This window comes from Antechinus flavipes, chromosome 1 (assembly GCF_016432865.1).
Source record: "Antechinus flavipes isolate AdamAnt ecotype Samford, QLD, Australia chromosome 1, AdamAnt_v2, whole genome shotgun sequence".
Classification (NCBI taxonomy): domain Eukaryota; kingdom Metazoa; phylum Chordata; class Mammalia; order Dasyuromorphia; family Dasyuridae; genus Antechinus; species Antechinus flavipes.
Genome location: NC_067398.1, coordinates 669,192,796 through 669,263,875, shown reverse-complemented (window position 1 = coordinate 669,263,875; position 71,080 = coordinate 669,192,796). Strand labels below are relative to the sequence as shown.

At 46.5% G+C, this 71,080-nt stretch overlaps 2 protein-coding genes across 3 annotated transcripts in view; both read right to left on the bottom strand.

The window, feature by feature from the left end:
- Positions 1-9,335, bottom strand: part of GRIN3B (glutamate ionotropic receptor NMDA type subunit 3B) — a 16,675-nt gene extending 7,340 nt beyond the window's left edge. Inside the window, exons 1-5 of the mRNA XM_051972139.1 lie at positions 8,850-9,335; positions 3,484-4,055; positions 1,510-2,584; positions 275-420; positions 1-101 (exon numbers count right to left, since the gene is read on the bottom strand). The exon at positions 1-101 is cut by the window's left edge and continues 15 nt beyond it. Of these exons, the coding sequence (XP_051828099.1) occupies positions 1-101; positions 275-420; positions 1,510-2,584; positions 3,484-4,055; positions 8,850-9,335 (2,380 nt within the window). The remainder of the gene's footprint in view (positions 102-274; positions 421-1,509; positions 2,585-3,483; positions 4,056-8,849) is intronic.
- A 30,299-nt stretch (positions 9,336-39,634) lies between these two features.
- WDR18 (WD repeat domain 18) lies at positions 39,635-70,648 on the bottom strand. Of its 2 annotated transcripts, XM_051972134.1 has the most exons (11): positions 70,409-70,648; positions 64,009-64,119; positions 56,288-56,421; positions 56,035-56,176; positions 54,601-54,744; positions 53,803-53,867; positions 53,500-53,624; positions 50,270-50,436; positions 44,303-44,371; positions 43,806-44,003; positions 39,635-43,611 (listed from the first exon to the last, which is right to left on the bottom strand). In XM_051972134.1, the coding sequence occupies exons 1-11, from the start codon at positions 70,616-70,618 to the stop codon at positions 43,480-43,482; spliced, it is 1,497 nt and encodes a 498-aa protein (XP_051828094.1). In that variant the 5' UTR covers positions 70,619-70,648; the 3' UTR covers positions 39,635-43,479. The 2 variants fall into 2 exon arrangements, with proteins under 2 accessions (XP_051828094.1, XP_051828095.1); XM_051972135.1 differs by lacking the exon at positions 43,806-44,003 and having other exon boundaries at positions 70,409-70,645.
- Positions 70,649-71,080: the final 432 nt, after the last annotated feature.

Here is a 71,080-nt window from a genome sequence, read left to right as displayed (position 1 = left end):
GCTTCCCCACAGTCAGCAGTTTGCAGTCCGCATCGATAGACACCTCATAGTCCAGCAGAGACTTGTCCATGATGAAGGCGTTGAGCTTGGGAGGGTCCGTCCTGGGCCAGGAGGAGATGGCCAGTCGGGGCCTCGGCCTGTCCGGGCCCCTCAGTCCTCTTCCCCCTCCCCCTCCTTCCCCCTTCCCCTCTCTCCTCTCCTCCCCCTCTCTCCTCCCCTCCCCCTCTCTCCTCCCCTCCCCCCAGCCAGGCCGGCCCCGCCCCCCCGCCCTCACGTGAGCATGGTGACCCCGTCGGGCGTGGTGGGCACGTTGTGCCTCCGCATGTACTCGGCCATCTCCGGGAAGCTTTTCCTGATGTAGGCCTCGGCGCTGCTCTCCCACACGGTGCCGAAGCGGAAGCCTTGGGAGGGGTGGTGGAGCTGGGGGGGAGGGGGCAGGGGGCGGGGCATAAGGCAGGGCGGGGCTTCTGCCGAAAGCCCCGCCCCTTGTGTAGCCCGGCTGGGGGCGCCGCGGGGCCCCTTCCTCGCCCGGACACCGAGGCTGGAGGTGGGCCACACCTGGTCCCCCGGGCCGGGCACCTGCTCACAACCGGGCATGGGTGGTGGTCTAGGACCGCCAGGCCCGGCTCCGGGGCCAAGCGGGCTCTGAATTACAGCCACGGACCTCACTTGGCGCCCCCAGAGCCGGGCAAGCCTGAGAGAGGCCCCCGGAGCCTGAAGCCTCTGGTGCCAGAGCAGCCGGGCTCCGTCCCACGCCCTCCCTCCCCTTTGTTCCCTCCACAATCAGGGCCTAACAGTATTCCCCTTCCCCCGCCCCCTAACCCTAAGCCTGAATGTCCCGCGCCACCTTGGGCCATGGATGCCCACAGCCCCCCCCCTGTGCCCCGTGCCACCTTGGGCCATGGATGCCCACAGCTCCCCCCTCCCTGTGCCCCATGCCACCTTGGGCCATGGATGCCCACAGCTCCCCCCTCCCTGTGCCCCATGCCACCTTGGGCCATGGATGCCCACAGCCCCCCCACCCCGTGCCCTGTGCCACCTTGGGCCATGGATGCCCACAGCCCCCCCTCCCTGTGCCCCATGCCACCTTGGGCCATGGATGCCCACAGCTCCCCCCTCCCATGCCCCGTGCCACCTTGGGCCATGGATGCCCACAGCCCCCCCTCCCCGTGCCCCGTGCCACCTTGGGCCATGGATGCCCACAGCCCCCCCACCCTGTGCCCCGTGCCACCTTGGGCCATGGATGCCCACAGCTCCCCCCTCCCATGCTCTGGGCCATGGATGCCCACAGCCCCCCCACCCTGTGCCCCGTGCCACCTTGGGCCATGGATGCCCACAGCCCCCCCACCCTGTGCCCCGTGCCACCTTGGGCCATGGATGCCCACAGCCCCCCCACCCTGTGCCCCGTGCCACCTTGGGCCATGGATGCCCACAGCCCCCCATCCCCGTGCCCCATGCCACCTTGGGCCATGGATGCCCACAGCCCCCCCATCCCGCACTCTGCGCCACCTTAGGGTCATGGATGCCCGACAGTTCCTCAAAGGTCTTCTCCCCCACCATCACCGCGGCCAGGTTGGCCGTGTAGCTGGAGAGGACCAGGAGGCCGAAGATGGCCCAGAGGTTCATGAGGAAGCGTCCCGTGGGGCACTTGGGCGTCTTGCTGGAGACGGTGCGCCCGAACAGGATGGCGTAGCAGAGGTTGAGGGCGGAGGAGTAGGAGAAGACCTTGAGGCGGTTGCGCCCATGGGGGGTCATGCCGTAGGGGCTGCGCCACTCGTAGAGTGTGAGGAAGAGGGCAGTCAGGTGCAGGGCCACGAAGACCCCCACCCACATGGTCCAGTGCAGGGGCCACATGAAGGCCCCGATGGGCGAGGCCGTGTCGCGGGTCCGGACCAGGATGCCCAGGCTGGTGGAGAAGAAGGGGCTGGTGAAGTCAATGACCTGGCTGCGCGCCGAGTTGATGCTGAAGCTGGTGACGGCCATGTGGGCGCTGCCTGCCAGCAGGTCCCCCACCAGGCCGGTCCAGCGCCCGTCGCGCCAGGCGCCGTACTTGCCGTCCCCCACGATGTACAGCTCGAAAGCAAAGGGCAGGTCCTCCGCCAGCCGCTCCAGCAGGTCGATGCAGTAGCCGTAGCAGCATTTGCGCAGCTCCCGGGGCACCGAGCTGTTGCCCGGATCGTCCAGCGCGGCGAAGAGCTCGCCCAGGACAGCCGAATCGTTGGTGCCGGGGTCCAGGCACAGCTGGCCGGCCGGACAGAGCCCGTCCTCATCCACCTCCCGGGTGAAGACAAAGGGGTGTTCCACCAAGGTGACCACCCGCAGCTTCTGCTGCCCGACCTCAGGCTCCAGCAGAGAGGACTGGGCGGGCGTCCGCCCTCCGAGGCCCCCCGCCCCCGGCCACACCCCGCCCGCCACCGGCTCCAGCCGCCCGTCCTGCCAGTGGCCCACCGTCACCCAGGCTGGGGCACCCCGGGGGTCCCGCAGGAGGCTCCACACCTGGAAGTGGCGCTGGAGGTGGACCTGGGAGGTGCCGGTCACCCACATGTGGCCTGTCCGACCGTCGAAGGAAGCATTGGCCAGGAACCTGGGGGGAGGTATGATGTGGGGCTCCCGCTGTGGGCTAAGGGGGCCAGGCAGCCCCAAGCGCAAGGAGACCCCCCAGGTGGAGGGGCTTCCATCCCCACTTCGGACATGTGACCTTCAGCATGCCCCCCTAAGGCAGTGAGAGGACCACAGACCCAGAGCTGGAAGGAGCCTCCCCCACGGGCCGTCCCATTACAGACAAGCCGCAGGAAGGGTCCTCAGGTGGTCAGCGTCAGAGGCAGGCTGTGAACCCGGCCCCCAAAACTGCTGTGCCTGAAGTTGGCAGCTGAGCCAGGGTTCACAACTTCACGAGTGGGTTTCCTAAGATGGAGAGGGGAGAACTCTGGGACCCTCGGTGTCTCCCTCAACATCCTCCCTCTCGTTACCAAGCGTGGTGCTTCCTGTGGGGCCTGTGCCAGCCAAGGTGGCGGCGGACATGCTGCAATTTGTCAAGCTCCTTCCTAAAACGGCTCTGGGCAGACCCCAGAGGGACAGACCCCAGAGGGACAGACCCCAGAAGGGCAGACCCCAGAAGGACAAATGCCAGAGGGGCAGACCCCAGAAGGGCAGATTCCAGAGGGACAGATTCCAGAGGGGCAGACCCCAGAGGGGCAGATTCCAGAGGGGCAGATTCCAGAGGGGCAGACCCCAGAGGGACAGACCCCAGAGGGGCAGACCCCAGAGGGACAGACCCCAGAGGGACAGACCCCAGAGGGCAGACCCCAGAAAGGGCTCACCCCTCCCCCCCCCAGACTTGGGCACACAGGGCTTCCCGATTAAACTGAGAGGGTGAGGTGATTTCTCCAGAGTAACTAGGAAATGACAAAGATGGGATGTGAATCCAGGTCCGTCGTGCAATGGGTGGTAACCCCAGTGCTGAGAGGAGCGGGAGACACTCACCCTGCTAGGCGCTGGCCCCAGGAGTTGGGCCCTGCCAGTCGGGGGCTGCTACAGCTGACTGCTGAGGGCGAGATGGCGTGGTCAGGCTGGGCATGGGCAGCCCTGCCCAGAGCCTGCACCACCAGCCCTGCGGCATCTTGGGTGAGATCCTCCAGAGGGGGCCGGCTGTCCCCACCAAAGGCCAGCAGTCCCGGGGGCAGGCCCTGCGTAGGCAGCTCTGTGGCCTCCAGGGGCGTGCCCAGGAGCCAGCGGGGTCCCGGGGGGGCTGCGGCCAACACTTGGAGGGCACGGTTGGCGTCACAGCCAAACAGGACGGCGGCTGTGACAGGGGGAGGCTCCCCGGCCAGGGCCTCGAGGCGGGTCAGAGCTCCGGGCAGCCGGCTCAGCTCTAGGGTCATCCTCGGGGCCAGCCCCGTGCGCTGGGTCCAGAAGTCTAAGAAGCTTCCGGGGTCACGGATGCGGCACAGGACCAAGGCGATGTCCTTCCAGGAATGGACCCGAAGCACAGAGAGGAGCACATCCACTAGTGTCTCCATGGGGCTGGCCCAGTCCAGCTGCAGGTGGAAGGGATTCTGGGGGACAGAGAAGGGAGGAGAGACTGTCTGGGAGCTTGGGAGACGCAGTCCTGATGGTGACTTGAAGGGGAGGGACCAGGAGGGCTGGGGCAATGGCTGCTCCAGGGCTCCCCCGTGATGCTCTCCTGGAGCATGTCTCCTGGGTGACAGTGGGGAAGGTCCCTCCCTCTCTGGCCTTTATATTGTTTTAAAGCAACGAACAAGGAATTCAGTATTTATTTGGGTCCAATAAATCATCTACTATGCGTAAGTTAGTGAGCAAACTGGTCTTATTATCTCTAAAGCTTCTCTTTCCAGTTTTGTCCTTCTCTGTTGACAATACAGCCGCCTCTGTGGGGCAGCTAACTCATCCTGTCCTGAACAGGAGTCTTTTTTTACAGCCATCAGTCATACAACCTCTGCTTTGAGACAGTGGGGGCACTGATGGGGAGCTCATTACCTACAGAAATAATCTATTCCGGTTTGAGACGGTTTCCAAAAATTAAATTTTTCCTGTCTCACTGATGCCTTTCACCTGTGGGTCTCTGATCTCCCCAGCCTCCATCCCTGGAGGCACTGATTAGGGATCCTCTCCCCCCAATACAGGCTATGGGAAGGACAGGAGAGACATAAGGTTGAGATGTATTCACAGGTAAGTAAATCACAAAGTAGAATGTGGTGGAGACCAAATGCTTTAAGATGCTAGAGCAGGGAGAGGTCACCCTCAGTTGGGAGGGTCAGAGTGGACCTCATTTCAGAGATGACACTGAAGAAAGGAGACACTCATTGAAGGAAAAGGATATTAATATGTAGAGAAAAGGGGGTGTAGAGGTATGATAGCTGAGACTGTGAGGGGTCCAGTTAGACTGAAACTTAGAGATCAAGAAGGAAAGATAGCAGATAGATGGGGTAAAGCTGAACTATGGGGGCACTGAATGTGAACGTTTGCATTTTAGGAGGTAAAAATCAGGGGCCACTCAAGGAACTGGAAACCGAGGGGATGCCTGTCAGTTGGGGACCGGCTGAATAAGTGATAGTCTATGAACGTAATGGAATATTATTGTTCTGTGAGAAACGACCAGCAGGATGGTTTCAGAGAGACCTGGAGAGACTTGCATGAACTGATGCTGAGTGAAATGAGCAGGACCAGGAGATCATTGTGCATTATACGATTATACAATGATCAGTTCTGATGGATGTGGATCTTTTCAATAGGGAGGTGATTCAGGCCAGTTCCAATGATCTTGTGACGGAGGGAACCATCTGCACCCAGAGGACTTTGGGGACTGAATATGAATCACAACATAGTATTTTTCTTCCTCATTTTTCTCCTTTTAATCTGATTTTTGTGGGCAGTATAATCAGTGTGGAAATATGTTTAGAACTTTACATGTTTAACCTATACTGGATTGCTTGCTGTCTAGGGAAGGAGGATGGGGAGAGGGAGAAAAATTTGGAACCTAAGGTTTTGCAAAGGTGAATGTTGCACACTCTCTTTGCTTGTATTTGGAAAAATAAAAAGATATTAACATAAAAAAAAGAAAGAAAATCAGGGGTCACTGTAGTCTACTGAGCAGAGGAACAATATGGTCAAACTTACTATGATGTGGTGCAGCCCTTTGGAATAGTACTAGATTTTTTTTTTTTACTGGAAGGTAATTGAGGGTAAGTGACATGCCCAGGGTCACATAGCTAGTAAGTATTAAGGCCATTTTTGAACTCAGATCCTCTTGACTCTAGGAGCAGTGCTCTATCCACTGTGCCATCTAGCTGCCTCAACTCCAACACTTTTCAAGAAACCTCAGGCTACCCAGCCTTGGCAATGATGTAGTCTAGAGACCCCACACTATCTCCCCTTGGCAATGTGGCTATTGGGAGTGATGTGGCACAACCGCGGAGAACGTGTGAAAGAAAGGGAGTTAGTGGGGGCTATGGTAATAATCCAGGCCAGAGGTCTGGATAGAAGCCCAAGGATAGTGTCCAGGGAAATGGAGGAAAGGGATTGGATCCAAGAGAGAGTATGAAGAGGGTTGGGGATGAGGAGAGCAGTATGAAGAAAAAAAAGCCCAAGGTTACTTGGGCTTCAGCCTGGGGGGCTGAGAAGATGGTGACCAACCCTTATCACTCTTCCCTAAACCACCACAGCAACCTCCTAATTGGTCTCCCCTCCTCCATGCAGCTGGAGGTTTGATATTCCTGAAGGGCAAACCTAACCATATGAATGGCCTGCTCCAGAAGCTCCATCATTCCCCAGCTAGTTCTTAAACCCTCTAGAATCTGTGACTCCAGCCTACTTTCTTCCATGCTGATTTCCTCTTTTCTCCCATTTTATATTCTATTGTTGAGGCATTTTCATCATTTGGGGCTCTGTGAATCCATTTGGGGGTCTTCTTGTCAGAGATACTGGTGTTTTTCCTTCTCCAGCTCATTTTACAGGGGAGGAAACAGAGTCATACAGTGTTAAGTAATTTGCCCGAGTTCTCATAGCTAGTAAGTATACGAGGCTGGATTTGAACTTAGGAAGATGAGCCATCCTGACTCCAGACCTAGGGCTCCGTGCACCACACCCTGGTGGACTCTGATAATCTACAATCCAGCCAAATTGGTGATAATTGCTATTCTTCAATACACACTATTCTTTCTCTTGTCTCCCTGCTTTTGCAGAAGCTGCCCTCAATTGGGCTCCCTGCCTCAAACCTTGCTCACACAGCTGCCAAAGTAAGTTCTCAAAAATCTCTATCTAGCCACGTCAGTCTCCTGCTCAATAGATGCTAGTGGCTCCCTACTGTCTCTAGAAGCAAATAAATGTCTTTCTTCATCTTTTAGAATATTTCACGATCTAACGGCAATCTATCTTCCCCACATGCCGCCATCCTGGGCTTCCCTCTGTTCCCAAGACTGAGCGTTCTATCTCTCTCTTCCTGGGTCCGGCCTGTTCTCCTCACTTCCACCTCCTAGAATCCCTCCCTCCTTTCAGGATTCAGCTCCAGCACTACCTCCGGGAAGCCTTTCCTGACTCCCCTGGCTCCCCAACTGCCTTATGGCATAACTGCCTTTGGCATTTCTGTACTACGAAGTGTGTCACTCCTCCCACCCTTCCCAGAGGAGCTCCTCAAGGGCAAAGCCCATATCCCCAGCAGCCAGCACATAAGGGGATTAATAAATGCTCCTTCATTTAGCGTTGAACATTGTTGAATCCGTAAAACCGGACCTCAGGGTGCCATTTGAGTTGCTGTCTGGCAGAGGGCGACAGAGAACAGGTCTCCCACCCCAGTGAGCCATCCAGGAGTTGAGAAGGTGGGATCCAAGGACATGATTTTAGGGTGTCCCCCTCCAGACCAATCTGTCTGTTGGGCTCCCAGCGTGGAAGCCCTAATTTCCGGGGGCCTATTTAAAACCTGCAGTTATTCCCTGACTTAAACCCCACTACCAGTGAACCTGAGACTGACTTTTTTCCCTGCCCAGAGCTCCCAGATCCTCAAAGCCCTAGCACCCCACTGCCCAAATCCACCCAAGATTTCCCCAACTCTCCCTTTCCCTCCACCAAGCTCTTACCAGAATCCTCTTGGGGATCCCACAAGGCTGTTTCCTCCTTTCCTAGGTCTCCTAAACCCTCTTCTCAGCCATTCCTCTCCTTCCCCCCCACCTCAGTGGAGCCTTCTGAGAAGTTTTACTCAAGCCAGGGGTGGGGGGATAGTCTCATGATCTTCCTCATCTCTATCCCTACCTTCTCTCCTTGCCTCAGGGAAGGACCCTAAAGTCCAGGACTCCCAAGTGCCCCCTTCCTCCTATCTCACCCCTCTCATCTTTCCCCTAGTAGTCCCACCCTTAAGGAGGAATGGACCCCAGGGAAGCCTGTGATGAATGACACTGGGAACTCTAAAGGTGAAACTGGAGGTAAAGGCTTGGGAAGAGGCTTCCCAGGAGGAGGGTCTGAGGCTCCAGGATGGGGCAGATCTGGAAACGGATCCAGAGGGAATCAGGCTAGGAATGAGGCAAACCCCAGAGGTGGTGAAGGGACTTGGGGTAGGGTATTCCAGAGATGAAAAGGTTGAGGATGGCATGAATGGGAGTTGCTGCATCCAAAAGGAAAAAGGTATCCACCAGGGAACCCAAGAGACTCAGAGACGAAGGACCCAGGTGGAGATGGGGCAGTGGTCCGGGAATTCTGGGCTGTGGAGACCAGAAGGGCATGACTGAGAGTCTTGAGGGGGCACAGATGAAGGGATGAGGATCCCTGAGCCTTCAGAAGTTGAAAACCAGAACGCTCTTGGGTGACAAAGGTAAGGGACAAGGAGGGGTGAGATACAATCCCCTGGGCTCTCGGTGGTGGAGGTAAGAGGAATAAGCAGACGCTAGATACAATTTGGGGAAGGAAGACTCCTGAAGGCGGGGTGTCCCGGCAAGGAGGCGCAGTACGGGAGGTCTCCCTGAGGACTGGGATGGAAGACAGTGGGGTGCAATCTGGGAGCTCCTCGAGTCAGGGCTGGGAGACTGGGAGTCCCCAGAAGATGGTGCAGTCCGGGAGGTCTCCTTGAAAACGGAGATGGGGGGCAATGAGGGGCAGCCTGAGGATCTCCCTGAGGCAAGGCTGGAAAGCTAGGAGTATCGGTGAGGGGATGCAGTGCTGAAGGGATCCTGGCAGAGATGGGGAACAGTCAGGTGCAATCTGGGGCGGGGGGCAAGGGGTCTTCTGTGGACAAGGGAGATAAGGGAGTCTGGCAGTCGGTGCGGGAGTGGAAGGAGCAGACGGCCAGTCTAGGAGCTCCCCAGGAAGAAGTGGGGGCCAGTGGCTGGGGGTGGGGGCCGTACCGGCGTGGCAGGCGGCAGGCGCGCGTCCAGCTGCAGCAGGCTCAGCACGGGGGTCTCCAGACTGGCGGCCAGGAAGTGAAGCTGCAGCAGCTCCGGCCGGGATTCGGGGAAGGCCAGCAGTGCAGCCAGCCCGGGCCGGGCCAGCAGGCGGCACAGCCAGGCGGCCAGTGAGGCGGGGTCCCGGGAGGGGGGCGCGGGGGCCTCCAGCTCTAGCTCCGGCTCCGGTTCGGGCCCCAGCCCCAACCCCAGCTCCAGCTCCGGCTCGGTTCCCCACGCGCCCTCTGAGATGGCCCGGGCTAGGGCGCGCCGCAAGCGGCGCTGCAGGGCCGCCGCCCGGGGCAGGAGGGCGCCCAGGCGCAGCGGGGCTCCGAGCTGCGCACCCCGGGGACAGGGCTGCGGGTGGCCCAGCCCCGGCCCCGGCCCGGGTCCCAACCCCAGCCCCAGCCCCAGCCACAGGCAGAGGCGCAGCGCGGCCACAAACTCCATGGGAAACTTCTGGGATACAAGAGAGCGCCCCGGGAGAGAGGGAGGGAAGGCACCGGGAGGGCGGGAGGGGTGCGGGGCGGGGCCAGAGCCGGCATCCAGACCCACGTGCTCCCCAGCCCCGCCCTACACGACCGGCGGGATCATCCCCCACCATCTCCCGGTCCCCGATACACGTTCCAGGTCTGCGCTTCCCGAGCAGAATCCCAACATCCCCGCGCTGAGCCCGGGAAGGAACTCCGAGGGCGAGGACTTCAAGGTTGAGCCAGACGTGGTCTCCTGCCCATCTCCATCCCCATCCCCATCCCCATCCCCATCCTCTCTCCAAAGCCCCCAACAAGTGGCCATGCTATCTCTTCTCTACTGCCGGCGAAGGTAGACTGCTCCCTCCCCAGGCCTGCTGCGCTCTGCTCTTTTGGAAGCTTTCCCTTAAAACCAGTCTGCCTACCTGTTACTGACACCCGCCGCTCCCAGCTCTGCCCTTCGGGGCCAAGCGGAACTGTCTAATTCAGTAAATATGTATTAAACGCTCACTATGTGGACACTTGGGCAAAAAAACCAAAGGGTCAGCCCCTCCTCCATACCCCCTAAGGAGCTAACCTGGAGAGCCGGGGAACGCATCATCGCTGAATGACACGTTGAGAAGGAAGTCACCCTTAGACCAAGCCCCTCACCCTTAGACCAAGCCCCTCACCCTTAGACCAAGCCCCTCACCCTTAGACCAAGCCCCTCACCCTTAGACCAAGCCTCTCACCCTTAAGCCAAGCCCCTCACCCTTAGACCAAGCCCCTCACCCTTAGACCAAGCCCCTCACCCTTAGACCAAGCCCCTCACCCTTAGACCAAGCCCCTCACCCTTAAGCCAAGCCCCTCACCCTTAGACCAAGCCTCTCACCCTTAAGCCAAGCCCCTCACCCTTAGACCAAGCCTCTCACTTCTAAACCGCTCCCCTCATCCTTAGGCTAGCTCTTCCAGAGTTCGAATTCAGCTCTAGTCAAGATTATTCATGAAGCATCGACCCTGTGCCAGCCACTGTGCCCAGGGATTGCCAAGCCAATGGTGAATAACGGTTCCCATTCTCCAAAGGGCATTTATTTGGAAGGACCCAATTGTAGAGGGATTGTAACTGGGGTTTCAATGGCATGACCTCCCAGGTGAGGAAATTCCCTCCACCTCTGCAGTGTATAGCATAAGAAAGCTGCCTAGACAGTGACTAGATGAAATGACTGTGTCAGACCTAGATCTTGAAGCCAGGTCACAATTTCTTTTTCTTTTTCTTTCTTTCTTTCTTTTTTTTTTTTCTTTTTGTTTAGGCTATTAGGGTTAAATGACTTGTCCAGGGGTCACACAGCTCAGAAGTATCTAGGGTCGGATTTGAACTCAGATCTTCCTGATCTCAGGGCAGGTACTCTACCCACTGTGTCATCTAGCTGCTCCCAGGTCATAATTTCTAAATGGACAAATACTAGGTAAAAACAATAATAGACAGTTAAATAAATTTGAGACAATACTAACAACTCAAGGGATTAGGAAATGCTTATGGCAGAAAGTGGCATCTGACCTGGGAAGTGGAAAAAGCTAAGGACTGAGAGAAGAGGGAAGGCATTCCAGGCCCGGGCATCTATTAGGCAAACTCATTGAAATTGGAGGCAGAATGTTGAGTTCTGTGTCCCGAAAACAGCCCAGCCCCCTTCTATTGTTGAGTTCCATTATAACGGAGTGGGGACTCCACTTTGCTTCTGGATCACTCAGGAAGGCTGTTTTATTTCTTCTGACTGTGCTTTTGACTTTCCAGACTTCAGCTTGGTGCCCCTGTGCCCATTCCTTCTCTCCCAACTCTCAGCTGCCTTTTGTGGGTATATCTTTCCATTCTTCCCAGAGAAGATTGAGCATCTCACAAGCCCACCTCCTCTCTTTCTTTATGCTCAACATCATTAGTTTTTCTCTCCTCCTACCCTCAGATTACAAAAGAAAAAGGACTACTTTATTTGTTGACTGAAATTAATTCCTCTTCTTGCACCCTTGATCCTATTTGTTCCCAGCTCTTTGGGGACCTTCCTTCATCCCTCATTCCTTCTCTCTTCACTGCATCTTTTTTTAAAACAACTTGAATATCTCTTTATATATTTTCCAGAACACTTTACACATACCAGAGAAGGCAACATTTTGGTACTCGCAATTTCTACCTTATTGTTTTTTTTTTTTAACTAAGACTTCTTATTTTTAAAATATATGCATGGATAATTTTCAACATTCACCCTTGCAAAACCTTGTGTTCCAATTTTTCCCTTCTTTTCCCTTCCCCACTCCCCCAGATGGCAAGTAATTCAACATATGTTAAACATGTGCAATTCTTCTATACATATTTCTACAATTATCCTGCTACAGAAGAAAAATCAGATCAAAAAGGGAACGAATGAGAAAGAAAACAAAATGCAAGCAAACAACAATCAAAAAGTGAAAATACTATGTTGTGATCTACACAGTCCAATGCATCTTTTTAAAAAAAAATTTAAATTCTAAACTTATCAAAAGTGTTTCTAAATATAAAATAGCAGAAGAATAAATGATTGATTATATGTGCACAAACCAGTAACTCTCTATTGCCTATAGCTTATTTTTCTTAAGCATATAATAAATTTAATTTCCATGTGTTTTTTGAAAATGTTTCAACAATGCTCTTTTTTCTTATTTATTTGGCAGTTCTATTATTAGCTTCCTTCCCACCTCATCCTAAAGAAAAAGAAAACATAAAATCTTTATCACAATAATTTGTCAAACAAAACAAATCCCCACATTGGTCATATACAAAATATTTAAGTCTATATGGTCCAGGGACTTATCTATGCAGCTGTATTTTGATCTTGACAGCAAAAAAATCAGAAGATTGAATTTACCCATAATTAAAAACTGCCTATTAAATAGACTGCTTCATGAGATAGTGAGCTTCCCATCCTTGGAAGTGTTTAATCAGAGAAATTATGATCCTCTTCCTGGACCTCTATAGAGGGAATTCCACTTGGGAATGCATCCAAGAAATTTTCTGAAGTGATCCAGCATTTTATAAATCAGAATTAGCTTGTATATCTTTGCCTAAGATTTGCATGCCGTTGTTTTATTATAGAAGTCCTAGCCCCTTCCCCGGTTCCTTTTTTTTTTTTTTTGCCTCTCTCCTAACTATCAGACCTTTTACCCCATCTGTTGGCACAGACAACCCATCCACCAACATATCTGTACTTGGGACTTTCCCTTCTGGACTGCTGGCTCCTGGACCACAGTGTGATTTCAGTTATGGGGAACTTGGCAGGACACGGAAGTAGTCCTGCCGCAGCCTCCAGTGCTAATGGGAGGGGGGAGTAAAATATTAGGGCACCACACTGGAAAAAGTACTGCCAAAAGGAACAAATCTAACGTCCATCGCTCTTGGTGTTCAGTCTCTGCCCTCCAGTAACCTCAGACACCATTCGGCCCTTGACAACAACTGAAAATAAAAGACTGGGGATTGAGTCCTGGGCAAGAGTGACTGAGGGAGAAGGAGAGGGCACTTGGCTGAAGGGGGGACCATCCTAATACTCGTCAGACAACAGTTATCAGCTTTAATGACCCAAGAGGGGAAAGGATGCTGCTTCCATAATCAAGTGCCCTCTCTTTCTGCAGATACTGATGTCTGGCAGCATAGGCCTTTGTCACAAGCAAGTGCTCCCTTGTTCTCCCAATGAGTTAACAAGCCATCTGTCAGCCCCCATCCCAACTAACAGCTGGCAGGGCTAGGCGAAGGGAGCCAGGCTGCGTGGGGCTCAGGCCCCATGGAATCATAATCTGTTAGAGCTGGGAGGGACACGGAACAGAGAACATTAGAGATCAGAGAAATGGTCCAGAAGATGTCAGAACTAGGAAGGACCCAAGAACAGAGAATATGGGGGGAGGGGGAATAGCGTGGCTCTTTTTTGTATATTATAACCATTTTTTTAAAGTATGACACGGATAGATGCTTTTTATTCTTTAAAATAAATTTATTATTTATTTGTTTTAACATCCTTTAAAAATTTTTGAGTTCTGAATTCTCTGCTCCCCTACCCATCAAGAGGGCAAAAAAAAAAAATGGTATCAATCATACATGAGAAAATGTGCTAATATATTTCCATATTAGCCATCCTACAAAAAAAAAAAGGCAAGAAAAATAAAGAAAGTGAAAAGGCAGCTTCAATCTGCACTCAGAGTTCATCAGGTGTTTCTTTGGCAGTAGAAGGTGTTAAGTCCTTCAGAATTGTCTCAGATCATCGAATTGGTCAGAATAGCCAAGTCACTCATAGTTAATGATTGCTATAATATTGTTATTACTATGTACAATGTTTTCCTAATTCTGCTTACCTCAATCTGCATCAGATCTTATCTTAACACAAAGGATGTCAGAGTTGGAAGGGCCCTTAGAACCCAGGATATCAGAGCCGAGAGGATCCATAGTACATAGAATGTCAGAGTTGGGAGGGTCCTTAGAACTCAAGATGTCAGAGCTGGAAGAGCCTTTAGAACATAAAATGTCAGAGTTGGGAGGATCTTTAGAACATAGACTATCAGACTTAAGGGGCTCTTAGAATCTAGAGTTACAGAGATGATTAGGGTCTTAAAACATAGAATATCAGATATGGAAAGACTCCAGCCCATACCTACCCCCAGTTTGTAAATCCTTTGGACTGGATGAGGATGAGGGGGAGCTAAGATTTATCATCTCATGCAGTTTGGTGGGGCATTTTTCCCTATAGATTCTTGATTAGCATCAATCCCTCAGTCACCAAACATCGGTTATGTTGCTGCTATGTGACAGTTGCAAGCCATCCTAGGCTCTGAAGATATAAAATGAAAGGAAAAGCATTCCTTGCCCTGAAGAAGGTCTCTGCCTATAAATGTCCTATAAATGGCAAGATGGAGCCATTGAAAGTTACTGAGGAAGAATGTGCCATGGTCAGTTGCATGCTTAAAGTAAATCACTTCAACAACTATGTGGAGGATGGACTGTAGAGAAAGGTGACCCAGACTAAAGAAAGTATGGCGATCACCCATATGAAAGGCATTGAAGGCTGGAATCCCACCGTGGGATGAGCATGGTGGCCTTGTGAGTGGAACAAAGGAGACAGATGCAAGAGATATTAGAGAGAGAGAGATGGCAAGATTAGTCAACTGCGTAAAGAAAAGGAGTGAGGGAGATTGAGGCTAATAGTGAGAGAGGTTGTGATAGCAGGATGGCATACCTTTGACAGAAACAAGGGAAATTTTTTAAAAGAGTGGGGTTGGGGAAAGAGGTAATGAGCCTGGAAATGTCGAGTTTTCGATGTCTGCAGGTCATCACTTGGAAATGTTCAGTAAGAAATTGTCAGTGTGGAACTGGACCGTAGGAGAGAGACTGGGGCTGAGATACAGGTCTGAAAAGTGTCTATAGAGAGATGATTGTTGAAACTATGAGTATTGGTGAGGTCTCCAAACAAAACAGTATATAGATAATGTGGTAGATCTAATGGTAAATAAGAATTATTATTATTATATAACTATATATCATGTTATTAATAATATAATAAATATATATAATGTAAAATAGCATACAAAAAGAAAAAAAGGGTCCAGGCCTTGGGGGACATGCATAGTTAGTGGGCATGACATGGATAAAGATCCAGTTTTAAAAATGGAGGAAGAAGCAGAGAACTTAGGGATAAGAAAGCCTCCAGAAAGCTGTGACCAATTCTATCCAATGAGGCACAGGGGGCTAGATGCTTGAGGCTTAAGAAAAGGCCTTTAGATGTGTCAATTAAGAGATTATTAGAACTTCTGGGAGCCAAGATGGTGGAATAAGCAGTAAATCATTGTAACTCTCCCATTTTCACATCCAAACCATAAAATAGTTCCCCCAAATAAATCCTAGAACAGCAAGCAGCAAAAAGACAGAGTGAAACAATCTTTTAGACCAAAACTTGGGAGATCAGCAAGAAAAGTTTGTCTCACTTGGGTAAAAGGGGAGTATAGTCCAAGAGAAGAAGCATTCCAGCAAGCTCCGCCTCAGCTGAATCCCAGTTTGATGGAGCAGGCAAATGCCAAGTCTAGGACCCACCACATGTCTCAGCATAACTTCTGGGCAGTGGAGAAATCCAGAAACACTCCCACTATCCTCAGCACAGGACAGACACCAGTCTTAGGATCCCAACTCAGCAACAGGTAAGTTGCCAGACCCCTCCAGCTTCCAGTAGTGCCAGCCACCCCTCATGTGACTCCCTTACCGAAGCACTAGACATTTGGGACCCCATGTGGACATCAGGGCAACATCAGTGCAGCATCAGGTAAACAGACAGGATCTGCAGCCCCTGGCACAGGAAGGCTGAGACAGTACCCCTTCTACCCCAAGAGTAAAGCTCAAGTTTAAAAGAAAGGGAAAAAACAAACAAACAAACAAACAAACAAAAAGATGAGAAAAAAAACAACAAAAAGAATCTGATTATGGAAAATTATTTTGGTGACAGGGAAAATCAAGACACAAAGTCAGAGGACGACAACAATGTCAAAACATCTCTTGGCAAAGCTCCAAAGAAAGACAGGAAGTGGTCTCAAGTCCATAAAGAATTCATGAAAGAGTTGAATTAATTGAATATAAAAATCTATCTTGCCCAACAAGAAAGCAGGAGGGGGGGAAAGTAAGCAAAAGGGTTGGGGGAGAACTGATACAAGAAAAGCAGACAGAAGATGAGGCTGTAGACAGAAGCCAAATACTAGTGAGGAAGGAAAGGATGAAATGAGAGAGAAGACAAACAGGAGGAAAAATAGGATGGAGGGAAATACACATGGAGTAATCATAACTGTGAAAGTTATGGGATGAATCCTCCCATAAAATAGAAAGGGATAGCAGAGTGGATCAAAAACTAGAATCTTACAAAATGTGGTTTATAAGAAACATTTCTGAAGCAGAGGGACACTCACAGAGTAAAGGTAAGGAGCTGGAGCAAAATCTAGCATGCTTCAGTTGAAGAAGGGGAAAAAAACAGAGATATAAATCCTGATCTCAGGCAAAACAAAAGCAAAAGCAGAATTAACTACAAGAGATAAGTAAGGAAACTTGCTAAAAGGTACCATAGACAATGCTCAAACAAGAGGTAGATATTTTGAGGTTGATTTTTATTATATTAAGTTAAAAATCTTTTGCACAAACAAAACTAATATCACCAGGATTAGAAGGAAAGCAGAAAGCCAGGGAATATTCTTTTTTGGGGGGATGGATGAGGCAATTGAGGTTAAGTAACTTGTCATACAGGGAAACAATCCTTGCCTTTTATATTTCAAACATCAATGGAAAAGTAAAAGGTAGGAATGTCCTTTGGAGGAGATAGAAGTTCCACAGGGCTTACCTACAGCATATATTTTTTGAATTTTCTAATATATGAATGGGTTATACTAATATTTTTCCTCTTCTTCCCCCCAAGTTTATTAAAGCTTTTTATTTTTAAAATGTATGCATAGACAGTTTTCAACATTTACTCTTGCATAACCTTGTGGTACAGATTGTTTTTCTCCCTCCCTGTCTCCCACCCCCTCCCTTAGACAACAAAAGTTTTCCTCCTCTTTTTCTGGTTTTTAAAAAACACTATTATATGAAATGGCTCTATGGGATAGGAAGGGAGAAGATCGTGGGTAAAACTGAAATGATGTAAAAAAAAAGACATCAATAAAAATTTTTTTAACTAGAAGAGTATTTTATTTTCCCCCAGATTCATGACAAAAAAAATTAATATTCATTTTTACAAGATTTGAGTTCCAAAGTTTTCTCCTTCCCCTCTTCCAAAAAGATAGGCTCTTCGATCTAGTTTATACATGTTATTATGTAAAAAATATTTCTGTATTACAGTTATAAAAGAAGTTGAGGGGATCAAAATGGGGGAAAACATGAGAAAGAATAAAGTAAGTAAAAAAAGGCTTTGATCTGCATTTCAAGTCTTTCAATTCTTAATCTGGTATGAATAGCATCTTCCTTCATGAGTCCTTTGTACTTGTCTTGGATCTTTGCATTACTGAGAAAAGCTGAGTCAGCCATAGTCGATTGTGATACAATGTTACTGCTGATACTGTGTACAATGTTTTCCTGGTTCTGCTCATTTCTCTTTGTATCAATTCATGATACATAATTCATAAAAGTCGGTCTTTCTGGGTTTGCTTGTTTTTTGTGTTTTTTTCCTGAAATTTGCTTGTTCATCATTTCTTATTGCACAATATGTTCATATCACACTCGTATACCACAGCTTGTTCGGCCATTGCCCAATTCCTGGACATCCCCTCAGTTTCCCATATTTTGCCGCCACAAAAAGGGCCATTATGAATATGTTTGCACATGTCTCCAGGTTTTTCTGAAACCTCCATCACTTCTTATTTCACAATGGTTCTGTTGTTGTTGCTATTGTTTTTATTTTTTAAGAAAAAAGTGAGTTGATAAGAGGAAAAGAGGAGGGAGACTCTGGAGGGAAGGCAGAGATGAGTTTGGTATGAGGAGGAAACAGTCTGATCATTTGCAGAAACTGGATATGCTCAATTGGGGCCCAATAGTCTGCTGTTTAGACACTGGGTGCTGAGAGAGGCAAAATGGAGGAAGTGGAAAGTGACCTAGCCATCCCTGCCTCAAGCCTTCTCCCAGGCTTTCCCATTTTGGAGCTAGGAGTTATGCCACAAAGGTAGCTCTGGTATCAGAAGACCCAGACGCTGGGCTGCCTCTGACTCTAGAACCAGCTGTGGTGCCTGGGACCATTTATCTGGTCTCTGTTCCATCATCAGGAAAATAATCAGGCTGAATTAGATAGCTTTCTCTTCTGCCTTTGGCTTTCTATATTCTGCTTTAAAGTGCCTCTCAGATCTGACGCTCTAGGATTATATGAAATTAGTAATAATAGTTAACATTTAGATAGAACTAACTGTATGGGGACACTGGGAAAAGTGTTTTACAATTATGATCTCCTTTGATCTTCACGACAACCCTGGGAGGCAGGTGCTATTATTACCCCATCTTATAAATGAGGGAATGGTAACAAACAGAGGTCAAATGACTTGCCCAGATTACACAGCTAAGTAAATGTGACACTTATTAGTTTCTGAGATTGGATTTGAACTCAAGTCTTCCTGTCGACTATCCATTGAAAGAAAAAAAAAAACATTAATTAAACACTATGTGCCTGGGACTTTGCCAGTCTCAGCACCAGCCCTGAAGTCAGGAGAACCTGAGTTCAAATCTTAACACTTCCTATTTGTGTGACCCTGGAGAAGTCACTTAACTTCAATTCCCTTCAAGCTGCCACCCGGGCAGCTTCTGTGTTAACCACTGGAGATAAAAATGCAAAAGCAAAGGGAGTCCTTTTCCTCAAGCAGCTTACATTCTATTCGAGAGAGACAACACTCATAGGGGAATGATGGCCAGGGTAGCCTAGAGGGGAGGAGTTAGCTAGCGAAGTAGAGTCAGGAAAACTTGAGTTCAAATCCAGCCTCAGAAACTTATTATCAATGTGATCCTGGGCAAGTCCTCTGTGCCTCAGTTTCCATAGCTCGAAAATAGGGATAAAAATAGTACCTACCTGACAGAGTTATTGTGAGGATCAAATGAGATCAGACTGTGATCAGTGCCTGGTATCTGGTAGCTCTTAATGAATAAATGCTTGTTCCCTTTCCCATACTCTCAGAGATATTTTGTTTTGGAAAGTTATGGTGCTGGATGGGGAATGGAAACAGTGGAATGACACAACTTTCCCACTAGCACCAACTAGGTAGATCAGTAGCTGGAGTGCTGAGTCTATAGACATGAAGACCTGAGTTCAAACCTAGCCCCGTGTGCTAATTAGCTGTGGGTCTTCTTGAGCAAGTCTCTTAACTTTAGTTTGCCCCAATTTCCTCAATTGTAAAATGGGCATAATAATCACACTTATCTCCCAGAATTGTTGTGAGAACCGAATGAGATCATTTTGTGAAGTGCTTAGCTCAGTAACTGGCATTTATTTGTTGTTGTTGAGCTGTTGGTTCGGTCATGACTTGACTTTTCGTGATCCCATTTGGGGTTTTCTTGTCAGAAATATTGCAGTGATTTGCCATTTCCTCTTCCAGCTCATTTTATTGATGAGGAAACTGAGGCAAACAGACTTGCTCGGGCTCACACAGCTTTTATAAATGCTTCTTCCCTTCCCTTCCCTCTCAGTATCCACTTGATTATGATTCCAGAAGGTGCATACTTGGCAATAAGGTGGGTGCTGTTGTCAGCAGAAGTGAAGCAAGGCTGCTGCAGGCCCAGATAGGGTGAGGCCCATGAGAAAAACAATCAGAACAGGAGAATGAGCAGAAGGTGGAAGGGAGCTCCTAGCTGGAAAGGTTTGTTTTCCTGCTCAGGGTGGCTAGGTTCCTCCCAGATGACATCTGTGTTCTTAGGCCCTCTTAGCCCTGACATCCTGTGTTCTAAGGGCCCTCCCAGCTCTGACATCCTGGGTTCTAAGGCCCTCCCAGCCCTGACATCCGGGTTCTAAGGGCCCTCCCAGCCCTGACCTCCTGGGTTCTAAGGGCCCTCCCAGCCCTGACACCCTGTGTTCTAAGGGCCCTCCCCCTGACATCCGGGTTCTAAGGGCCCTCCCAGCTCTGACATCCTGGGTTCTAAGGCCCTCCCAGCCCTGACCTCCTGGGTTCTCAGGGCCTTCTTAGCTCTGACCTCCTGGGTTCTAAGGGCCCTCCCAGATCTGACCTTCTGGGTTCTAAGGACCCTCCCAGCTCTGATCTTCTGGGTTCTAAGGGCCCTCCCAGCTCTGACATCCTGGGTTCTAAGGGCCTTCTTAGCTCTGACATCCTGGGCTCTAAGGGCCCTCCCAGCCCTGACCTCCTGGGTTCTAAGGGCCCTCCCAGCTCTGACATTCCCTGTTCTAAGGACCTTCTCAGTCCTTCCTCTATGGTGTCTAGAGCTCATCTATAGAAGACAGTAGAGGTAAAACTGAGGTGAGATGGGCCGAGAGAGGGGAAGGATTTGCTGGGCCAGAGAGGACAGGAGTCGGGAGGAAGCTGGGAGAGTCCCCAGTGGGGGAGAAATGCAAAACACCCAATTTGCATTCTAGCCTTCCCTGCTTCAAGGTCTGTTTCTCTCTGTCCTGGCCGGATCCCGGGATAGTGTAGGTGCATAATAAATACCTGGGAGCTGATTGATTGGTTCTCTCTCCAATTTCTTAAAGGTTCACGGTTAAAAAACAAAACCAGAGGGAACGCCAGGCCGCTTCAGAAGCCCTCACCCCCTAGGAGAATTCGTCCTAATGACGTGAGCACCCGGCCAGTTTTCCAGAGCGCGCCATTTGTCCAGCCCCAGACTGACACTGCAATATTGAGCTGAGTGGAAGGCAGAGCTCAGCCCCAGCCCCAGAGGGGGAGGAGGGAGGAAGGGAAAAAGGGGGGGAAGAACAAAAGGGGAGGGAGGAGGGGAAGCAACTTAGGAGAAAGGTGCCAAGGGAACCCAGGCCAGGAGCATCTGGGGGCTTGAGGGCCCAGTCTCAGAACCCGGCCACCTACTTCAGCTCACATTTCTACCAAGGACTCTCTCCCAGGTCCCAGATGCGGGCATTGTCAGTACAACCCAGCGGGACAAAGAGAGCACTGGGTTTGAAATCCGGAGAAGCTGAGTTTGAATCCTGCCCCTTATGTTTACTAGTTAGGTGAGTCACTTAAACTCCTAGAACTTCAGCTGGCTCATCTATAAAATGGATTATTATAAAATCTGTAAAGTAGCTAATGGCATCCGCCAGCCAGGTGGTACAATGGATAGAGCCCTGGACTTCCTATCTGAAAGCCCTGAAATTAGATCCTGTCTCTGAGGTTTTATTACCCAAGTGACTCTGGGCCAGTCATTTTGCCTCAGTTTCCTGATCTCTAAAATGGGAATAATTGTTGTGCCAATCTCACAGGGTTACTGTGAAGGCCAAATGAGACACTCTGTGCCTGGGACTTTGCCAACATTAAAAGGCTCCAGAAATGCTCATTAGCATTAGAGAAGCCTGGAGGAGGCGTCTCTCTCATATCATGGAGGAGAAAGCTGGGTCCTGTCACGCAGGTGTGCAGGGGTGAGGTCTGAGGCCGGGGCAGCCTTCTGGAACTCCCTGCTGCACAGCCCCACTCCTAGAAATCCCCTAGCCAGAAGCATTAGGTTGTTTATCCCTGCAGGAAGCAGAAAAGAGAAATAAATCAAAATCAAATAGAAGGAGCCTTGGATTGGAGTCCAAGGACCTGGATTCAAATTCTCCCTTTGCTATTTCTTGGCTTTGAGTAGGTTCTTTTGCCCTGTCTGAGCATCACTTTCCTTATCTGCAAACGGAGCCGATTTTTCCTGCTGTTCCCTTTTCCCTCCATGTCTTTTCTCATCCTCCTTAGGATAGAGTGACTCCTGGGCATGTTCCCATAAGAGACAGTACTGACACTTTCAGTTGTGTGACCTTGGCCACTTAATCCTGTTTTACCTCAGTTTCTTCATCTGTAAAATGAGTTGAAGAGGGAAATGGCAAACCATTCCAGTATCCTGCCAAGAATACCCCAAATGAGGTCACAGAGAATAAGACATGACCGAAAAATGACTGACCAACAAAGGTACTAAACAGGGACGGGGCAGCATGTCTGGGTTCCAGTCTGGTTCTACCTCTTCTCATCTCAGTTTCCTTTTCTTCAAAAGCAGGTAACTCCTGGCAGAGCCCAACTTGACTCACAGGGTTTATATCATAACTTGATGAAAGAGGTCAACATGTGGTAGAAATCATTAATTATTGTGAAATTGAATTCTAAGATATTATTTTCCCCTAAGCAGTTCCCACTGAGTCAACTTCAAAAAAAAATTATTTTAGTGAGGTATTGGGAATTAAGTGACTTGCCCAGAGTCACACAGCTACTCAGGTCCTCTTAAACTCTAAGGCTGGTGCACTTTCCATTGCACTACTTAGCTGCTTCCACCCACTAAGTCCAGAAGTATTTCAAGAACAAAAGACATGAGCAGAATTGTTAGAGTTTTGAAGAATAGAATGCCTGAGCCGGGATGGATCTCACAGGCCACCTAAAGCCGACCCAGAATTCCCTTGACAACATCTTGGGAAAGGACTATTAAACCTCTGGTTGAAAGAGTCCAGTGGCAGGGACCTCACTACCACTCAGGGTGGCTCATTTCACTTTGGGTGGCTCTAATGATCAGGAAATGCTTCCTGCCACAAAGCCTACATCTACCCATTTCTGCAGTTCCCATCCTGGTTCTGTCCTTAAAGGCAGCGCGAGTCTAACCTGATCATGTTCTGGACCCTTTGGCAGTGGGCCTGAGGGAGCCAATGGACCTTTCCTCGGAATCATGTTTTTAAATGCATAAAAGAAAATCCAGAGGATTATGAGGGAAAGCAATTATGATGACATAAAATTATCAAAATGTTTAAAAAACAAATTTGTGATTGAATAATATGTTTTTCTTTATTAAACAAATGAAAAGATAACAGTTTAAAATGGTGAAAAAATTTATGTTTTAAAAACTAGGGGTGCAGTGTGTTAGAACACCGGCTCTGGAGTCAAGAGGACCTAAATTTAAATTTAACCTTAGACACTTACTATCTGTGTGACCCTGGTCAAGTCACTTAACTTTAATTAACAACAACAACCACCAAAAAAAAAAAAAAAAAACAGTAAAAAGACTACTGCCCCCCACGTTTGTAATTTGTTCACAGATGTTTGTTATTCAATTGTTTTCAATTATGTTGGTCTTTTGTGAACTTATTTGGGATTTTCTGGCAAAGATACTGGACCATTTTCTTCCTTAGCTCATTTTACAGATGAGGAAACTGAGGCAAACAGGGTTAAATGACTATTCCAAAATCACACAGCCGGTAAGTATCTGAAACTATATTTAAACTCAGGTCTTCGGAACTCCAGCCCCAGCATTCTCTTCATTGCCCCAAGTTCACAGATAGAGCCTCTGAAATGTATCGGGTTTTCATAGGGTCCATGGACCCCAGGTTAAGAGCCCCAATCTAATCCTTTTAGTGTATTTAAGTCTTAACCCTGCTGAAGGAAGAGACATTTGGGTTCGAGTCCCTGCTTCTGATGAAGGCAACTTTTAGTGATCCTAGGTGATCCATTGAATTTCCCTCACCTATAAAATGAGGGGGAGGGGCAGATCATCTTCCTAAGGTTCTAGCTCTCTGAATCCAGCTGGTGACTCAGTAGATCTCAGTCTCCCCATTTGCAAAATGAAAAAGTTGAACTAAGTGATCTCCAAGAGTCCTGGGTCTGGAGTCAGGAAAACCTGAATTCAAATCCAGCCTTAGACAGTAGTCAGGCGTCCAGTCAAACCTCAACTTCCTCATCTGTAAAATGGGAATGATAGCACCTACCTCCGCATGCTGTAAGGATAAACGGAGATGATATTTGTTTTAAAAAACTGACTTAGCACATCTGATAAATATGAAGTATATTATATAAATACTTATTCCATTCCCCTCTTCCTCTATTTCCTCCTCACCCCCTCCCAATTCATTGAATCAATAAATATTGATTTAGGGCCTGGGGTACAATCTGAAGTCAGAAAGATCTAAGTTCAAATCCAGCCTCAGACACTAGCTGTGTGACCCTGGGCAAGTCACTTAGCCCTAATTGCCTCAGTTTTCTCACCTGTAAAATGAGCTGAAGAAGGGAATGGCAAACCACTTCAGTATTTTTGCCAAGAAAACTTCAAATGGGGTCATGAAAAGCTTGACATGACTGAACCATGGGACATGTGCTAGATGCTTCATCCTTGGGACACAAAGGCAAGAAATGAAATCATCTCTGCCCTTGGAGAGCTTGAATCCTTCTGAGGAGGAGCACAACTTGGGCACAGATGCTGATGGACTTGGATTTTTAAGGCATAGAGGAGGGTGGGAATGCAGGGAGGACATTCTAGGGATTCATAAGGAATAGCAAAAGCAAAGCAAGACTAGGAGGCAGGAGGGATCAAAGTTGCTGTCACTGAATGTGGGAGAAAGCCCGGAGATTCGGGGGTATCAGGAAAAGCTTCCAGGAGGAGGTTGCAAGGGAACTGTGCTCTGAAGAAAGTGGGAAATTGGTTCTTTGACACGGAGGGGAGGAGAAAGTGGAGGTATGGCCTAAGCAAAAGCTCGGAGGTGGGAGATCACAAGAGCAGGATTGGAGTTAGAAGAGGCCTTGGAGATCACTTAGTTCAATTCCTGCATTTTGCTAGTGGGGAAACCAAGATCCAGCTGGAAGGCCAGTTTTCCAGAACCTTCTCTTCTCTCTAATGAACCCCTTCCCCTGTTCCCCAGGGGCTATCTCTAAGAGCTCTCACTGCTTGGGCTGCCTTCTCTGGTGAAAGCATGTAGCTGCTTTGCACCCTGGCGTTCTCGGCCTGGGTGCAAGAGGCGGAAGGCAGGGGGTTGAAGTGATTCAGGGGGTCTGACTGCTCTAACCCTGAGGTCCTTTTCCTGGGCCCAGTAGGGGAAGGGAGGCTTTTTGGCTGTGGGAGAAGCCAAGATGCTGATGCAGGAGGCAGAGAAGGGAGCAAAGCCCCCAGGGTAGAGGTAAGGGTGGGGGCTGGAAGGCTGGCTAGGAGACTGAAAGCATGAGCTCAGTGCTGGCAGCAGGCCCTGCCAGCTCCCCCTCCTGCTGCAGTTCTGGGCAGCAGCTATGGCTTTGGGGGAGGTTCAGGCAGCACAGTGGTTAGTCGAGAGGGCAGCCTGCAGGGCAGGGCTCTGGCTTCCCTTGTCCCTTGCCAGGCAGACCGGGCACCTCTAGGAGGCTACTCCCTGACATGATAGCCCCCTCCTTTTGGCTTATTCAGTGTCTTGCAACCTTTGGGAATGTTCTAGGCACTCAAAAGCAAGCCTTTCTCCCTCCTGTTTTTTTTTTTTTTTTGGGGGGAGGGTTGTTTTGTTTTTGTTTTTGCTAGATCTGGTCCTTGGAATCAAAGAACCCAGATCCAGATCCTATCTCTGCTGCTCACTTCTTTTTTCTTTTTAAAGCTTTTTATTTTCACAACATATGCATGGATAATTTGACAACATTGACCCTTGCATAGCTTTGTGTTTCATTTTCTCCTTCTTCCCCCCACCCCCTCCCCTAGATGGCAAGCAATCCAATATGTTATACATGTTAAAATATATGTTAAATCCTAACACATATTTTAACATGTTTAACATGTATTGGTCAACCTGCCATCTAGAGGAGGAAATGGGCGGAAGGAGGGGAAAAATTGTAACAAAAGGTTTGGCAATTGTCAGTGCTGTAAAATTACCATGCATATAACTTGTAAATAAAAAGCTGTAATAAAAAAAATACGTTAAAGCCAATATATGTAAACATTTATACAATTCTCTTGTTGCACAAGAAAAATCAGATCAAGAAGGATTAAGTAAATGAGTAAGAAATCAAGATGCAAGCGAACAACAACAAAAAGAGTGAAAATGTTATGTTGTGATCCACATTCAGTTCCCACAGGCCTCGCCTCTGGGTATACATGGCACTCTTCATCATAAGATCATTGGAACTGGCCTGAATCATCTCATTGTTGGAAAAAGCCTCATACATCAGACCTGATCATCATATAGTCTTGTTGTTGTATACAATGATCTCCTGGTCCTGCTCATTTCATTCAGCATCGGTCTCTCCAGGCCTTTCTGAAATCATCCTGCTGGTCATTTCTTACAGAACAGTAATATTCCATAATATTCATATGCCACAATTTATTCAGCCAATCTCCAACTGATGGGCATCCACTCTGTTTCCAGTTTCTTGCCACAAACATTTGGGCACATACAGGTCCCTTTCCCTTCTTTAGTATCTCTTTGGGATATAAGCCCAGTAGTAACACTGCTGGATCAAAGGGTATGCACAGTTTGATAACTTTTTGAGATGCTCACGTCTAATGTGACTTTGGACAAGTCAATTTACTTCCTCCTCAAACCTTAGTTACCTTAACTAACATGAGTTTAGACTAAATGGCCTTCCAGATGTCATTTTATGATTCTAGATCTGGTCATTGTAGTCAAAGATCCTGAATTCAAATCCTACCTTTACTCAAACCTCTAACCCCATGTGATCTTGGACAAGCAACTTAGTCCCTCCCACCTTTAATCTATAATATGAAGAGAGTTGGACTCTACTTCTAAAGTCTCTTGCAGTTCCAAATCTTGGCTCCTACAATCCATTGTCACATCCTTGCTCAAAGTCTTCAGGGTCTCTTGTTGTCTAGTTCAAGATCTTCTATTTCACGTGGAAACCTTCTACAAGCTGACCTTTCCTTGGTTTCCTGGTTTCCTCCCAGACTCAACTCAGATGTCACTTTCTGCAAGAAGCCTTCCAGCAAAGTGGATTTCTTCGATAAAGAGAGCCTTAATTGATCAAAGATGGACAGAAGCAGCTACACCCAGAGAAAGAACACTGGGAAATGAATATAAACTGCTTGCATTTTTGTTTTTCTTCCCGGGTTATTTATACCTTCTGAATTCAATTCTCCCTGTGCAACGAGAAAACTGTTCGGTTCTGCACACATATATTGTATCTAGGATATACTGCAACCCATTCAACATGTAAAGGACTCTTGCCATCTGGGGGAAGGGGTGGAGGGAGGGAGGGGAAAAATCAGAACAGAAGTGAATGCAAGGGATAATGCTGTAAAAAAATTACCCTGGTATGGGTTCTATCAATAAAAAGTTATTAAAAAATAAAAAAAAAGAAGCCTTCCAGCAGGCAGTGCCCAGTCTTCCTATGTTACTTTCCATGACCTCTGTATGGGTCTATGTAAACCTACTTCCTTGCATCAATCAATCAATTTTTAAGTACCTACTCTGTGCCAGGCATTGTGCTAAGTCCTGGGGACACAAAAACAAGCAAAAGACAATTCTTTCCCTCAAGGAGCTTATAATTTACTGGAGGAGACAAAAGGCAAACACATGTACAAACCAAGCTATGTGAAGAATAAATTTGTTGTTGTTCAGTTGTGCCATATTCTCTGTGATCCCATTTGGGTTTTCTGGGCAAAGATGCTAAAGTGGTTTGCCATTTCCTTTTCCAACTCATTTTACAGGTGAGGAAACTAAGGCAGATAAAGTTAAGTGGCTTGACTAGGGTCAAGATAGTTAAGCGTCTGAGGTTGGCTTTGAACTCAAGGTGAGTCTTCCTGATTCCAAACACAGTCATTTATCCAATGCAGTGCCATCTAGCAGCCCCTCAAAGGATAAATAAGAAATAATTAATAGAGGGAAATCATTAGAATTAAGAGGGATTTGGAAAGAGAGATTCTCACTGAAAATGACATTTTAGTTGGGACTTAAAAGAATCCAGGGAAGGTAGCAGGTAGATAGAAGAGGGAGAGGGTTCTAATAAGGGGCCCAGTCAGAGAAAATAACCAGAGTTACTGAGTTCCTTTTGTACGGACCGTCATTCCTTTCTTTTTATTGTTTCCAGGCCCCTTAGCATGGGGCCTGCTATACAATAAGCATTTACTAAGTACTTGTGGACTGCCTGCCTGAATTACTGACCTTCTGTTTTGTTTTTTAATAAAGCTTTTTATTTTCAAAACAAATGCATGGATAATTTGACAACACTGACCCTTGCATAGCCTTGTGTTTCAGATTTTCCCCATTCCCCCATCCCCTCCCCTAGATGGCAAGCAATCCAATATATGTTAAACATGTTAAAATATATGTTAACTCCAATCTGTATAAACTTATTTAAGCAATTCTCTTGCTGCACAAGAGAAATCATTACTGGCCTGCTGTTACTCCCCTACATCTATTCTATGTTCCAGTTTACTAAGATAACTCTCTGTCCATAAGTATATCATGCCCCCTTCTCCTGCCTTATAGCTTTTGCCTGTGCTCTTCCTATACCTGGATTTCCTCCATTTCACCCATGCTTTAAAATCCAAAGCCAATGCCTCCTCCTCCTAGAGGTGAGTCTTGATGTTTCTGGGTGGTAACCATCTTCCCTCTCAGACCTCCTACAGCATTTGGCGACCCTCTCATGAACTTCTCACGTAATTTTGGTCATAATGATGAGGGTGACACCGTGCCTCCTTTAATCTATAAAAAAAATCACTCTGAAATTGTGTCCCTTTTGATTTGGGGTCTCGTAGACTCCAAAGAGTCTAGGAGAAGTCATATTTTCCAGACTGGGCCTTTCTAAGGCAAATTACCTCCCACCCCCCAGTGATCTTTTGGGAAGCCGGATCCCCATTCAGGAAGCCTTCAAAGTGATTTTCATTCAATTGGAAGATCTGGCTCTGACATTGAGTGGTTGAAACTCCAAGTTTCAGGGGCACTGGCTTTCTTTTCAACTGGAAGTTTTAGCCTCAGATTTCTATAACAGACAATTCTAAACTCTATTTTTGCAGAAGTCTGGCGTATGGCACAGCTGTCTATCAGGACTCCTGCCTGCTGTGAAGAGAACTTCTTCTCAGTGAAAACCTCTTGTTATTTCTCTGCCAGGACCTTGCCACTGAGGAAATTAGTCTTTCTAGCAAAGCTGACTTCTCAGTGACTACAGAATAAAACTTCCATTTTGTCATCCAAACTTTTTGGGTTCATGAATTCTTTTCATGTTGGACCTGTGCCAACCAGAGGAGGTTCCCACAGCTCTCTGAACTGCCACTAGAACAGCATCAATAATAAATACCCGTGTCCATGTCTTAATAAGAACCAGCCTTTACATGGTGCCTTCAGATTTGTGAAGTGCTGTACAGATGTATTTCATGATATTCTTTGAGCCTCACAACTCTGTGAGGCTGTTGCTATAGGCACCATTAATTCCATTTTGCAAATGAGGCTCTGGGAACTGAAATATCTAGACTCACATATCTAGTAAGGATCAAAGGCAGGATTTCAGACCTTTGCCTTCCTGACTCCAAGGCAGTACTAAAACCTTTATATCAAGATGTCTGTTTAGCCCCCTACCAAAATGTGACCTTTCTAAGGGCAAGGATAGTGTCTTTTATAAACATAGGAGCCAAGACCTGGAACTGGGAAGGATTTTGGAGACATGTAGTGACTAATCCCCTGATTTCACATGTAAGGAAACCAAGACCCATAGAGGTTAAGGGACTTGGCCTATATTGCATTGTTTGTAAATAACAGAGTTGGGACTGGAACCCAAGACTTGTGACCGAGTTCAGCACTCTGGCCATTGTATTTGGCTGCCTCCTACAAAATTTTGGGTTCACTTTGCATCCCCCTTCAATTTTTTACTCTCTTCTGGCTGAGGGACTCAATCAATCTTTGTGGAATGAATGAACAAGTGAATGTTGAAAAAATGAAGAAAGTGAAAGATATTGAAGGAATGAATGAGTAAATGAATAGATGAATGTTGAAGGAATGACTGAATAAACAAGGAATGGAGCTGCTAGCCCTGGGCTTCTACCCGACAGTTCCCTGGCCAGCACAGTGACCAGGGTTTCTTTGGAAGTTGACCTCCTAATGATGATCGCCTTTTCATATGGACAGGACTTGAAGCTTTCCCATAGTGCTTAGTTAGTATACATTAAAAGTTTACAAGCTGCCCTCCTCATTCTAGCCCAGCCAGAATGTCACCATTATTGTCTCCAAAGAACACAGTGACCTGCCCAAGTAAGTTTCAGAGCCAGGACCTATTCCACTGTGCCATGGCATCATGTTGCCCCTTGCTTGGTGTTCTTTATTGTGTCCTGACCCAGCTCAATACACCAAGTATTCATTATGAGCCTACTGTGTGCTGGGATACAAAGCAAAATTTAAAAAAACTTTCACTCTCAATGAGCTTGAATCAACCATTGTCATTAATAAGGAAACACTCCATAATTTGGAGGAAAAGGTAGTTAAGGGACATAAGAGATCTGAGTTCAAATCCCATTTAATAGATATATGACCCTGGGCAAATCACTTAAGCTACCTTAGTTTCCTCATTTATAAAATGGGGTTAATAATAACTCATATCTCACAAGATTGTTGTGAAGATCAAATTAGATAATATATACACACTATCTATATAAATGCTAGCTATTATACTTAGGAAGGAAAGAACATTAACAGAGGTAAGAGGAGATCAAGAAAGGCTTCCCATTTAGGACCATAGATTTGGAGCTTGAAGAAACCCCAAAGGTCATCTAGTCCAATTCATCTCATTTTACAGGTGGGGAAACTGAGGCAGTCTCAGAGGTGAACTGATTTATTTAAGCTCAAAAGGATAGTGAGTGGAAGAGAGAAGGTTTGAACTCAGTATCTCTAACTCCAAAATATTATGCATTCATCACACTGCATCATGGTGCCTTTCCAAGAAGGCTGCATTCTATCTGCATCCCCTTTCTCCTCCTGCCTCTGCTGACATCATCTTCCAATGCCTCATCCAAGTGTGGAGGTGACCCTGTGCTTTTGAAGACTATGCCAGCTGAGTGCATCATCTGGCCATCTCTACCAAGCCAGGAAGGCCCAGCCCAGTGGCAGACAATGACATGTCTGGCATTGGAGCTCCATCCTATCTGAGAGCAGAAAAGCACTCCTGGGAAGATTGGGCCCTAGAGAAAGGAGTTTACTTTGGGGCCCTCTTTTTGGTAACCCCAGGCTTCACATAGTACCCGTATACAGTTGGCTTTTAATAAATACTCATTGGTCAACTGACAGAAAGTATGTGTTTTTGAAAGTGAATATTCTTCCTTTGGCTTCCATGTTCCTTTTGAATCTTTACTCTCACTTCCCATTTCAATTCAATTCAACACACAAATTTATTTAATGCCTAGTATATGCAAAACTTTGACAGCTGAACAAACTGAAATAGATCCTGCTCTCAAAGAATTTATATTCCATTGAACTTTATCAGATTGCTTCTTGTGTTGGGAAGGGAAAAAGGGGGGGAAATTTGAAATGCAAGGTTTTGACAAGGTAAATATTGAAAACCATCTTTGCGTGAATTTGAAAAAAACAAAATAATATTTTAAAAAAGAATTTATATTCTACTGGGGGGATATAACATGCACACAAGTAAATTCAGGAGAGGGAGGGAAAATAACATCCTTCTCTTCTCATCTCTCCTCCCAGCTTAGTTGAGATAGTCTCCAAACGTGATCAGAAAGTATTAGTGGGGTATTAAACTGTCTGTAATAGATACAACTGAACTCTAATCCCTTTATGAAATTCAAGAAGAATTGGAGGCTTTAAAAAGTTATACTCTGAGGTGCTTGGGGACAATCAAAGCTTAGAAAAGTTGTAGAATAAAAAAAACTGGGGTGGGGGGGAATTGGAGGATTTCTCTTCCTCTCCCCTCAATTGATCACGGCGTCTAGTAATGACTTGGGAGATAGTGCCTATGGAAGGAGGAAGTTCTTTTTTCTCCTTCCCATATTGGTCTTATAACTCTGATTTAATATTTTTTTCCCCAATTAGATACAAAAATAATTTTAACATTTTTTTCAAATTTTTGATTTTCAAATTTTCTCCTTTCCTCTGACCCTACCTTCTTGTTGAGAAGACAAGCAATTTGCCATACATAGGTTATCCATATGTAGTCCTGCAAAACTCAAACCTATACCTTTGAATAGCAATAAGAGGAGACACTGCATCCAACAAGGAGCAGAGGGGATATAGTACAGACAGACAGGCAGTCTACCTGAGGCAGAGATAGACACAAATGCTAGTCAGACAATAAAAGAAGCAGTTTCAAGAGCAGGACTTCTGGCGGTTGAGAGAGTCAAGCTAAGAAGAGCATCCTGGGATTCCAGCAAAGCATAGAGGCTACAGCCAATGGGAGTTGTGTGGAGATTCCAGACCCTGTAATATCTGTATCCTAAGCGTGTCCCTATTTACCATCAGACTCATTCTTTCCATGATTATTGTGTATATTTATGGGAAAGTGCACCCTGGTGTATGGGAGGAACGAGAGTAGAAAATGCCATATGAGTAAATGTCTCGACTAAAAGCTCATTGTTAAAGGCTAACAGTTAATGGGAAATACACTGATGGAGGCTTTTAAAGTATAAATGTTAGAGAAGTACAATCCCATAGGATTATCCCTAGAATCCAAGAGAGCATCCTCCTTCTGGGATGCTAATTCATAAGTGGAAATTATGGAAAGTATCCTAGAGGGAATGTTACATAAGTAATTATAAAGTAATACAATGTAATTTCAAGAGAAAGAGCATATAATAGCAATGAAATAGAATCAAAGTGGATACCCATCAGTTGGCAAATGGCCAGACATATTGTGATACATGAATACTGTAGAAGGTCTCTGTAAGAAACAATGACTATGAAGACTACAGAGGAGCTTGGAAAGACTTAATTGTGTGAACTGATGTAAGGGGAAGTAAACAAGGAAAACCATTTATACAAAGACTATAACAATGTAAGTGGAAAGAAAAACCACCATAAAATTGAATTATTGTGCAGTGACAAATGATCGAGCTTGGTCTGGAAGAAGAGATGAGAAAATGGAGCAGCTTCTTATCTTTAAAGTGCTGGAGGATTATGGGTGCAGAACATTGCATATACCCTAAGACTTGGTGGATATGCTGATTAGTTTTGCTGAATGACTCTTCTCTCCCCTCAGGGATCTGAGAGGGAGTCTAGAGGAAGGCAGTTGGGATCATGTAATATGGGGACTAATTAAAAGATCTGGGGATATTCAGTCTGGGGGAAAGAAGGCTGAGGATGGCATACACCCTTCAAATAGGAAAGATGGGGCAGATGGGTTTTTAAGAAGACCTAGAGGATAGAATTGTAAGCAATGAAGAGAAATGGAAAGGCAGATTCTGGTTGTCTAACAATCAATGAGTTTCCCATTAGTAGAGGTACTCCACGGCAACAAGAACATATGATGATCAATTCTGATGGACGTGGCTCTTTTCAACATTGAGGTGATTCAGGCCAGTTCCAATAGACTTGGGATGGAGAGAGCCATCTGTACCCAGTGCCATTTGGGATTGAATGTGGATCACAACATAATATTTTCACTTTTGTTGTTGTTGTTTCTTTGCATTTTGTTTTCTTTCTCATTTTTTCCCCTGTTTGATCTGATTTTTCTTGTGCAGCATGATAATTGTATAAATATGTATGCATATTTTGGATTTAATATATATTTCTACCATGTTTAACATAGATTGGATTACTTGCCATCTAGAGGAGGGGGTGAAGAATGGGGGGGGGATTGGAACACAATGTTTTGCAAAGGTTAATGTTGAAAAATTAGCAATGCATATATTTTGAAAATAAAAAGCTTTAATAAAAAAATAATAAAAGTACTCAAGGGGCAAGTAGGGGAATGGTGGATAGAGTAACTTACCTGAAATCAGAAAGATCTGAGTTTGAATCCTGTCTCACTTATTAGCAGTCATTATTAACAGAATCTCAGTTAGAAAGATGCTTATTAAAGGCCAATCAGTTGTTCAGTTGTATGAGACTCTTCACAACTCCATTTGGTATCTTCTTGGCAAAAATACTGGAGTGGTGTGCCATTTCCTTCTCTAGGTCATTTTACAGATAGGGGAATCAAGGCAAATAGAGTTAAATGACTTGTCCAGGATCACAATTCTAGCAAGTGTCTGAGGCTGAATTTGAACTCATGAAGATGAGTTTTCCTGACTCTAGATGGGAAGTTGTATCTACTGCATCACACAGCTGCCCTTACTAGCAGTGTTGACCTTGAGCAATTCACTTAACCTGTCTGCCTCAGTTCTTATTTCTAGAAATCAGGGAATAATAGTGCACCTACCTTAAAGAGTCATTGTGAGAACCAAATAAGATAAAGTTTGTAAAGTATGTTATAAGGGGCTATTATTTTTATTATTATTGAACAAAATAATGGAATGAAGAAGCCTTCATTTCTAAATATGTCCTCCCCCTTTCCCTCTCTATTGAGTCAACCATTTATAAGAAAGAATAAGAAAGAGGAAATTATTTCAGCAAAATGAACCAACACATTTTGTCAGCATATGCAATGGCTCGTTTTCCTTATGACCCTGCTTTAGTAATAGTAGTAAGAGGAGTGGCTGACATTTTCACAGCACTTTAAAGTTTGCAAAGCCCTTTATAAGCCTTTTCTCATTTGAGCCTTTAAAGTCCTTATGAGTTAGGTATTACAGATATCATTTTACAGTACAGATGAGGAAACAAGAACAGAGGGATCAAGCAACAGCTAAATAAGGTCAAAGGCAGACTCCTTAGCATCAGTCAGTCTAGTTCAGACACTCATTCCCACTTGTTTATACCTGCCTGGTAATTGCTCTTTTTGTTTCTGCTCTTGATGCCAGATTTATGTTCTTTGTGATATGTATACACACACACACACACACACACACACACACACACCCTAATTAGATCACTTCTCTGCTCATTGTCCCCTTCCCCTCACCTCTCTAGACTGTGGGTTCTCTGAGGGCAGACACTATATCCTGATCATTTTGGCATTTTCCTTAACACAATATTAGGCTAGAATGATAGTGGAGTATAGGAGAAGAACTCTAGATTTGGAAAAAACCTGGGCTTGCATTTCAGATCCAGCACTTATTTGCTATGTGACCTTAGACAAGTCATTTGACTTACATGAGTTTCCTTTTCCTTATCTGTAAAGGGGAGGAAGTGATGCTCTCTGGATTGTTATGACTTTGTAAAATAGAGAGTTGGGGAAAATATGTCCATATAAGAAATATTTTTCCATACATTTAGGACTGTAGATTTAGATCTAGAAGATCCTTTGATCCCATCTGGTCTAAGTGCCCTTTTTTTTAAAGATAAAGAAACTGAGATCCCCAAACTCCAGGCCATATAAGAAGGCTTGTATAAAAAGGCCAGGATTCATACCCACACCCTCCAGAGTTTTTGTTCTTTAATCATAATCATTATTATATAGAGTAAGGTAATGGGGTTAAGTGACTTGCTCAAGGCTACCCAGCTAGCAAGCATCAAGTTGAATTTGAACTCAGGTCCTCTGACTCCAGGACTGGGCTCTATTTAGCTGCCCCTTTCAGTCCTTATTAACAGAATCCCAGAGCTAGGAAGGTGCTTAGAAGCCATTCAGGCCATTTTCTAAATGAACAGGAATGCTGGCTGTCTTTTGATCTATATCCAAAGACTCCCAATATCCCCAAGGCCTCTCATCCGGCTCTGGGGCCGTTCTAGGAAATTTTTTGTAGATTTTTTTTATCCCCCAATAAGACTCTCTCCCCCCACAACCACCCCACCCCAATTCTGCCCTCTGGGCCAAGCGGAACAAAGCCTTTCAAATACTTGAAGACAGCTCTCTTTTCCCTTCCCTCCCTTCCCCCCTTCTCTTCTCCAGGCTAATGGAAGGCTGAATGGTAGGCATAAGGGGGCTGCAGCTAATTGCCAAAGATGACCAGCACGATAACTGTTTAAAAGGTCCCTTCTCTAGATAACGGGTTATTATAATGGGCGACTGTTGAATCGAAGGGGAGATGGGAGGCTCTGGTGGGGACGGTTTGTTGTCCTGGAGCTAGGAAGCGCTGAGAGGATCAGGGACCCAATGTCACAGCGGAGGCTGGGAAAGAAAGGACAGATCCCGCTCAGGTTTCCAGCCACGTTCTCGGCCCCACCTCCTGGGGCACCACAGCCTCTGGCAGTTCAGCTCCAAGCAGGAAAAAAAGGGTTTGAAATAACACTCAGATCCCCCTGAAGCTCATAGTTCCAGGGAGCCTGTTACTAGGCGTCTTTGAAAATAAGGGAAGATTGCATCCTCATTGGCTGTCCCAGAATAGCCGGGGTCAGTGGAGGCAGGGTGCATCTCTCTCCACTGTGCAGAGGTATGACCTTCACCCTGGCTGACCTATTGGAACATCGCAGATGGGCTCTGCCAGTGGCCACCTTCCTCCGTGCGGCTTGCTGCCCTTTTCTTCCTCCAACTAAGAATCCTAACCTTTTCCTAAAATGGCAATATTCCTTCGGAAGGGAAGTTCTAAGTGTAAGGAAGAACACTGGATTTGGAAACAAAGCTGGATCGAGGTTCCGAACCTCACCTAAGGATAATCTTAAAAGACAGACAGCATATGTTGTTCCTATTTTACAGAATCTATAGGATTCTCTATAAATCTGAGATGCTTCCAATGCTCCTGTTCATGTAAAGCACTGGCCTGATGGCATCAAGTTCTAGATGAGTTCCCAGACTATTAAATATATGTCATATGTGCTGAGGAGACCGACGGATTCACTATCCACCCAAGGAAAACCAAGTGGATGAGTAAAGCATATTTTCCAAAGTATGGATGCAGTGGGTTGGTTCCTCCAAAGTGGGTCAATCAGCCCCTATGTTTTGGACAGACACTGAAGATGGAAAAATAGCTGACCTAGGGATTGAATCGGAGGAGCAAAGCACATCAGATTTGAGTAGTTAGTTGGATAAGGCTTTTATAACCCTTAAGTTTCTCCTTGAAACAAAAGCATTCTTCAGTCATGCTATTTAATGTCACAGAACTAAAAGGCATGGGAAGTACATGGTGGACAGGGGTAGATGTAACACAAAAGCAACCAGTTTGAGAGGGTGGAAAAGCTGTTATGGGAAAGAAGTGGAACTGGAAAAGTGACAGGGGGTGGGGGAATTGAGTAACTAACAGGGTGGCAATGGTCTTGGATAAATCCATTGGATTGTAAACTTCGTGAGGGCAGAGACTGTCTATGACTCTTTTTGTAAGCACATAGTACATGCTTAACACTTATTGACTGACTGAAGTGATGAGGTCCCATATGGAGGCAGTGACAGAGGAAAGGAGGGGACATATTGGAGAGATGTTACAAAAATCAAATTGACAGGATTTGGCAACAGATTGGATGGGGAGAGTGAGAGAGAAAAGAAGCTGATGACCTAGATGATCTAGGACTGGTAACCTCCCATCTACGACTGGGAGGATGGTTTTCTCATCTGTAATAGAAAGATTTGGAAGGGGGAAGGGTTTGGGAGGAGAGATGCATTCGGTTTTGGACACCGATTTGAAGATGTCTACAGGAAATCAAGTTTGAGATGTCTGAGAGGCAGTTCAAGATTTGAGACTAGAGATCAGGAGAAGAAGGGGGCTCCCGGCAAACCACACTCCCCTTGTGGAGGATTTAGGGGAGGATGAGATGGTTTGTGATCTGTCCCAACTGAAGGAACATGCACTTTGACAAGATCACAGTTTCAAAGAAGTGTTAAGATTTACAGATTAGGAAACTGAGTCTAAGACAAAAAATATTTCAACACTCCTACTTTAAATGTCAGAGGCAGGATCAAATCCAGGTCTCTGCTTCCAAGTCTGGTGCTCTAAACATTTGAGTGTCGCTGTCAGTAGCATAGACCTGGAATTGGGAAAACCCAAGTTCCAATCTGGTTTCAGGTAATAGCTGTGTGACCTTGAGCTTTGTGACTTTTGCCTCCGTTTTCTAATCTGTAAAATGGGGGCAATGATGTGACTCAGGGTTGTTGTGAAGGGAAAATGAAATATAACTCCCTTTGCAAACCTCCAAAGTATTATATAAATGCTATTATTTTACTATTATGATATACTATACCATGCTTGCCTTTTAGTTTGAAAGATAAAGGATTTATGGGAAATGTAGCATCCCTGAGAGAACTGGTATTGCTTAGTCAGTCAGCAAGAGTTTATGTGCCTACTGTGTGCCTGGGGACTGAGATAGGTTGCTGAAGACCCACACCCACTTGAAATGAGAATTATATCATTTTACTAGAAAAAACATAAGGAAGCTCTGAGAGACTAAGCCTTGGCAATAGAGACAGAAATAATACTCAAGTAGCTTCTATTATTTTTGAGGGGAAAATAATGCAAACACACACATCCAAAAAGATGCAAAATTTATACCAAAAAAAGCTAATTTTGGAAAGAAGGGATGAGAACAGGCCTTACCTGGGAGCTGGGAATTCTAACAAGGGAGGGAGTGCATCCCAGCCTGAAGAAGAGCCAGGACAGCCAGTCCTGCTAAGGCTGAAGGCAGAGGAAGATGGACTGTGACCTGGGAGGAACAGCAAGCCCACTTTACCCGGAGGGTTCTACACGTACTAAGCCTGGGAAGGTAGGTCGGCACGATTGTGAAGGACTTTGAATGTCAACCGGAGGAGGTTGACTCCATGGGTAGCAGTCCCAGGATGGCTAAAAGGGACCAATTAGAGGGCTATTACAATAATCTAGGGGAGAGGTAATGAGTCGTGTCCAACTCCTTGTGACCTCATTTGGGATTCTCTTGGCAAAGATGGTAGAGTGCTTTGACATTTCCTTCTCCAGCTCATTTTAACAGGAACTGAGGCAAACAGGGTTAAGTGACTCGCCCAGGGTCTTTCTCAGTTCAAGTCCAGCGCTCTGTGCACCATCTCGCTGCCCCTGACAAGTGATGGTCTGAACTAGGAGCATGTTCATGAGAGGAAAGGGGACAAGACATAGAAAGGTAAGTGAGGTTGCAGATGCATGAGTCTGGAAGGCTGGTGGTGTCCTGGACAGTTACATTTGGAAGGGGAATGTCTTTGAGGAAGATGAAGGAGGATGAGAGGATGAGACGGGGAGGATAGAGTCGTCGCCCTTGTTTTGAACATGCTGAGCTGGAGATGCCTAGAGACTGATTATTCAGTCTGAAATGTTCAGCAGCAGTCAGTGATGTGGGACTGGAGCTTGGGAGAAAACTAGGAGCAGACCAATCAATCCGGGAGTGATCTGCGTAAAGATAATTGAGCCTAGAGGAGCTGATGAAAGCGGAGAGAGGGCTGGAGACAGAACCCCGTGTGCCATGGCTAGCTACAGGGCAGCACAGGGATAGTGACCCAGCAAGAGTGAGAGGAGTTGGGAGGCTATTTAGGGGGAAAGCAAAGGTTCTGGTCAGGGCGGATGGAGCAGTAGTAACTGACAGGTGAGACGCAGAGCTCCTCAAACTTTTACTTTGCTCATTCTCACAATGCCGATGACCGGCCTTTTGGAGTGAAGTGGAGACCAAGGTGAATGGACAGCCAGCAAGTAGGGAGGGAGCAATGACTTCCCAGAATGCTAAGGGATCTGGCTATGGTGCTCAGCTAATTGCCTTCATTTGCTCTTTGAAAATTCACGAGAATGGAAGCCACTCCAAAGAACTAAGGGACAGCGAGATGGGCTTAAAATTAGATACTTCCAAGTTCAAACCTGGCCGTGAACACTTACTGTGTGACCCTGGGCAACTGAAACCCTAATTGCCTTAGTTCCTCATCTGTAAAATGGGGACATGCAAGAAAAGGAAAACAAGTATTCTTTGCCAAGAAAACCCCATGAACAAAGGAACCAATTTTGGGCCGATTTTCAAGAGACAAGAGAATGGAGTCTGAAAAATATTCAGTGAGCTTGACTTTAATTCTTGGCAAAAATCTTATGTGAAATAGTAAAAGGTAGAAAAAGACAAATCCAGTATGATTCTGTCAAGCAGGTCATGTCAGACTAATCTTATTTCTCTTTTGGACAGGATTACTAGGCTTAATCAGGGGAGTGCAGTAGTAGACAATAGATCACCTGGATTTTAGTAACAAAATCTCTCATACAAGTCTGGAGAAAAAACAGGTGCAAGTTAGGAATTTAGTTCATGGGATTTGGATTGGTTGTAACAAGGTACTCATTTAATGACTCAGTGTCACCTCAGAAGATCTCTAGTAGGGTGCCTCAAGTATTGGTGATGCTTAACATTCACAATGCCTCGGGAAGTCATAGAAGGCACCCACGTCCAATCTGCATACATGGCAAGTCAGAGAGGGGTAGCTGACATTCACGATTAAAGATCTTGGCAGGCAAGAACACTGGTCTGAATATTGTGCTATATATGAAATTTAATAAATACTCCAAATTGGGTTCCAAAATTCACCTTCACAAGTGTTAAATCAAGTTGACATGGCAATGAGTCAGTGTGAGAAGGCAGTCAAAAAGCTAATATGACCTTGGACTACATTGAAGATTGGAGAACAGTAACTAGGACAGAGTAATCAGAGCTTTGTCTCAGGGCACAAATACCTGTAATGTCCCAGCTAAGGAAGGCTATTAAGGTGGGGGACATCCAAGACAGTGAAGGGCCTGAAGTTCATACATGTGTATGAACTGAATTGGAATTTCCTATTTAGGCTGGAGAAGACTCAAGGATAGCTGTCTTCAAGCATCTTAAGGGTGATCATGTGGGAGGGGAATTAAAACTTATTCTGCTGGAACAAAGGGGAAAGGAGCAAATTTAGGTTTGATAAAAGGAGTAACTAATTATCTAACAGAGATTCAAGCAGCATTGGGCTCCCTCTACTGGAATCTTCCAAAGGTAGAAGGATTCTCATTGAATTATAGGTTATCTTAGTTGGATTGAGCTCCTATGGGACCTAGGGCCAGTCTGCTCCACCTCCTCCCCATGACCCCATGAGCAGTCAGCCTGCCTCCTATTCCCAGGGACCCCTTTCCCTCACTGCTCATGTGCCTGTGCCAAGGCCATTATCTGGGGAGGATACATCCATACACAGCTCCGGGTCACATTTTAGGAGACATTGACCAGCCAAAACCTCTCCAGATGAGCAGGATTGGGTGGGAAAAGGGCTTGAAATTCTGCCGCACGAAGTTTCTTTGGGAGCATATGGTTGATGAGACCCATTTTCACATTCATTTGTAAAGATTTAGGAGGAAAAACCATCTTTATTGAGTAACTCCTATGTGGCGGGCACTGTGCCAAGTGCCTGTAAACATTATCTCATTTGATCACTTGGCATAGAACTGGGAGGGACCTCAGAGGCCATCTGGTCCAGATTCCTTAGTTCACACAGAAAGAAACCAAATCTTAGATGATTAAGGGATCTGCTCAGGCTCAAAGATCCTAAATTTCAGAGGAAGGATTTTAAATCCACTCAGACTCATTCCAGAGCCAATGCTCTGTCCACTTGACCAGCTGGATCCTGTAATAAATAGTGCTGGACTTGGAAATCAGAAAGACCTGAATTCAAATCCTGTTTCTCACACATACTAGCTGTGTGACTCTGGGCAATCCAATTACTTGTTTTCTCAACTGTAAAATGGGATAAAAGCAATCTACCTCAGAGGACTCTTGAGATAAAAGAGATGGCACCTTTAGAGCTTTATAAAGCGTTCAAGTTGGGCAGTTAGATAGCACAGTAGGTATGGGCTTGGAGCCAAGACCCAGGTTCCAATCTGGCTGTGTGACTCGGGCCCGTCACTTTACCCTGTTTGCCTCAGAAGGTAATGGCAGATCAGTTCAGTGCCCTTGCCAATAAAGTCCTAAGGACAAATCACAAAGAGTTTGACATGACTAAAAATGATGAAACAATAAAAAACCCTAAAAGTCCTACAGGAGATGCCAGCTATTGTTAAATACTTTGGAGAGGCTATTCCTGAGATTTCCAGGTCTTAGCAGGCAGAACCTGCGAGTTGCTGTGGTTAAAAAAAGCAAAACACCTTCACGGGGCCATTCATTCATTGGTCATCCTGGCAATCCTATGGGGTCTGGCTGATGGATGGCTCATGTAACGCCCCTAGAAGAATTCACACAACCCTCCAGTAACAAGGGGGCACAAATGCCCTCTGTGCCACTTGCCCACCTCCACTTGGCAAGCACCAGAGAAGGGGCCGTCATTACCTCTCGGCATAGCCCACTTCCCTTCCCTTCCCTCCTCCACATGACAGGCCTATCCTATTCCTCCTGAGATTCCTCTTCCTGTCAAACCGAGCTCCTGAGACATGGTCTCAAACCCTCTCCCCGTCTTCCAGCATGTCCCTATCTTGTGAGATGGCTAGCAGGCTATTTAACCCTCCCTTCTCTGCTTGGAGAAGATATCAAGGAGTCAGTCCACTTGATCTGGGTTTGCCAACCTAAATCCTATCTTGTCCTCCTTGCCTCACTGGGCCATCCTGTAAGGATGAGGAGGCAGTGAAAATGACTTTGAGCCACTAAAACAATTTGAATGCTTGACCTTCTCCAGCTCCAACAGAAGAATGCTCTGTAATGAGCTGGAGCCGGGGGCTGACAGGATGAGGGAAAGCAGAAGGAAAAGAGGGATCATCAGTTTCTTAAGTCCATAGGTTTTTTTAGCAGACCTACAGAATTAAAAATCATGTGAACCAGGCCAGATCTGCCAAGGATTATGGGTGGTTTATAAACGAGGTGTTTGGAAACTGCCTTAGGTAAGAGCTAGGCTGAGGGGAAAGCAGCTCACCAAAGGGTCATGTGCTTGTTCAGATCAATTGGGAAGATTTAGCAAAGACAGGGAATGGGGAAAAAGCCCACATATCAAGGCTAGGAAGAATAAAATATCCACGCAGGTTTTTGACTTTTTTTTGTTTTAAAAAACAACCAATAAAAAACCCCAACTATATATACATAGCTAGATAGGTAGATACAGACTTACATCTATATCTATCTAACTATGTATATATAGAAAGATGTTTCCTGAGACAAAGAACACCAAGTCTCCAGGGAAAAACAAAAACAAAACAGGTCTGGCAGGGTCCCAGACGACCTACATGGAGACCAAGTAGGGCTCCCCGAAGCCCACCACACGGACCTTCCCACTCGGTCACACTGAGGAGGTGAGCCTGAGCCTCCCAGCTTGACTATTGCTTTGCCCCAATATTAAAGATGGGGAAGAAGGGAGGGAGAAGGTTGGCAGTTATTTCATGAGGAATGCTCCTCCTTGGGCTACGGGGTAACAAGTATACTGACTGGGGGAGTGAATGAAGGGAGCTAGGGCCTTCACCTGAGAGAAGGGAAGAGAGAAAATGAAGGCCCAAAAAAAGCCCTTTTATCAAAATCCAGGATCTCATGGACTAAAAATATAAAGAGGCCCTTGGTCAGTTGGTGCCATTGCAGCTGGGTTCCCAGCGGCCCCAGGAGACCTTGCAGTGACAGGGCGCCCGGCCCCTCTCTCCACCCCGGGCATTCTGTAGAGTCAGCGCTGGGGCAGACTCTCACCACAAGTGCGTTGGCTGCTGCGTGCCCACCTGCCCACAGCCCAGGCTGTCACACGAAGGCCATGCATTCAGAATCTGGTCCCAAACCATAGGATGTGGCCACAAGCAAACGCCCTGCCCCAAGCCCTCGTGACGGTCAGGAGGCCCTCGGGCTGCGGGCATCGGCTCCATGCAGGTCCGGGGGCCGTGTGGCCGCTGGCTTCTGGGCAGCGGGCCAGGCGGGGGGAGCTGGGAATCATTTGGGCGGCTTGGTGATGATGTGGCTGGAGAAGTCAAAGAGGTCCTTGTTGATTTTCCGCAAGGCGTTCACCTCTTCCTCCAGTTCGGTCACACGGATTTTCAGTTGCTCCTGGTCTCCCAGGGAGTTCTGGGGGAAGAGGAGATACAGCATGAGCAAAGGCAGGCTGTGGGTGGCTCAGTCCCTAAGACTAAGCTCCCTGGGCCCACTGGGAGGGAAGCCTGGGGGCAGAGGGGCCTGAGGTCCCCCCAGTGAAGCACAGATTCCCAGAAGCACTCCCAAGCGGGGAAGGCCCTGAAAAGGGGCCCCAGACAAATCCTGGCCTGGACACTTGTGAGGAGCAGCTGCGGAGGTCTTCCAGGGCATGAGGGGACGGGTGCCCACAGGACATTGTCACCGATCTTTGATAGGCCACAGCCACCTGGCCCCCAACTGACTCTGGAGGATGAAAGTAGCCAGCTGCTTTCCTTGCCACGCAGATCTGGTGTAGACCACCGATGGCTCAGACCACTGGGCAGAAGCTCCAGAGGCCAATTTTGAGAGAACACAAGGAAAAATTTGAATTGTTTGAGAAACTAATTGGTTAAGTGCAGAGTTCACCATCACCAGCTGCTTCTAAGCAGAGGGAGAAGGCAGAAGGGATTCCTGCTTTGACTGGGTCTTAGCACCAAGCGCTTTGGATTGCGGCAGTGACCTGAACTGTCTCTTCTCTGCCCGGCTTTCCCTAGCAGAGAACCATGGTCCTGTCCCAGGGAGAGCTGGCAATATCGGCTCCCTGGGAGGGAGGGCTGGGGAGCTCCGGCCCGCCAGACATTCTTACCTTATCCAATGTAGTACACATCACAGAATGCAGCGTCTCGGCTCTCTCCAAATAACTCTTCTCAGATTCCTGAGAGAAGTAGAAAGTTAGGGTTTTCTCTCCAATTAATTATACCCTTATTAATGTCATTTCAGCACAATAGGGTTTGAATAGTAACCCCATGTCCCACTCTAATCAGGGACTGATACTTTTACTGAAAAAGTTTCCAAAGTTTTCAACCTTAGCTTTTCCTCTTTTCAGAAGTCACACTATTCCACATGGAAGAAAGAGGAAGGATCAGGAACCAGATCTCCTGGGATCTGCCCCTAAGCCCATTTAGGGGCAACTTGATTCCTATGTGCTGGATCCTGTGCCCTCAATCATAAATTTGACCTACAGAGGACTGAGCCAAGACTCTTGGCTTGTGCATCTAACCTTACTAATCACATGATAGCAAGTTCTGTTCTTTTCTGGGCCTATTCCCTCAAAAAAAGGTAAGAATTAGATTCGATAAAGGCCCTTACCTTGGAAAGCCTCATAAGACCCTCCCAGCCCTGACATCATGGGTTCAAAGGGTCCCCCCGAGGTGTGATAGCCTACAATTCTATGTAAGAAAAGGGCAGGGGAAGGGTAAAAACAATGACTGATTCAAGATTTTAATACCACAAACTAGATAGGATGTAGCTAAGCCATGTGGCTGTTCTACAACAGAGAAGATGATCCCCAGGAGAACAGAGATGGGGGGAAGTGAATCCCTCCAGGGAAGGCCTCTCCTGTCTCTAGGCCACTGTCCTAGACGGTAGGTAATCCCAGAAAGAGATGGATGGGCTGCGTTCTTTGATGCTTGCAGAAAGAAATTTGTTTCTTGGCTCAGGGCTGTCTGAAAGTTCTGCCTTTCATTAAGCTTGGGAAGGCCACTCTCTGCAGAGGCATCCTCTGGGCAGAGTTAATCCATCAGACCTGGCAGCTCTGACTGCTCTCTGGAAAGCCAGGGAGCACCTGACAAGAATGGCAAACTGAGCCCCCAGCGCTGGGACTACTCTGACAAGTAGAATCATAAAGCGAATCTCCCTCCTCCCCCTTCCCCCCCTCTCCAGCCTTATTTTAGAGAGGGGAGCTGAGGCACACAAAGAAGGGACTTGCCTGAGTTACTATGGATTCCCTGTGCTCTTTTCACCACCGCAGACAGAATGATGGATAGAATAGGGTCCAAGGCTCTCACTCCCTACAGGGCTCCAGTTCCCTTAACATGCCATGTGACATTAACCAAAGTCAGTCAGGCTGACAGGGGCATTTCATCACCGCTCGCTCTGTGCCAAGCATTGGGCAGATCCAATGAAAGGCAAAAACCAGAGCCTCTGTCCTCAAGGAGCTCCTGATGGACCGGGGGATACAATGTGCAAACAGCTCTACCCATATACACTGGGCAGTGGGGCGAGGGTGGAAATCTCAGGAGACAGCACGTGCAATAAGAGAAATGCCTGCTGTGACATCTTAGCTGGCACCTGAGGGAAGTCAGAGAAGACTGCCAGGAGGCAGAGCATTCCAGCTCTGAGAAGGGGCAAAAGGCACAAGATGGGGAGATGGGGTACGCACAGGGGCCACGGGAAAAAGTCTGCGATGTCAACCACAGTCATTGACTGGAGGATGGACAATAGCTATTAAGGAGACCAAAGGCCACAATGAGGAATATATACCACTATATGACTTTGGGCAAGTCAATTCCAAGGGATCCTAGAGATCAAGTACCCCCCTTTCAGTGACCTGCTCAAGGGGACCCCCGCGATCCTGTGACAGAATTTCTCTCTGTAGCAGCCTGCTGCCTCAGTTTCCCTATCTGTCCAATGAGCCTCCTCTATTGCAGCTGATCAAGGTTTTTTGTGGCTTTAAATACTACCAGGATTAGCCTGGGCTTCATAAACTTTTTCAAATATGCTGATTGCAGCCTTTCCACTTTGTAATCCATTTTGTAAGGGATTTGATGCTCTTTAAGAGATCGTTCTGAAAAGGGGTCTCAAGACTTCCCCAGGCTGCCAAAGGACATACCGAGGCTGCTCAGACAGTCACTGGCCTGGGAAGAAGAGACTCTTGGGGTCGGGGAAGCTGCTCCAGGCTTGGAAGAATGGGCAAGTGTGGAAGTCGGGATGGGGAAGAAGGCCACTATCAGGAAGGCAGACTTACATGGCCACAGTGAAGACAGAACAGTGGAAAGTATACTTCAAGGACAGGCATTTTGGATGTAACAGAGCTCCCAGGGTGCAACCAATAGGAAAATCGGCTAGGAAGGGAGACTGGGAACAGAAGGCCTTGAACACCAGGCTCAGGAGTCTGGACTTAAAGCCAACAGGAAACACCTGAAGGCAAAAACTAATTCAAAAAGAAAGGGAGCAGGGCAGTTGCATAATCATTAGAGCCCTCAATGGCAAGGTGCCCATGCCCTTGGCATTCTAGAGCCACCTTGACAGCGGTTCCAAGGATGGGAGAAGTTCAAGGAAGGCCAGGTGATAGCATGGCTGAGAGGAATGGGAGGAGGGATGGATGGGTCTCAGTTTCTCCATCAGTCCAATGAAGAGGGCTGGACTAGAGGTATGACTCAAATTTCTTGTAGCACTAAATTTCTATGATTTTTTAAAAGTAAAATCTGAGAAATCTGGAGGAACAATTAATAAACCAAATTTTTTTTCCTTCTGGAGGGGCAGCAGAGAATGAATGGAAGCTATACTAGAGATGTCATCCATGTAAGGAACTCTCGGCATGGATACTCTAGTCATCAATGCTACCAGTGACTCAAATTTAATATGTTGTCTTTAAGAGTTATGGGGTAGGAAGTATCAGAAAGACTAGGAGATTTGCCTATGTCCATGTAACAAGTACATGATAGATGGAACCTGGGGATGCCCGTCCAAGGCTAATCTGTTTCCAATATAAAACATTCCTTCTAAAATGACATTTATTTAGGGTCAACCAGGTGGCACCATGGATAGAGCACCAGCCCTGGAACCAAGAGGACCTGAGTTCAAGTCTGATCCCAGACTTGATACTTCCTAGCTGTGTGACCCTGAGCTGTCACTTAACCCCAACTGCCTCAAAAAAGGGAGGAAAGTTATTTAATCCCTGAAAGCTTTTACATTTGCAGAGCACTTTAATCCCATTCTCATCTGAGCCTCTCAAAACCCAATAATTTAAGATCTCTACACATGATTATCCCCAAGTTATAGGAGGGATTAACAGGCTCAGGGGGGATGGCGTTGCCTACAGTTAGACACCCAGCAGTATAACAGGTAAAATGTGGACCCAGTTCTTCTACCACCATTCCCAGGGGCAGATAGCCTGCATGGACCAGTCTCTCTCCCTCTGCTCCTGCATTATTCACTGAGCTGAGCTGCTGATCCCACAGCCCTTTCCCATCCCAACTTCCAATGACAACGGCCAGAGGCTGAGCTAGCTCCTTTCCAACGGCCAGGAGGGACGACAGGGCTAATGCCATCTCTCCTCCACAATAACACCACCCAAACCCGTGTAAAAGTTATCACCTTTAGAAATAACCAGTTAATTGAAAAATGCTTAAAAAAGGTTCTGTGAAAAACTTTTAAGGAATCCCTAGGCAGCTAACAGAGTACAGAAGTACATGCAAGGTAAAGTTAAAGTACTCTAGTAAAGGCCCTGCAGGGCCAGGTGCTGAAACCCGTCTTCCCTAGGATTAAATGAGGCATTGAGGTCTATGACACCCAAGTAAGCATTCAATTACATCAATTTTAGCTTTATCTGTCTCCCAGAAACCTTCCCCTCCTACAGCAGACAATGGCTAGCATAGAAAAATCTTTAGGAAGAATTGGAGGGATGAGCCACATATAATCACCACCATACACTCTGCCCCTACCTTCTCCTCCAGGGCCTTTTGGAGCATGGAGGGGGTCCCAGGTGGTTTCTCTAGGATGATGTCAGAGAAGCATAAGCTTGGACAGGCTCTGCCCATCTGGAAAGGCTAAGCATGGGCTGAGTAGCACGTCTGTTGGATGAGCAAGGAGGCCAGCCCCAGAGAGAGGGATGGATTTTTTCCCCAGTTCTACAGCAATTCACAAAACCAGTCTGATTCTTAAAGGGGGGCTGCTCTCTTCAAATGGAATGAGGAAAAAGGTAAATAGGGGGGTTTGATATCAGACACTTGCCTCCTGGTTCTTATAGGACCCAAGGTGAGCCTGGGAAACCACTGCCTTTTCTGGGCCCAATGACCAGATGGCCACTGAATCCATGATTTTATGATCCGCACTGGTATACGGTATATCCTAGTGACTGTCATCACATGCCCTGAGCCCTGGGTGACCCTGAGCACCTAAGCAATTGAAAGGGCTGGATGAGGTCATGCCAGCTAAGATCCCATGTAAATCCAGAAAGAGCTCCCAGTGCGGGAATTCCCTTTGTCAAGACAGGTCCTAACCCTCCCAGGGAACTGTAGGAGGTGCACAGGAGGCTTAGGTATCATACTGGAACAAAATTCAAATCACAGTCTTCCTGACCCCCAGCCTAGACTCTACCCATCACCCCGAAGTATCCCTGTTTCCCAAACATCAGCATGAACCTTCCCCTGGTCTGGATCTATTAGCCATGAGCACACCTGAACTCTGACAAGGGGGCAGAACCAAGAAGCAGACTAGGATAAATGGGATAAATCAGACCCAGCTGGTATGGGTCTGGCCCAACTCTCTAAGCAGACAAGGGCAGACACAAACATCAGCTTTCAAGTACAAAAAAAATGGAATTTAGGCTGAGGCCAGGGAGAACTTGGGAGGGAGACATGTTCCTGGGACACTTTAGTGGTCAGCCCCTGATTATAAGAGAACAGAAACATTAACCCTGAAACTAGAAGAAAGAAAGGTCTAAGTGCATTCCCAAGGGAGATGCTCAGAGCCTGGGCTGCTTGCCCTTTCTGGTAATGACCTGGAGCAAGGCAGATGACTTAGCTAATAGGGCCAGGATCCAAAAATATCTGGACAGACTAGAATGATGGACTGAATCTGTAAGATAAAACTTATCAGGGACAAATGGAAGATCCTACTTCCAGGTTAAATAAAGCAGCCCCACAAGTACTAAATGGCTGAGCTGAGGTCACACAATAGCTCTTAAGAAAAAGATCCAGAAGTCTTAGTGATATATAAATGTAGACAGTCATTGGGTGATGTGGTAGACAAAAAAGACCCCACAGGATTTTTGATGTCATTAAGATCTCATCTGGAGTAACACACTCTAGGTATCCCATTTTAGGAAGGACAACGATAAGCTAGAATTCTTCCAGATAAAGGTGATTGGGACAGTTAGGGGACCACATCATATAAGAAGTAGTTTAAGGAAGGGAGGATGTTTACCTTAAAGAACAAGGAAGGACATTGGAGTGTTTTTCTGTATCTAAAGAACCACCAAGTGAAAAATAGATTAGATCTGGAGGTTACAGGGCAATAAGAGTGCCAGCTAGAAGGTGACTATTGTTGTTGCTCAACCTACAAGCTGGATGATCATCAACAAGCATTTATGAGGCATCTGCTACATGCCCAGGGCAGGGCAGGGCAGAGCAGAGGGGGCTCCTTTTCTGGCCAGGAGTCAGCCCAGCTGCTCTCTGAGCCCTTTAGGCCTCAGGACCGTGTAAAGCTGTGCCAGCCAATGTAGGCCAGAGAAATAAAGCCTTAGGGTAAAACTCCTGTGGTCTAAGGCCAAGCAACTGTGGCCTCTGCAAGTTTGTTGGACATCCTATGTGGGTTCCTCTGTGGCTGCAAACAGCCCAGGCTTTGTCTCCAAGAACCAGGTTGGCTTTTTTGGGCCAGTTCCAGTAGGAAAAGGGACTGCCAGGCTCTAGAGAGCCCAGGCTGCAGCCCAATAGATGCTTTATGAGCCCTTCAAGGCCCACTTTTCTCCCCACCACCACAGATGAGAACACAGAGGATCAGCCAGGTGGTCCCAATCCTCCCCAGGCCCATGGGTTGCAGACCTCCATACCTGCCGATGCATGCCCAGGCGCAGCATCACTGCCTCATTCCCCGATCCTTCACTGCTCTCTGTTCCCAGAAGGTTCTTGCTGAACTTGGGCAGGGGCATGGTGGGCTTGCAGTCTGGGTTGAACATGCTGGCAGGGGCTAACACGATGAAGGCATTGGTGACAGGACCTAGAGGAGCACCACGACACATCCTCAAACACAGGCTCGAGGACTCGGCAATCGAAGGGAAACCAGGCCCGTCACCTTAGGCTGCGCAGCCTGACATGGACCAGAGCTATTCCCACTGGTGCCCGGCCCAGAACCGAACATGCTCCTGAAACAGCACCCTGTAGCAGCCACCTCAGCCTTTTCCCTTTTAGGTGGGGGAGGGAGGCTGGACGGGCAGAGGGCCTTCCCGGGCCTGGCCCACAGCACCCAGCCTGGGCCTTTTCTGCTTTCTCAGCCTGGGCTGAGTGGGCCCCACCCCCACTGGCTGCCAACCTTGCAGCCTCAAGGGGCCTCAGAGATGCTCAGTCTGGTCTCCTTATTTTAAAGATGAGGACAGTCCCACAGATAACCGATGCCCAGTCACACCATGAATCACATGCTGTATTAGAGGAAATTCTGCTATGAAAAGAAAAGGAAAAGCCCAACTGGGAGAGGAAGCCAAAAGGAGAAAACAGGCCGTGGGGGCTCCCAGGAGCCCCAAGTTCCAGGATGGGGCTTCTTCACCTGCATAAGGTCCTGGGGCCCAGACAGGCTGAGGACATCAGGGACAGTGAGTCACCGGGACATTTGGGGTGTGGCTTAGCCAGTCAACACTCCCAATGACCTGAGCCCTTCCTCCCCACTGCCAAAGCTGCACCAGAGGGTAGCCAGCCAGATGCAGGAGGGTTTCCCAGACTGCCTGCAGGGAGGCCTGGACAGGTCCCAAGAAGCTCTCCCCACCTGGCTGAAGGGGGCTGCAATTGGGGGCCCAGTGCCTCTCTAAGCACATCATCAATCTCGACTTAGGGGACCCTGGAGGTCTCTGAGAACTTTCCTCTGTAACTTTCTCTATTTCATTCTCTGCATTTACAAACGTGATTCTTCTGCAGGGGCCCAGGACATAAAGCAGCAATGGCGGGAATCTACACGTTAAGGAATGCCTGAGCCTTCCAGGCAGTGGAAGAAGGTGAGTCTAAGGGCTCTGCCATTGGGAATTGATGCTCCCGCCTCCACTCATCCTTCTCTTTGGAGATCACTCACAGGTCAGGCAGCGTTACAAAAAGGCAATCAGCCAAGAGCTCTTTGGGGTCTTAGGAGAGGAAATGAGCCCAATAAATCCCGTAAGTAAATGGCTGCTGAAGCCTGGGTGAGTGGAGGGCAGTCTCCCAACGCCAAGAGGAACCCTCCTATTCCCTGGGATGGATGGGAGAGTGTGACACTAGGGAGGCATAAACCCAGCTCAGATCCCCCTGCAGCTCTAAGTCCCCACTCCAAGGCTGCAGACAATGGACACACCTCCACTCTGTGCCTCCTGGGGTACACTTGGAGGCCACGTCCTAAGCCCCGGTCCTGCTCAGAGCTGTGTGGTAAGCAGAGAAGGAAGCTCTGTCACCTGCAGCATAAAACCCAGGGGGAACAAAAGGCAGAGAGTCTAAAGCTGTGTCCATGGAGGAAGGAAGAGGGAGCTTCCAGACAGGGGGAAGGGAGAGCCCTTTGGGACTCTCCTGGGCCTGGACAGGTCACACCTCAGGCTATACAGGAACAGGAACACAAGAGACGCAGGCAAACTTCCTGAACAGACAGACCCAACCAGGCCCCAGAGCTGCAGGAGCCAACTCTGGTTTCCAGGGCCTTTGAGGCCCAAGTCTTTCTTTAAAAACAAGAGACCCTATGCTTTCACATACTTCCCTTTCCCCAAATCCCCCTGCCCTCACCCAGCAAACCCTCTCAACAAAAATAAAACCAATGAAACAAAAAATAGTTTGGCAGAACTAAGCACTGTGTTAACTGAGTTGGCAAGAACAGCCATGTTCTGCACACTGCTCCAATGAAGGGAGGAAGGTGCATCTCTTTCATCTACTATTTGTCAGGCGTTTAGTTTTTTCAAGGGGTACAAGAAAGTTCAAAAAAGTAAAATATAAATTAGAAAAACCTGCCATGTAGCAGTTTGGGGTAGAATGAGCAGAGTGAGGGGCAAGAAAATTCCCTACACTTGTGTAGTGCGATTCCTAAATCACAAAATAATAATAATTAACAAAGGGGTTTTGAAATGTTTAGTCTGGAAAAAAATTTTTAAACAGAAGTGTAAACCTGTAGTGATAGTTTATGTGGGAAGAGTCATGGAAGGATAGGCACACTAATACATTGTTGGTGGAGCTGTGAAGTGGCACAAAAACCAATGTGGAATTAGGCAAATGAAGCAACTAATATGTCCTTATCTGTGAACCACAGAGTCTGTTACTGGGCTCCTGTCCCTAAGGAAGCCATCGGTAAGAAGAAAGTTACCATGTGCACCAATATTATTAGCAGCAGCACTTTTTGGGATAACAAAGAATTGGAAGCAAAGCGATGCCATCAATGGGGAATGGCTACGTGGTACATGAATGCAAGGTGATGTTACTGTGCTGAGAAGTGAGGAACAGAAGAGCACGGAAGGATCTCTATGAACCGATGCAGTGTGAAATAAGGAAAGCCAAGAAACAACCTACACAGAGACTACAACAATAGAAGTGAAAGGAACAACTGAAACAAAGCTGAATTAACAAAGTTACAGAACTTGAATGAAGGGAGAATAGAGGATGCCTCCAAACTGCCCCTCTGTGGAGGTGGGAGGTTCACAGGGTACAACTGCACATGATTTTCAGATTTTTTTAATGTATTGTCCAACTGTGCCAGACGATTTTTTTCTCTCTCAAAAATACTTTTTGTTCTATGGGAGGGCTCTCTGGGAAGCAGGGGAGGGGCACATGGGATAGTTATGATGACAAATAGAAGACATCATTAAAAACTTATGTAAAAAAATAAGCCTGGTTCTTCTTTCTGCACTAGGTTTCACGCACAGAAACAGAAAACGTCTGTTTGAGAATGCTGAGAAAACAACTTCTTAGCTTACAAGGAAGCTGGCTCCCCATCCCAGGACCCCAGGTAAAGGCTCAGCTCCAACCACTCCTTGGCTGTGTCTGTGCCCCTGGAAGGTGGGCAGGGAGTGCTACGAGCTCTGTCCTGTGGTCAGGACTCCCCCCCTCCTTCCCCCCTCCGCCTTACCTTTGTGGCTCACGGTCCGAATGCACTGCTTGCTCTGGATATCCCACAGCCTCACTGTTTCATCATGGGAACCTGACAGCAACAAGCTGCCATCTGCTGACACCGAGAGACATGTTACCTGGTTCCTAGGGACAGAGGGACAGAAGGACAGAGAACTGTATCTTTGTTCTGAGGAAACAGGATGAATGACAGACACGGTGAGTGGCAAAGGAGAAGCCCCTGCCCTCCCCTTCACCCAGCCTACTGCCCATGACTTTATGCATGAGCATATGGAAGCCACCTCCCCTGCGTCAGCCCCCTCACCGGTGTCCTTTGAATAACTTTCCATTCTCCTGTTCAGTGCGGAAGGTCTTCTCTCTCTGCCCAGGCTACAGGGGTCAAGCAAGAAGGAAAGGGAATAGGATGAGGTACAGGAGGGGCCCAGGTCACAGAGAACTATCTGTATAACAGGAATTTAGAGAGCTCCTTAAAGTTTGCAAAGGACACTCCATCCATGACTGGCCCTTAGAAGCCTCACAACAGCCTAGGAGGCAAGTGCTACAGGTAATGTTAAACCCACTGTACAGATGAGCAAACAGAGGCAAGAGAAGTTACACAACTTGCCAATGCTAAGAGTCAGGGTCAAGTTTTAAAGCCAGGTCTTTCTGACTCTAAGCCAAACATGGTTTTCATTGTACACCATACCAGGGAAGATGGAGACCGCAGAGGTCTCCTTACTGCTGCTCCTTGGGCAACATTGATGTGATGTTGTGAGCTCTGGTCAGAAGGGAAATGGGCCAGTGAATTTTGACTTGGCTGCACCAAGTGGGGCATGTGTGTATATGGGGGGGAGGGGAGGGGAGAAGAGGAGGGGGTGGTGTGTGTATGGGGGGAGGAGGGGGTGATGTGTGTGTGTATGGGGGGAGGAGGGAGGTGATGTGTGTGTGTGTATGGGGGGAGGAGAGGGTGATGTGTATGTGTGTGTAGGGGGGGAGGTGGGGGTGATGTGTGCAGCCAGGAAAAAACCCCTGGGGAGATCAGCCAAGATGAGTCCCAAGCCCACATAATTCTAGGAGCAGGAGGGGACTGCAGGCCTGGTGGCTTCTTCCCCCAAATACTCACCCAAGAGAAAAGGTCAACCTGGAACACAGACCCGTCGCTGCCCCCGCAGAACAGATGGTATTCAGCCAAGTCCATAGTCACAGACAGGATGGCCATGTCAAAGAGAACCGAGAGAAGCAGTTCCCCGGAAGAGATCTCCCACAGCTGGGGGAGACAGACGGAGGACAAGACCATGTAGCCGCGCAGCTGATGTGCAGGCTAAGAGCAGACACTAAACTATCCGGTGTCCTGAGACCGAGAACTGGAAGGAGACTTGAATATACTGTCTAATCCAACCCCACGGATGGCAGGGACTTACTCAGGGTCAGGTGGGCAGTAAAGCAGCAGACTCAGGACTCACACCCAGCTCCTGACGCCAATGGGCCAGCTCCAAAGGTGCCCACCACACATTAAGAGCAGCGCACGAGGTTTTCCCTTCCCATTCCATTGCCACAAGGGACAAACAAGCTAGGAGGGGCAGGAGTCCTCTTCCATCCCAGGCAGGACCCGGGCCAGGCTTCTCCCCTCCTGTGTAGCTCTCAGAAAGAGGACAGGGATGAAGGCGGACTGAAAGGCCACCGTATCCGTGGCGCTCTGAGTTTGCATCGCCCAAGTACTATTTCTTTCTTTAAATAATTTGTTATTTGATTTGTGAGCCTTTGTTCAAACTGTTGGGCCTCAGTTTCCTCCTCTGCAAATTGGCAATATGATAGGGTTGGAGAAGGAATCATCTGAGTGCCTCCTAGTTCCGGATCCCATGACACTCAGAACTTCCACTCTAAACAAAAAAACTGCTGACAAAGCAAGAGATCTAGGTTGAGAGAGAAAGGGAAGATTAATAACAGCCAACCATCAAAAGGGGAGGAGGCAGGGAACCAGGGAATCGTGCCAGCTGGCACCTGACCAAACGCCTCCCAGGCCGAGTTACTCAAGGCCCATTCCTTCCCTTTAAGCCCATTTCTAAGCTCTGCCTCAGATCCCACCAGACAACTGAAAGCAGACATTTCGCCCTCTTGCCTATCACCTTGTACAAACTAAGACTCAAATCTCTGGGAAGCTGTTCTGGATAAGGGGCCAGATCATCTCTGTGAGATGCAAGGGCAGAGGGACGAGTGGGTATTCCCAAGCAGGAAGAAGTTCAGACGTGTTAATAATGCAGCTCGCCTCTGGACAAGGAGAAGCTATAAACCTATAAGGGGGATTAGGAAATCTCTGAAGGCTTCACAGCTCTTAAGAGACAGGGGTGAGAAGCTTGCTGCTACTGGCAAGATGCCATCTCTTAAAAACAAAAGCTCAAACCTGAACTGACTGCAAAAGCAAAAGACATCTCCTGGGACTAGACCCAGAAAGACTTTAACTCTTCGGAGATCTCAGCCTGACTAGCCAGTGGTCACCGACAGTCAGTCAGGGCTCCGAGAGAACAGGGATTCCAGCAAGGGCCCTTGCCAGTCTTACCTTCACCGTCTGGTCCAAGGAGGCAGTGACGACTCGGGCCAAGGGCCCCCCAAAACCACAGTGCAGGTCTGTGATGGGAAGTGTATGTTGAGACCACACATGGCGGGGATCGGGCATTTTAGATTGTTCTACCTGCAACACACTAGGGGAATGGAGAGAAAAAGAAAGAGGAAATCAACCTTGAGGAATGAGCTGCCAACTCCCATCTGGCTCAGAATGCCCAAGACAATGGCAGGACCAGGGCTCTCCTCACCTGTGGAGGCTCCACACCAAGACCAGGCAGTCTTTGCCACCCGAGAGGAAGTGACTGCTGTCGTCCGTGAACGCCAGGCAGGAGAGGTCTTGGTAGTGGCGGTTCAGGATGGCCAGGAGGTTCCCTGTGGAAACCTGGGAAGGAGACAAGTGAGACTGAGGATCACTGAGGGATGGAGATCTGTGCCGGAGAGCACAGCGGGAAGAGGCAGGCTGCTGGTAGCTGGTGGAGAGTCACTTGGTTTCATGAAAGCTCTTTTCCCTTCATAAATGGGGACAACTGAACCTACAAAATCCATCCTCTGAGACCGTGATAGAGAACGCACATTGTCAGCCTTAATTCTGCAATGTCCCAGTAGAATGTGAGCTACTGGAAGGCAGGGACTGCTTTTAGCCTTTCGTAGTGTCCTGGGTGGTGAGCCCCACAGAAAGACATGGGAAGCAGAGTCAGGAGAGCTATCCTGGATCTCAGGAGGGGCATATCCCCAGAGTAGGAGGTGAACCCATCCTGCCTGCCTTCATCTTGAAATAAAGTCAACCACTCTGTTGCCTCCTTTCAAAAGATACGCCTTGGTACAGAAATGGCAGTTATCATCAGAGCAAACCTGAGCACACAATCTGGCTAGTCTCTCTCCTCTTGGCAAGCATTCCTTGGGCTGATGGTGCCCTCTCTCTCCAAACTCACCAGCAAGCTTCTGGAGAGCCCAGACCAGTTTGACTCCTTCTTACATGCCCAGCATGCCTTGCTCATAATAAAATGGTATAGGACTGACAGGAAAAGTCAAATTATGCTTTGAGAGTGTTTTCTCTTTTATTTTTGATATAAATTGCTTTATGAATCATATTGGGAGAGAAAAATCGAGAACAAAAGGGAAAAACCATGGGAGAAAGAAAAAAAAAGAAAAAAGAAATGAACATAGCATGTATTGATTTATATTCAGTCTCCATAATTCTCTTTCTAGATGCAAATAGCATTTTCTATCCAGAGTTTATTGGGATTGCCTTGGATGCTGAGAAGAACCAAATCTTTCATACTTGACCAAAGCACATTCTTACTGTCATTGTGTACAATGTATTCCTGGTTCTGCTTGTTTCACTCAGCATCAGTTCATATAATTCTTTTCAGACCTTTCTAAAATTAGCTTGTTCATCATTTTTTATAGAGCAATATTAAATATCTTCATATACTACTACTTGCTCAGCTACTCCCCAACTGATGGGCATCTACTCATTTTCTAATTCTTTGCTACCAAAAAAGAATTGCTATAAACATCTGTGCACATGTGGGTCCTTTTCTCTCCTTTATGATTTTCTTGAAATTATCCTTTGAGAGTGACACGACAGTCAGATGTTCTAATGGGCTTCTGGATGGGAAGACATCCCAGGAAGATATGAATTCAATCTTGTCAGAGAATGCCCACCAACTAAGGAATGACTAAACAAGTTGTGGTTATGAGTGCAATGGAATACTATTGTGCTATAAAAAATGATGAGCAGGTGCTGGTGTCAGGAGGACATGAATTCAAATCCAGCCTCAGACACTTCCTATCTGTGACTGTGGACAAGTCACTAAAACCTCACTGCCCTCCAAAAGTAACAGAAGAAATTTGTAGGATGAGTTTAAAAAAACAAAATAAAACCTAGAAAGGCTTCTATCAATTAATACAAAATGAGATGAACAGAAGCAGGTGAACATTATGCACAGTAATAGCAAGATTGAAACTATGATCATGAAAGACTTTGCTATTCTGATCAATACAACACTCCAAGATAATTCCAAAGGATTCATCATAAAAAATGTTATTTCCAGAGATAAAGAACTGATCAACTCTTGAGTACAAAGTGAAGTATAATTTTTTTCGTTTTATTTTCTCTCTCTCCCTCTGTAACTCTGGCCAGTATGGAAATGTTTTGCACGATTTCACATGTATATTGCTTGCCTCCTCAATGGGTGGGAAAGAGGTGGGAGAAAATCTGTAACTCAACAACGTCAAAAACAAATAAATAAGTTGAAGAGCAAAACCAAAAGTCTTCTCTCTACCAAGGAGACTGAGCCAAAGGCATCTGGATGGGTTGCCTTGGGAGACGGTTCCCTTGCCCAGGATGCTCCTTGTGGGAAGGTCTGTGGAGGGACCGCCTGTACAGGTGCCAGTGAGACTGCTGGGCCCCTGAAGCCTCTGCCTGTCCCTCCTGCCAAGCTGGCACTTGATCATGTCACATGTTCCCCAAATCCCTGGGCCGTGCTTACCCACTGTGACTTTTGGGAACTGCACTCTCATCAATGTGCTTCCTCCTGTAGCCAGTGGGGGAAAAACAAACAAACAAAACCAGGAGAGGCAATGGCAGCTTCAACAAAGCACCCAGAGGTCAATGCACACACAAGCTTCAGCCAAGCTGCTCTACCTGCAGCTGCCCAGAGAACGGCCCCCGCCTCCTCCGGCTTCCACGCATGAACAGGCCGGTTCCCATGCCCGCAATGCTCCCCCAAATGCCGGAGCATCCCTGGGACCTGCATGCTGGCCACTGCCCCTACCCGCGTGCCCCCCACCCCCCGGTGCCCCGCAGCGAGGAGGTGCTCCCTAACCACTGGCTAAAACGAAGCCCTCTCGGGGCACCTGGTCCGGATTCCCAGAGCAGCGTCTGCCCTCTAGTGGTCACAAAAAACACTCCCAGAACCCTGAGAAAACAGGGCTGCAGGCCGTGGGGCCAAGGCTGGGAGTGCCTGCCCGACAGTCAGACCCATGGGTCGGAGCCCCTCTCCCCAGCACGGCCTCAGGCTGCTCCCGCATGAGCCCCTCCTGGGAGGCTCCCTCGGCCCGTCACCCGACGGAGGCGCCGACTCTCCCGGGCCGGCCTTCACTTCTGTCCTGGCTCCGGGTGACATCACAAGCCAAACCGGCCACTTTCTCCCGCTTTGCCAGCAGTCTCAAATGGACAAGGCCCCTTTAACTCTGGTCCTGCTGAGAACCAGATCTCTCCAGGCCTCACAGGCAGCCTTATGCCAAATCCGCATCCTGGACTATGTCTACTATGAGGTTTTATTGGATTTAATTTGGATTGGATTACATTGGATTTATTAAATGTTTCAAGTGCCCACAACTGCCCAAGGCGCTGGGACCAAGAGGAGGCAGAAGGGGGTCCAGGGGACAGAGGCTGGAGTCAAGGGAGCCGAGGGTGGCTCCTGCCTCAGACACCAGCAGGGCCGGGGAGCGAGCCACAGCCTGTGGGGTCTCAGGCAGAAAACGAACAGTCAGATGAGATCATCTATGTCCACTGCTTTGCAAGTGCCAGCCAAGTGGAGGTCATCATGGCTACATTTGTGCTGGGGGAGACAAAGACCCGCGCAGACCCTGCTCTCGGGCGTGAGAGAAGAGGCCAGGGCTCCAACGGCCTGGAAGGGCGAGGCCTGGGGAGCACAAGGCTGCCCAGAGCTGCCGGGAGAGAAACAAGGGAAAGCGCCTGCAATCTGCAGTGAGTAAGGAGAGACGCACGTCCCGGAGCAGGCTCCTGGCCACTGAAAAAGCCAGCCGGGAGCAGCGGAGGAGCACAGAGGCAGGGCAAGATCGAGGGGCTACTGTGATGGCTGGCTGCAAAGGGAGCGGGAGGTGCACCTGAATGACCCAGGCTTCCCCCTGAAGCAAGGGGGCAGTGGAGGAGTGGCCTTGGGTGAGGGGGAGAGGAGCCAGCAGAGATCAGGAAATAAGGTGGGCCGTCTCTGAAGTCATGAAGAGCAAGGATGGACATTGCCCAGGAGCCACTGCTGAGCACGTCATGTTCAAAGAGATCGAGGAGGGTCACCAGAACTTGGGTGTGCCCCCACGGAAGAATTACACGGCAGACAGTCTCAGTGGAAGAGGAGATATAAGTAGGTAGTAACCTGCTTTATTAGCAGAGTTGCTGGCATACAGCAGGTGCTTAATATATGCTAGTTAATTGACTGACAATGGCAAAATCACTTCTCTACAGGAGATAATGGTTAATTTTATGCTGTACCAAAAATAAGCATTATTTTTGTTAAACAAGTGCAGCCAGACCACTTCTAAGCCAGGCTCCTCACCTAATGTCTCAAAGAATAAGACATCATTCTAACCATCCTATGCTGGATAACAAGAGCCTGCGCAATTACTTAGACTTCAGCCAGGTCGGTGGCTATGTGCTACATGTGGCCACGGGATTCCGGTGTAGCCCTAAAGGAGCAGGGTATGAAGAAGTAAATCAATGCAACAAAGACAGGCTGGGAAGTGAGTCTAGGGAGCAGCGAATCTGAAAAAGATCTAGGGGTGTTAGAGGGCCACAAGCTCAGACTGAAGCCTATAATAACGGTAACCAAGAAAAACAACACTACCTTAGGCTGACATACTGTCCACAGTGAGGGAGATGTTGGTCACGTTGATTGCATACATTCCATCTCCCACCATTAAACTAGAAGCCCAAGGGCAGGAATTGACTTTTGCCTTTCTTTATATCAGCACTTAGCAGCGGCTTGCACCATAACAGGTGCTCAGTAAGTGCTTCTTGCTATTCCTGATTTAGAGTTCTGGGTGACTTCAGAACAATTCCCAAATGGAACAGGCTGCCTTTCTAGTTCCTCCTCCTAGAGGATGAATCTAGAGCTCAAAGGGACCTTAATTCCTATCTAGGGGGAATGGAGGCCCAGAGTAGTGAAATCACATGTCGAGTGTTTGAGGCAGGATTTAAACCCAGATATTTCTTTCTCATGCCCACTGCCCTACTGGTTATGCCATTGAGCCTATTTTCCAAAAAATTTATTTTAAAATTTTGAACTTGGAAATACACAAAAAAGATGGACATTTCCATTGGTAAAGAACACAAAAAGTTGTATATGAAACCTGAATGTTCATCTTATGTCCTTTGCCTTTAAATAAATAAAGAGCGCAGAGAGCTGCTGTGCTTTGGGTGAGGTAGTCTGTCCTTCTTGGTCTTGCTCTGGGTCACTTGGGTCCTAGGTTGAGCTCTACTTCATGAGGAAAGACTCCTTGGCTCTCTGGGAATCAGAATATTGAGTGTGCAGGACCCTCTATGGTACATATAGAGTCTTGTAATTGAATGAAGGGGTTGCAAAATTATATATTATTATCAGTAAATGTCTGATTTGTATACTTAATTTTATATGCTTATATACCTGGATCACATAAACATTTTTCAGGCAAAAAGGTATCATGAGCAGAAAAAGTTTAAGACCACCTGCTCTAAGGCATCCGAGAATGGAGAGCCAGATTCCCCAGTTCCAGAGCTGTGGCTGCTCCCCAAGGCATTCAGGGTTCCCCCGTAGGATTCCGACCCTCTGGAGCTTCCTCAGAGTAGGTCTCTGCTCCTGCCAACACCAGAGAGAGCCTTAGAGGCTACAGGTATTTCTGGCCCATCTCTGTTCCTGCTGGCAGGCTACTGCCTTTGCTGATTCTGGCTGACTTCCTGTGTAGGTTTGGAGTAGAAGTAGCCACTTATTATATTTTCTCATTGGATTTCTAGATTATTTTTTGGTCTGGTGCAAATTTTAGTAATTTGTTAACATAGCTGTGTGGGAGCTGGGTGGCTGGTCTCCATTCAGCAAACCATCTTAGCTACAATCTCCAAGCAATTTCTCTGTAACAAAGCCAAATGACTATTTGTTGGGGAAATGGTGGGGGCAGAAGAGATTCAGGTATAAGTTAGATGAAGGCCTCTTAAGTTTCTTGCAAGTCAACGATCTGTGACTCTCTAGGCCAACAATGGAGTAGCAATGACTGCATTCCCCATTCTGTTCCCTTCTGTTAAGCTACGGACAACTAACTTACTTTTTTCTAAAGGACTGCAGTCTCCCAGTGCTTTGAATTTTTAGGATGAGAGCAATCATTGAATAAGAGACCCCCTAACAGGATGCTCTTCATGGCATTTGTGACAGAGTATCCAATCTCTGGAGATAAGCCAAGTTCTACTTTTTTACTTTATTAAGTACATTGTAACTGATAGGAATCAAGTGGGCTGTGTGGTGTTCTGCAGAGCTATTACAACCAAGGATTGTGAGGTGGAAGAACTAAGCTCTATTGCCTATTCTCAGCTAGGCCCTGATCAAATCAGCGGGTCTCTCTTTAAACTTCAGTTTCCTTCTCTGTAAAAGGACACTATAAACACTAATTTGTACAACCTATTTCACAAGGTTCATTTTAAGCCTCATAAAACAACAGAAAAATGTAGCTTCTGTTCTTGCTTTGTGTCCTATGGCAATCCTAATCTAATCCTATTCTGTGTATCTGTTTTTTTCCACCAGAAGGTGACAATAAACAATCTTTGCCCCAGCTATAGTTCACAAGAAAAAAAACCTTACATTTCATCGGGGGATGAACTACCATCTAACAAATCCCCTTTGGATAATCATTACCAAGTATGAGAGGAGAAAAGTGGGTTCAAAAATCATGTACAAAAATGTTGGAATGAGGCATAAGGAGAGGAAGGGAACAGCAAATCTCTTTGATCATGTGACACATGCTATGAAACCTACTTACCTTAAACAAAGGAGATGCCCACTGCCTAGAGAATGGCTAGAACAGTGTTGGTACAGGAAGGTAAGAAACATTCCTGTGCAGTAGGATATGAGAAATTTGGGGGCTTCAGAGAAGCCTGGGCCAACTTATATAAACTGAGGCAGAATACAGTAAGAAGATCCAGGAAAACACCAAATGGTGAGCACAACAATACAAGCAAAACTGAAGCTGTGATCAGGACTAAGCTTGGGCTAAGGAGGGGAGAGGGACTGGAAAGATCAGAGGAGGGCAGAAAGTTCCAACACCAAGTCCAACTTTTTTCACGTATTGGTTAGTTTTACTAAACAAATGTCTCCTTTGTTCTAAGGGATAGCTTCTCTTTTGTAGTAGGAAACTACTTTGGGAAATGAAGGTAATATAAAAAACATATTTAGCAATTTTCTAAGAGCCTAATTTTCCCATATTAATAGACTACCATGGAAAGAATATTAAAAATAATTAACAAAAATTAATATAGTATTTTAATAAAGCCTGTGTTATATAATTAAGAATTTGTTGCTTACCCATGACAATGTTGTATGTTATTTTGCAGCTGTCTGTTCTTTTGTTACATAGACTAAAACTAAAAACTAGCTATAGATAATTTGCAGATGTGAATACTGATTCCCCCCTCCCCCCACACACACACCCCTTCTTTGAAGGTAAACTTACTTACTATTCACAGACCCCAGATTAATATTTGAATCTCAAGACCCCAAAACTAACTAGAAAGCCCCCAAAGAGAAGCAGCTGGGGACGCTGTGCTTAGAGAACTTCACCTGGAATCAGGAAAACTTGATTCCAAATCTGTATTCAAATACTTACTAGTTGGGTGATCCTTGGCAAGTCACTTAAAATTGCTTCAGTTTCCTCAACTGTCCTTAACAATAAGATTAAGAGCACCTACCTCCCAGAGTTGTTGTAAAGCCCAAACCAGATAGCATTTCTAAAAAGTACTTAGTACAGTGTCTGGCACACAGTAGGCACTACATAAATACTTACTTTCCCCCACCCTCAACAGAGAAAGTACAAACCAAAGGGTCAGACATTTGGACAGCAATGGAAAAGGCAGGAGTTTTGTCCTTGATTTTGGCCCAGGAAGATGGAGGTCTCAAATTATAGTGCCAACAAACAAGGCCAGATAATTCCGTCACTGAAAACAGTATTGATCCGGCCTGGGGAGAGGGTTTCCGCTCCTTACCTCCCATAAGTATATGCTCTCTGCAATGCCGGCCAGGACGTAGAGGCCATTAGGAGACGCAGTCAGACACGTCACCAGTCCGGGGCATACGATCTTCTGTTGAAGCTGATCCTGTGGGGAATACAGCACAGGTGGGGATGCCGTTGAGCTGAGAGAGAAACTTATTTTCCTTTGCCTCTCCCTGACACAAGGTCATTTTCTGCTGCGGCAGGAGACCCAGTAGGCCAGGCCAGGCCAGCCACTCCAGAGTGTGGACAGAAGGGGGGAGCATGCTCCTGGCCCCTCCCAAAGACCACAATTCCTATTTGAAAAGAGACAAATGGAATTGGTTGGGGTGTGTTGGGGGGGGAGGGGGAGGTGGGAATTGTCCTTGTCACACAAACAGTTCTCAGAATGTCTGCTGGTCTACACTTCTTGCAATAGCGGGAAAAGCAAAGTAGACATGTAAATGGTTACCCTTGGGAGTCAGCAGAAATCTGAGTTAAATTTGGTGTCCAAAGACCCCCAGATGGCAGCTTTGAGCAAGTCCCTTAAATTTACTGAGTCTCAGCTTCTTTATCTATAGCAGCACATGAATTGATGAATGGAAAAACATTTATTAAGTATTTACTATGTGCCAGGAGCTACCCATAGGTCATAAATATAAGAAAGGCAGAGGTTGACGATTCTGGTAGAGAGACAACACATAATGGCAAGCTACAAAGGGAGTGGGGGGGGCAAAGGTCACCTCCCAGGGCACAAAGGGCAGGTGGCCTGGTTGGGAGATGGCCTGGAATATTGTGCTTTGGAGACACTGTGTGTGTGGGAGTGGGGGGTGGGCTTGTTTTCACACAAACTGAAGGTCTATGGCAACCCGGTACTGAGCAAGTCTGTTGGTGTCACTTTTCCAACAGTATGTGCTCACATCCATGTCTCTGCATCACATCTTTGGTAATTCTTACACTATTTCAAATGTTTTATTATAATATCTCAGATCAGTGATCTTTGATTGTAATTGTTTGGGGACCCTGCATCCATATAAGATGTGTTCTGACTCTCTGACTAGCTATCTCTGTCCCCCAAGCCCTCATTCCCTGAGAAACATTTATATTGAAATCAGGCCAATTAATAACGCTACAATGGCATTTGTGTTCAAGTGAAAGGAAGAGTCAATCAATGTGGCAAACTTCATTGATGCCTTATTTTAAGAAATTGCCACAACCACCATCCTGAACAGTCAGCTCACCTCAACAGTTATCAACCTCAAGACAATTCTCAATCAGCAAAAAGATTACAATTTGCTGGCAATAGTGGATGGACTTTTTGGGCAATAACAGTATTTTTAAATTAAGGTTTTGTACATTGTTTTTTAGACTCGAAACTACTGCACACTTAACAGACTACAGTGTAGTGTACCATTTAAGTAATGTACCTGAATTATTGTTACCACCCCTATTTTCATCTCTCCAAACGATGTTACATTTATCATGGGGGAATGGAATGCTAAAGAAGGAAATCAAAAGATCATTGGAATAATAGGAAATTTTAGTCTGGGAGTACAAAATGAAGCAGGGCATAAACTAGTAAGAGTTTGTCAAGACAACTTGCTGGTCAAAACAAACACATGGATATCACCAGATGGTCAATATCAAAATCAAAATGATTATATACTTTGCAGCCAAATGTAGAGAAGTTCTACACAGTCAATTAAATGAGATCTGGAATCGACTGTGACTCAGATCATGAGATTCTTCTTGCAAAATTTGGACTTAAATTGAAGAAAGCAAGGAAAACCATCAGGCCATATAGCTATGACCTACATGGCATTTCTTATAAAGTAGAAGTGATGAATAAATTTAAGGGATTAGAATTGATAGAGTATCTGAAGAACTATGGACAGAGGTTTGCAATATTATACAAAAGGTTAGGAACAAAAAAAGAAAAAGAATAGTAAAAAAGCAAAATTACTTCTGATGAGGCTTTACAAAATGATGAAAGAAAAAAGGAAAGGGAAAGATATACCCAAATTGCAGAGAATAACAAGAAAAGATAAGAAAGTTTTCTTAAATGAACAGTGCAAAAAAAAAAAAGAAGGAAACAATAAAACAATCTCTTTTTTAAAAAATGAAGTCATTAATTTTTCATGCAAAAATGGATATGATCAAAAACAAAACTGGTAGGGATTTAATAGAAGCAGAAGAGATGGCAACAGTGTTTTAAATAAAGGCCTCATTTCTAAAATATAGAAAGAATTGACTCAAATTTATAAGAATGTAAGCCATTCCCCAATTGATAAATGGTCAAAGGATATGAACAGACAAGTTTCAAATGAAGAAATTAAAGCTATTTCTTTTCATATGAAAAAATGCTCTAAATCACTATCAATTAGAGAAATGCAAATTAAGACAACTCTGAGATGTCATTTCATAATTCAGATTAGCAAAGATGATAGGAAAAAATAAGATAAATACTGGAAGAGATGTAGGAAAACTAGGACACTGATACATTATTAGTAAAGTTAAAAACAGATCCAGCTATTCTGGAGAACAATTTGGAACTATGTCCAAACTATGCATACCCTCTGATGCAGCAGTGTCTCTACTGAGCCTGTATCCCAAAGAGATCATAAAAGAGGAAAAGAGACTCACATGTGCAAAAATGTTTATAGCAGCTCTTTTTGTAATGCCAAGGAACTGGAAATTGAGTGGATGCCCATTAGTTGGGTAATGGCTGAACAGTTATAGTGTATGAATGTAATGGAATATTACTGTCCTATGAGAAATGATGAGTAGACTGATTTCAGAAAAACCTGGAAAGTCTTATATAAACTGATGCTAAATAGTGTAGTGAGCAGAACAAAGAGAACATTGTACACAGTAACACAAGATAATAAGATTAACTGTGATGGACTTGCTCTTTTCAACAATGAGGTAATTCAAGGCAATTCCAATTGACTTGGATAAAAAGTCCCCCTCCACATCCAGAAAGAGAATATGAAGATCGAATGTGGATCTAATTTTTTTTTTTTTGTATAGCATGATGAATATGTAAATATGTTTAGAAGATTTACAAGTTTAACCTATATTAGATTGCTGTGTGGAATCGGTAGAGGGAGAAAAATTTGTAACACAAGGTTTTAAAAGAAAACAATTTTTGCATGTATTTGCAAAAATGAAATACTATTAAAAATTTTTAAATAAAAAAAAAAAGAAGAGATGGCAAGAACACACAAAAGAATTAGACAAGAAAGACCTTGTATTCACTAATAATTAGGACCTAGGCACTGCAAACAATAAGGCTAGTGGAGGTGAAAGAGTTCCATTTGAGCTATTTAAAATCCAAAAAGATGGTGTTAAAGGATTGTGGCAAGCTGCATTCAATCCTAAAGAAGGGCAGTTCACGGGAATATTTAAATTGCCAAATAATCGTGTTCATTTCAAAGGTAATGCTTAAAATTCTGCAAGGTAGGCTTCAGCAACAAATGAATCAAGAATTACCAAAAGTATAGACTAGTTTCTGAAGAAGCAGAGGAACTAGAGACCAAATTGTCAACATTCACTGGGTTATAGAAAAAGCAAGGAAGTACCAGAAAAACATCTTCATCAACTATATTAAAGGTTTTGACTGTGTGGGTTCATAACAAAACATACACATCCTCAAAGAGATGGGAATGCCAGATGATATTGTCTTCTGAGGAACCTGTATGTAGATCAAGAAGCAAGTCAGAACAAACATGAATGAACAGACTGAAAGAAGCATACAAGGCTGTACACTGTCCCCTTATTTAACTTCTGTGCAGAATACATCATAAAAAATGTTAGGCTGGTTGAATCAAAAGCCAGAATTAAGGTTGCTGGGAGAAATATCAACAATCTCAGAGAGGCAGATGATGTCGCTGTGATGGCAGAAAGTGAAGAATTAAGAAGCCTCTTAATTAGTGTGAAAGAGAAAAGTGTAAAAGTTGGCTTGAAGGTAAACATAACACCACCACTCCCCACCATGCCAAATGTCCCATCATTTCCTGGCAAAGATAGGGAAGCAGTTTCAGATTTTATATTCTTGGACTCAAAGATTACAGCAAACAGGGTCGGCAACAATTAAATTAAAAGACACTTGCTCCTTGGAAAAAAAACTATTGCAAATCTATCTGGACAGCACGCTAAAAAGCAGAGATGTCACCCTTCAGACAAAGGTCCGTATAGTCAAAGCTATGGTTTTTACAGTAGTAATGTATGGACCGTGAGAGTTGGACTATAAAAAAAGCTGAATGACTGAAGAACTGATGCTTTCAAATTGTGATGCTGGAAGAGACTTGACAGCAAAGAGATCAAATTAGCCAATACTTAAATTAATTTAAGCTAACATTGGAAGCACAAATACTGAAGCTGAAGCTTAAATACTTAAGGCACTTAATGAGAAGGCAGAACTTTTTGGGAAAGATACTGATGGTGGGTAAGATTGAAGGCAAAAAAGGGGGATGAGATAGATAGCTAGACCAAAGTAGTGGTAACCTATCCTCTTACTAGAATAAGTAAAAAGGCCTGGTTTAGGGTCCAAGGAATCACAAGAGATTACAATAACAAAGCCAGTTAAGTATAAACTGGATAAACATATAGATCCCTGGGAGGAGAACACTCAGAACTCCAGACTGAAGCATTAAAGAAAGCAATGAGTACTTTTAAAAGTTAAGTGACTATTGTTCTATTGAATAGAGTAAAAGGTTAACCCTAAACTGACCTTTTGCTTGTTCAAGATTCCAATAAATGTTCTCTCACATTGCTTTGTGGGCAGAAACGTCCAAAGAAATGAGGTGACTCTGTTAGTTTGGGTATTTTTCTCCCCAAAAGAATACCCGAACTTGGAAAATTGTTAATCAACAACTTTCTGACACAATTCTGCTTAATATTTTTATTTCAACACAACTATAATCTCTATTTCCAAGGAACTTATAGTCTATTGAAAAGAAGGAACTAAGATATGGATATGAAATAAAATAAAATAAAATGGTGTGATGGGAGAAAAGTAATTTTTTAAAAGTAGTCTGTCTATACACTCAAACAAATACCTTAGGAGAAATTTGAGGAGGGAAACATTTTAAGAAAAGGAGATAAGGGGAGATATATGTGTATGAAAAACATTAAATAGTATGAAATAAGACTGGTTGTTGTCATGCTGGGGAAAGACATCCTAAGGGTTATGCATTTTGTCCTACTGACTATGAATAGTCCAAGAAAGCCAGATCTATGCAAAAGATTATTTTGAAAAAAGGAAAACTGGAGAAACTAACTAGAGGTTTTATTACAAAATGATAAGACATTATATTCCAGCATAACGCTGTGACAATTTGTTTTGGGGTTTTATTTTGGTCTCCATTTTTCTAGCAATTACTTTGTCTATGTTTTGTGTTGGCTCGGATGCGCACAGCCCCAAACCTGTGAGGCATTAATATGTTTAATGGAGCGTCATCCACAAAATTTTACTTTGGGTATATTTTGTTCGAGAGGAGCTTTTTCTCGGTAATTACCACCAGAGTATCTCATCTCTATCTTGTTTGCACATCCGTGCTTTCATACTGTGTCCCTCATTAGACTGCCATCTCCCTGAAAAGAGGAACCATGTTTTTTTTTTTTGCCTATTTTTCTATCCTCAATGCATGGTCTAGTGCCGGGCACGTGGTAGGGGCTTAAATGTTTAGTTATGGGCTGATTAGTCCCAATCCTCCATCCCTAGCCCCGAAACGTTGCCTCCTCCAGCTGAACGCAGTCTCTTTGAGTGCAGAAACTTTTCCCTTTTTTCTTTTGTATCCCCAGCACCCGGAGTATAATAGATCTTTAATCAATACATATCGATTGGCTGGCGACCAGAAGAGCCCTCGAAGGTCACCTAGTCCGATACTCTGCTCCCTCCTCGGAAGGGTTTAGAAACTGAGGCGCAGAGAAGGGGGAATAATTAGTCCAAGATTACCCAGCTGGTGAGAGGGCATAGGACTCTTTCTACAGGACGGGAAAGAAGGAAATTTTAAGAGGGCAGTGAAGAATGGAAGGGGAAGAGGGCAGGGATGGGGAAACACATGGGGGAGGAGGAGCACATACAGGGGGAGAAGAGAACGCACGGGGGGAGAGCAAAGACGTAACCAATGGGGGCCTCGGGCCGGCTCAGCCACGCCCCTCCCCCCTCTTTTCCCTCTCCCCCTCCCCCACCTCTCTCAAAGGAAGGCCACGCGTTCTTCCCTCTACCCACCCTACCTACGAGGGAACCAGGGACCAAGCTCTCGCCTTTCCCCGCCCAACCCCTCTCCCCTCTCTTCCTAATCTGGCTTCGCGCGCCCGGCCACCCAGACCGAACTTTTTCAGCCCAACGTGGGCCTCTCCCCTCCCCGCTGCCGCTCTCGCGCTCTCCCGCCCCGCGCGCCTGCGCAAACCTTTCGCTGCAGCTCCCAGGCGCAGATGTAGTTCTTGCCGAGCTGTCCCGCTAGCAGGTGCTCGCCGTTGAGCAACGCAAGGCTGCGGGGCCCGGTCTGCCCGCCGCGGTACGTGTGGAGGCTGGTACCTGAGTGCAGCTCCCACACAGCGCAGTTCCATAGCTGACCCGCCGAATCCGTACACACCGCTACTTCCACGGGCGCCGCCATCTTTGTCTCCGGACACTAGCCCCAACCCCCTTGCCCGCGCGGCGCGGTGATTAGTCGAAACTAGTCCCGCCCCCTTGCTCTGGTTGGAGCGGGAGTGGATGGGTGAGAACGCAACGCCCTCTACAGGGAGGGAGGACCTAGTGATTTCGACTCATTCCCGGCTGGCTCGCTCCCCTCTCCTATGAGACGTGATGCACGTGGGAGTGAGGTTCTAGCTCTTAGTAACTGTGCGGCCGCAGATCAGACCCCCAACTTCTCCGGGCTTCAGTTTCCTCCTGCTTAAAGTGAGGGAGGGTGGAGGGCTACCGAGCTTTCAGCTTCCCAATTCCTGAGATTATACAGGATCTGAGCCACCATTGGTTAGAAAATTGGAGCCCGCCATCTTTTCACAAAACTCCTCCTCTCCCCTTCTTGCTATGCAAATTTCCATTGCAAATTTAATTTGGAGTGCAAGTCATTTGC

Coding starts and splice junctions, on each gene's coding strand:
- WDR18 (XM_051972134.1), bottom strand. CDS start 70,618: ATGGCGGCGCCCGTGGAAGTAGCGGTGTGTACGGATTCGGCGGGTCAG. Junction 56,422..64,008: donor AGAGCATATACTTATGGGAG/GTAAGGAGCGGA, acceptor TCTCCTTCCCAG/GTTTCCACAGGGAACCTCCT. Junction 50,437..53,499: donor TCGGACCGTGAGCCACAAAG/GTAAGGCGGAGG, acceptor GTGCTCCTCTAG/GTCCTGTCACCAATGCCTTC.